This window comes from Castanea sativa, chromosome 12 (assembly GCF_040712315.1).
Source record: "Castanea sativa cultivar Marrone di Chiusa Pesio chromosome 12, ASM4071231v1".
NCBI lineage: Eukaryota > Viridiplantae > Streptophyta > Magnoliopsida > Fagales > Fagaceae > Castanea > Castanea sativa.
In genome coordinates this window covers 24,496,607-24,568,695 of record NC_134024.1, presented here as the reverse complement: position 1 = coordinate 24,568,695, position 72,089 = coordinate 24,496,607, and the positions used below count along the sequence as shown (strand labels likewise).

The window sequence follows — 72,089 nt, the reverse complement described above, 5'->3', positions numbered from 1 at the left end:
TTCGGATTTCCAATTGCGGTTGACGGTTTGGTCACTTGTCAACACAGCATGTGTGCATGTGCAGTGGCCAAAGCATGGTTCCAAGGGGGTTTCTTTCACCCAAGATGGTAAATTTGCTGCCATTTGCACTAGGCGTGATTGCAAGGACTATATTAATCTCTTGTCTTGTCATTCCTGGGAGATCATGGGTGTTTTTGCTGTTGACACTTTGGATTTGGCTGATATAGAATGGTCCCCAGATGATAGTGCTATAGTCATCTGGGATTCCCCACTTGAATATAAGGTAATGGAATTAGTCCTTTTAATTTCTTTGTGTGCATCTGTATTAGTTTCTTGCTGATTTGCTAATTTGTTGAAAGTGGGCAAAAGTACAATTGTAGCTAAAAAAGGGAGCTTTTAAAAAGCTACACATAAGCAAATAAGCTAATAACAACAACAACTAAGCCTTAGTCCCAAAACTTTGGGGTTGGCTATGGATCTTGAACAGATTAGTCAGGGTTGGCCACATGTATGATCATTGTAACTTGATCACTTAACTTTGAACATCTGGTTGCGTATTAGTACTAAGCAGAAAAGCCTGTTACATGTATATCTGTGGATGCATCGATAGATTTGTAACTAGCTTTGGCTGTGCCAACCAGTACAAGAGTATCTCCAATTCTATGGCTACTTAATGCATTAGGATGTATGTTAATTTTGCTTGTCCTGTGGGTTTTTTTGTAACCGTTCTTGCTGAAAAGTGAAAACTCAAAAGCTTATTGATGGTGTGGTTTGATACAGGTTCTAATTTACTCTCCAGATGGAAGATGCCTATTTAAGTATCAAGCATATGAAAGTGGACTGGGTGTAAAGAGTGTTTCATGGTCTCCTTGTGGCCAGTTTCTTGCAGTGGGTAGTTATGACCAGATGTTGCGGGTTTTAAATCACCTGACTTGGAAAACTTTTGCTGAATTTACACACCTATCTACTGTTCGTGGTCCTTGTTTTGCTGCTCTATTCAAGGTATTTGCTTTTCATTCTTTTCTATGCAGCCAAACACTTTGATGGGTTATACGTTAATATCTCACCTCGTGTCTCTTAAATTCCAGGAGGTTGATGAACCTTTGCAACTTGATATGTCCGAGTTATGTTTGAGTGATGATTTTATACAAAACAAGAATGGTAAGCATGATATTAGTTGAGTTTTTGGGATGTGATGTTCCTATTCATTTTCGATGCTCCATTTTTGATGTTCAAGTTTGTTCATAAAAAGTCTTAGTTAACATGTTTTGCATCAGATTGTATATGGTCTACCCACCAAAAGAACTGTATATTATGGGACACTAGTGATATAATTACCCTTTTTTTTGTTGAAGTAATGATCTAGTTACCCTGCCAAGAGAAGATAATTGAGGATTTTTCCTGTTTAGTCATTCTTAGTATGTGTATTTTGACCTATTAAAAGAACAAAAAATAAATTTAATATTTGCAATTAGCTTACTACCTTCAACATGGTTTTAGTTTGCATATTGAGGTGATACTTGGCAATAGCCTTCACCATATCTTTCTATTGTTTATTTCATTGAGTCTATGTAAAGATTCAGCCCTCTAAATTTTACTTCTTTTATTAATTGCAAAAACTGCTTTTAGCTTGAATTTCTCTCAAAGAAATAGCATCTTGGTTTTTATAATTATTGATACTTTTCTATGAAATTTTAGTTTATTATTATTTTTATGACCTTCATATGGTTTTTGGAGAGAGACATGGTAAGGAGCATTTGGACACCACATGAGTTGGAGTCTTTTTTAGAATTTTCAGTATCTCTGCAAATGTCAAGGAAGTGTGTTTCTCTCAGCAATTGACTTAAGATAGGTAATCCTGAGTTCAATCAATGGTTTTGCCTCAGTTTCATATGTTCTTTTTGCTTTTATTCTGGCAAGATATACATTTTATTTAATGAACTTTTATATATGAAAATTATTGCAAATATAAGTTGATACACCTCTCATGCCATGTCCATATAAACTGTAATGTAATTTATAATAGATTTCAATTAATCATGATTTTGTAATTGCATAGAATGAATTTGGGGTGTAATAATCTTAAAATCTTAATGAATCCCCTTCCCTCTCCCCTTGGGTCAAATGTCAAATCTTACTTATAATTTTTTTTTATATATAAAAAAAATTCTTAATATCATCCTCCGACATAATTTCACATTGTATTCATGGATGTAGATTCAAGTCATAGGACTTCACAGCTTGTACTAGATAAGAGTTTTTCATTCTATTTCTATTGGGGTTTTACCGCAATCTGTCTCTCTTGCTTGTCATTGGTGTACTAGGAAGCCTTCTTTTGCACAATTGATCCGTTATTTAATATTTGATATGGAATATTCAGTGTTTCACTCATTTGATCAGGCCTTTCTTTCTTTTTTTAACCTTAAAGAAGATGCTTCAGAAGGACACTTTGGAGTCAGATATGAGGTTATGGAGTTGCCCATCACTTTGCCTTTCCAGAAGCCTCCTGCAGACAAACCAAACCCTAAACAAGGAATTGGTAAGCCCCTGCTTCCTCATTTGCCATAAAGATGACAATAAGTGCAAATTTTATGTTTTCCATTTGATGCAGTACTCAGTAGTATGAAATCCGTGGATAGAATGCTAAATCAGTGTTTTAGAATTTGGACTGTTCAACAAAACTGAAAAGTGAAATGGTCAAGGGTACGAGGTTCAACCATTGGGTTGACTATTCTTGAGCATTGACATTGTTAATATATTAAAAAGTTAAAAATTAATTCGTAAATAAATATGAATTCTGTGTACATGTAATTGAAGACAGAGTCAACAGTGGAGAAATCTTTGGCTAGTGGAGGTGTTACTAACTTAATAAAATTAAGGAGTTTTGGGGTTGTTGTTGGAATGCATTTTTGAGGCTTTTGTATGAAAAACGCTTTTTTTTAGTACAAAACTTGAGCAAACACGTTGATAGCCTGGTGGCAAAGACTTTCAATGCTACTACTCCCATGTCTTAAGTTGAATACCTGCCAACTCTATTTATTATTTTCTTTTTTTACAAAACTTAACCAAATTGAACCAGATGGACAAGAAGTTTTTATGCGGGGCAATGACTGGACATGGTCAATCCTATTCTTGACAAATAGTCGCTGGTCGGCAGTTCAATCAGTCTGACCGCCCAGTCCAGATCAAGTTTTCAAACCTTAATTAGGATAGTATAGTTGATATTATTCACACAGTATGCTTGCTAAGCAAGGCTTTCTGGGAAAGCAACTGAAAATATGATTTAGAAGCTGCCTATACACTCTTCTTTTCACTGTAAGAGAAAGGGTCAGCTCATAATACATTAGCCCGGCCATCAGATGAGATCAGCCTCAGGACTTGATTGATGTCCTTAATAGGGCTCATCAGGTGGCAAGGCAATTATAAGGAGACTTGGCTTCTGATTAAATCTAGATATATCTAGGCTTGATATTAACATTAAAGTCAAAGTTGTTGTTGTGGATAGTCCTGACCGTTGGAACTGCTATGAAGGCATCCTTGCCCTTCATGATCATGCATATCAGCCATTGGATTGTCAATTTCACATATGTCGGTAGAAATTTAACTCTCTTGCCCAAAAAATTTCTCATAAACGTATAAAGTACACATTATTTTTTGTATGAGATGGATTCAATTTTTTTTTATTTATTGATAATTACATATGCACCTGTTGAGTCTTGAACCTACATCCTCACTCTCCACCATGCTCTTACAAAGGGAATGAGATTCCATTTTAGCTAGATCTCATTGGCTAGATGGATTCAGCCGATTACGTTATTCAATTCTGTTGAAGTTTAATATACTATTGTTAGTGGATTCATCATGTCTGGGGTTTGTTCCCCAAATGTCATGCACATATTGAAGGTAGAAATTATGGATGTTTGTAGACTACAAGCTTTCTCTTTCTCTATGAACTCTTAGAAATAGGTGGATTGCGGATGATACTCTTGTTTTCTGTGATGCTAACAACACTTATATAACAGCTCTTCGTGGGATTCTCTCTAGATTTGAGGAGGTGTTAGGGCTAAAAATTAATCTAGGAAAGTCTGAATTGGTTCCAGTAGGGGATGTGCCTAATCTGCATGAGCTAGTGGAGATTTTGGGCTGTAGAGAGGCTACTCTTCCGCTGAAATATTTAGGTCTTCCGTTGGGTGCTACCTATAAAGATAAGACGGTTTGGAATCCTATTTTGGAGAAGGTGGAGCGAAGGCTAGCTGGGTGGAAGAGATTGTATTTATCTAAGGGGGCCAAGGTTACCCTTATTAAGAGTACTCTCTCTAGCTTGCCTACTTATTTTCTTTCTCTCCTCCCTATTCCAGTTAAGGTGGCCAAGTGGATGGAGGAATTGCAAAGAAACTTTCTTTGGAATGGTATCGGTGATGATCGTAAATTTCATTTAGTAAAGTGGTCAAAGGTTTGTAGGCCGCTGAAGAAAAGAGGGCTAGGCATTCGGTGCTTGAGAAAGTTTAATTCTGCCTTATTAGCCAAATGGTTGTGGCGTTATGGTGTGGAGAATGATGCCCTTTGGAGAAGGGTCATTGGGGCGAAGTATGGGAATGAGTGGGGTGCTTGGTGTACAAAATCTATGTCTGGGGCATATGGTGTTTGCATGTGGAAATCCATTAGAAGTGGTTGGCTGAATTTCTCCAAGTTCCTTCGGTATGATGTGGGTGATGGTACTTGTGTGAAGTTTTGGGATGATGTGTGGTGTAGGGATCGCCCTTTTAAGGAGGCGTTTCCAGATCTATACAATATCAGTAGGAAAAAGGATGCTTCGGTCTCTGAGGTTATGTGCTTTGCAAATGGAAGAATTTTTTGGGACTTACAATTTCGCCAGTTAGTGAATGATCAAGAGTCACAATCTTTGGACAAGTGTATGGTTTTGATCTATTTCACAAAGGTGCGGGGTGTTGGTTTTGACAAGCTTTGTTGGAAGCTAGCCAGAAGTCAAGGTTTCAAGGTGAGTGGGTATTATCACTCCCTTTCCCCGTCTACTGCCTCCTTTCCCATGGAAAATGATGTGGCAATCAAAGGTTCCCCCCCGGGTTGCCCTTTTCTCTTGGACTGCTACTTTAGGCAAGATTCTAACTATTGATAATTTTTAGAAGAGGAATTTTGTTGTTCTTGAGTGGTGTTATATGTGCAAAAGGTGTGGGGAGTCTGTAGATCATCTCCTTCTTCATTGTCCTATAGCATATGAGATGTGAAGTATGATCTTTTGCTTGTTTGGTATTTGTTGGGTGATGCTGCTAAGGGTAGTGGATTTGTTGGATTGTTGGGCTTGCAATTTCCGGCGTCATCATAATTTCGTTATTTGGAGGATGGTGACACACTGTTTGTTGTGGTGTATCTAGCGGGAACGGAATTCTAGAAGCTTTGAGGGTTGCAAACGGTTCATTCTTGAGTTTAAGTCTTTTTTCTTTTTTACTCTTCTTGAATGATGTTTTGTTGTACCATCTTTTTCTTGTTTTTCCCTTCCTATTTTGCTTGATCATTGTAATTTGGTTTCTTGATGTTTTTGTCCCTCTAGTACATTTCCTATGTACGGGGTTGTGTTCTTCTCTAATATATATATCTTCCTTTACTTATCAAAAAAAAAGAAAAGAAATAGGTGGAGTTAACATTGAATGTTATTTGAAGGTTTATTCGCCTACAATAAAGTCTAATGGATGAGAACATTAAAAATTCTGGTGGCAAGGTAGTACTTACCGTTTAGGCTATTAGCCCCCAAGGATGTCATAACCACTTTTCTTCGGATTATTGTGTTCATTGTGTTTAGTGATAACTATAAGTTGTATTGAGATATTAACAACTTGTAAGTGGAATTGCTAAGTGAAATGCTGCCTAGAGTGCCAAGTTCCGATTTGGTTTAGGGTCCATTTGGATACAGTTGAAAACTGAAAACTGAAAAACACTGTAGCAAAATAATTTTTTAATGGGTAAAACTACTGTTCATTGGCCTAAAAATACTGTTCACGACCTAAAATCACTGTTCATGGCCAATGAACAGTGACCGGTGTGCGTCCAGGTAAAGAAAAAAAAACGCGTGAAATCACAAAATGCTTCAGACGCAGACGTGGGTAGAAATCAAACGTACACTTAATTGTAATACGTTTCTATTGGGCTCTAAATGAAGGTTCAATCTGGTTGAGAACTTAAGATATGTAGTGTGACCCATATGGCTCAAGCCCTAGTTTCTGTTGCAGGTCTTATGTCGTGGAGTAATGATAGCCAGTATATCTGTACTCGCAATGATAGCATGCCAACTATTCTCTGGATATGGGACATTCGCCATCTTGAAATTGCTGCAATCTTAGTGCAGAAAGATCCTATTAGAGCAGCTGCTTGGGACCCCACATGCGCACGTCTTGTTCTTTGCACTGGAAGCTCTCACTTGTACATGTGGACCCCTTCAGGTGCTTACTGTGTGAATATTCCACTGCCACAGTTTACCATAACCGATCTGAAATGGAATTCTGATGGTAGCTGTCTTCTCCTCAAGGATAAGGAGTCATTCTGCTGTGCTGCTGTCCCTGTACTGCCAGAATCTAGTGAATATAGTTCAGATGAATGAAGGTTTTTTTCTTCCTCTTACACTAGATGACTCAGGCATCTTCCATCAATTGAGCTGTTCTGAATTCTCTCTCTCTCTCACATTGTAATGTGCCTTATTTTGGAGGGTTTTCCATTAGTTATAGTTAGGAACTTAGTGACTGCTGTTATGATTTTAGTTTGAATCTTGGGTTGCTGCAACCATAGCTGCATTTGTTGTATGTAGTTGGATGTATCAGACAGTTTTGATGTGTTATTAAATCATGTTGTATGGTGGTTATTCAGCATTTTGTCTTTGTTCACGTTTTCACTTTTTTAGAGAAATGTTAATTTGTGGTTGATTGATTGGCCCAAAGGACAACCATGGTCTTTGTGAAAAGAATCAACATTTTAATAGATTTTCCACTAGTAATTATATTATGGCTATGGGTATCTTTGGAACAGAAAAGATTGAGAAAGAACAGTGGAGAGGAGAAGGTTGTCGAAATGTACTGATATTTAGTATGAGATTATATTCTATAAGGATGGGGTGTAAACTCATGTTTTACACCATCCAATAAGTGTTGCTACATCAGCATTTTATTTAAAATTCAATACATCCTACCATACCTAATAACATCTTGATAGATTCCCAATTTGGTTAGAAATATATATGGGTGTTTACACCCCATCCAATAAGTGTTGTTACATCAGCATTTTATTTAAAATTCAATACATCCTATCACACCTAATAACATCTTGATAGATTCTCAATTTGGTTAGATTTATATATGGGTATTAGAATTGATTGTGTGTGATTGTGTTTATTCTTAAATATGTGATAAGATGATGTGACATGTTGGGATTGGAGGGGTAAAACATGAGTTTTACATCACGTCTTTATAGAATTTAATCTCATTTAGTATAGCCCGGATCATCTTTCCCAATCCTCTCCCTCTCTCCCCTTCCATCCAAACATAAGGCTAAGAGGCTAAGATCTTTATAATAATTAGATCTTGGTTGCTTGTACAATTTTGAAGGCCTTTCTTCAAAATTGTGTATTTTTTTTTTCAAGGGGGAAAGAAGAAAAAAGCAAAAAAATTGTATTTATTGGCATCCCAATCTGTCTTGAACTCAGTTCTGTATTACTACCCTACTAGTCAAGACCGTTGAAAAGGAAGGTATTTGTTCTTTAGGTTCTATCAATGTCCCTAACTTTGTTTTTTGTTAATAAAGATACTTTAATTTTGATTACGGTTTTACTTGTTTATTAATTTTTATTTATTTATTTATCAAATGAACATAAACCTCCATGGCATACACAGAGCCAGCTGAATGCTAGAGCCAAAAATGCAGTTGCCTAAGGCCCCAAGCAAAAAAAAAGGCTCCTAAATTTTAACCAATAGGGTTATTTATAATAAATAAATAAAATAATATTTTTTTATCAGATGAAAAATAAATAAAAAAGAGAGAAAAATGCAACGTCCACAATATTTTTCACAATACTTTTACAATTAATGTTAAGTAGTAGGTTGTTATTGATGGCAAAAAAATAATTATAGTGATATTTTCAAATAGAAAACAAAAAGCAACTTAAAACCTAGAATTTGTTATAAAAAATATTGTGAATATTGCACTTCTAAAAAAAAAAAAAATAAGAGTTGAGTTAGCAAACTTTTACTAGTTCTCATTTAAGTTTACCACTTACACCGCTTTTTTACTTACCACTATCAATTTGTCATATCAACAAGTATGAAAAATTTTGTCAAACTTTTTTTATTTATAAAATTTCTAAAAAAAAAAAAGAAAATATTCTGCGTAATTCATATTAATTAGTAGTAATTTTGCATCTAATACAAGATAATTAATTTTCGCTTTAGGCTCTCAAACGCATCAAGCCGCCCTTGGGCATACAATTTATATTTTGCTACATCTAAGGGTAAGGGACTTTTTTGTTTTTAAGATTATTTGGCTATCCTTGGTGCGACTTTGGGAGAAATTCAAGTATCCAATCTCCTCCTCCTCCTTCTTCCCATTTATAATAATAATAATAATAATAATAATAATAACTTTTTTATTATTATAAATTAATGCACGACTTCATTATTGAGAAAACCTACACACAAAACAAAAAAAAAACCCTCATCACTTCCTTGAATACCAAAGGAGGGAGGGAAAACTTGCAACAAATAAAACCTATTTGCAGAAGCAAACTTAAGTGCAGAATGAATAGATTATTAACATCACTTCTAACCCAACTAAATGCACATACATCAAAACAACAACTAAGCTCTACAACATTTCAGCATAGTAGGTATAGACCACTAAAGCTTAGCAAGCTTAAATTCAAAGTATCAAAACAACTTTTAGCATCACCCTCCACAATGATCTTATGCAAATTCTCAATTTCTGCTGACTTTAAGGCTGGGAGGATAGCTGTTGCCATTGGGTCACAAAGTACTTGCCTGTTAGCCCATGCATATAGGACCTCATCCTCTTTCTCTCAAGCCACTACCACCAATGTTGTGAAATTATCATTGTCAATTTGACAACATCATCAACCTTGTCGCTAATCAAGCTTAATTAGTTTTTAATTGTTAGTGTACACTACTTGTTGTATGCTGCACACACAATTCTTTTTTTTTTTTACTGATAAAAAAAACGTGTGTGTACTTTGTGTGTAAAGGGTAGTGTATAATAAACCTGCCCTTATCCGTTGGATAAGTGATAAGCATTATTCTTCTCGTGGAGGCAGTTGTGCTGATAGACTGATAGTTTTTAGTTACAATGGAACCTGCAGATGCTGATATCATATTGGAGAAAATATGAGGAAGATTTGTGTATTTTTGCCAAGTCTGAAGAGAAGCTGAAGTATTTTTACCTTTTCCTCTGTTGGTCTTTAATTTTGGCTTTGTTGGCCACTTGCTCTATAGTTTTATCGTAAATGTTCTTTTTTATCTTAAATGTTTTTCATCATTCATCAAACTCATATATTATTTAGGCCAAAATTAAAAAAAGAAAACCCATATAATATTTTTTGACAGAGTCTAATCGTTTGATTGAAACAAAGAACCAATACCATATTAATGTTCTTCTCAAAATAAAAATATTAATGTTATTGCATTGGCATTGCAATAGGTTACAAAATAATAATAATAATAATAATAATAATAATAATAATAATAATAATAATGTCATTTTTCTTTCTTCTGCATTGGTCTATAGGTCAAAAGAATCAAAGAAAGTAGTACAAATGGTCCTTATGACGGGTGGATGTAATTATGTACTAGTTTTGTAACTAAATTGACAGCTTCTTATACACAAAGTCTTTGAGAGTTCAAGAAAATGGCTTGAGGTGTGGGGGTTCACCGTTGTAATCATGCAGATTCCAACTGGACCATGCCACTTACTATTCTTAGATTCTCACGCTTCGCTGAATTTGTTGACCCTAAAAAGCATACAATAGATTGACTTGCAGCCTTCTGGTTCTGGAGGAAGGACCAGTCCTTACGTTTGTTGGGTAGGTTTGTCATTTGTGGGACTTTTCGCTGCACCAAATAAATAAGTGGACTGATAAAAAAATATGAGAAAAAATTTACTGAGTAATATTATTACGGCTGCAATTGTATAACTTGTTACAAATCTTTGTTTTGAATTTAAAAATTAACGTTTGTAAAAGGAAGAGTTTAAAAATCAGAGTTTGTAAAAAGAACAATGATGAGTTACTATTAGAGTTTTAGATTTTAAAAACACTCATTTAAGCCCCTACAACACCTAACTAAATGGATCCTAGATATACTATAACTTTTATAAAGCTCTTGGTTCTTACTTTTTGCCATAAGATTATGATATTTTTTTAGGAAAAAAAAAGCATTTTTGGATATTTTTCTCAAGGAAAATATATTTAATTAAACGTAAAAATTGTTATAAACAATACTCCATAAACTAAGATATAAAATCTCTTAGAAGAGATTTTAATTTAAATTAAAATTTTAAGATGGCAAATGCCATATATTTAATTTTAGGTCAAACTTAGGTCTAGTGTTTAGTGGTACTGAACTCATAGTGACAGGTGTTTACTTTTAAATGTGTATCACCATCTAATTAGGTCTAGTGTACTTAATGCACTCGACCTAGTCAAGTTCTTCAATTTTTCTTCATATATAATAAATACAGTCCAAGATGTGTTTCACTTTCACTACAATAAGTAATATCCAGTCAGTGATGATATATTTCACATGTTTGGCAACTGGGAACAATCTTACAGACATTTTTCTCACGTAGATCCTGATTAATGAAAGCTGCAGTCTCTTCCAACCGAAAGAAGAGCGGAAACCATTAACGACAGGCAGAGAGGCTCCAATAATAATGCATATGTGGGATATTACCGTAGACTATAGACAACAAATTAGGTACTTTTCGTTGTCCTATATGTGCTGGCTGACTGGCTACTAACTGCATTATTTATATTCTGATAAAAAATGGTAAACTGTACACTAATTATTATTTTTTGATAATCCTGTACAATAATTATTAAGATCTTGCATGAGGGTCTAGTCAGGTCTCAATTACCAGATACCAGGGAAATTCGATCATGTGCCAGGTTGCCAGCCACTATTCGTCTGTGAAAGAATGAAGTCATACTGTTAGGTTGTACTGGTACAGGCTTCCTGAACCCATCCTTATGTTGTTGTTGTTGTTGTTGTTTTTTCTTTTTCAATAAATGGAATCCCAAGAAAGGAAATCTTATTACTAACTATTTATTGAACTTCTGGTATTTTTTTTAATTGGATATATTATTTTGTTTTAAATATACAGTAACAAGTAATAGTGAATTTTAATTTTTACATTTTATTTAGTTAGTGAATGATGTGACAGTTTCTCATTAAAACAAAAAAAAAATTTAGTTAAAAAAGTACGGGAGGTAAGCCAAACTCACCTCTCTTATTGCACAAGCTGTATTCACTATGACATCGTATTTTTAAACATTATATTAGTTAAAATTGTGAAATCGCCACGAATTTAGTCAAGTGGCAATTTGTGTGTAGAGTGAGTTTGTGATTATCATTACTCAATCCAAAATTTAAGACATGGATGCTCATGAATAACTTTCTTTATCCTTTTGCAATTCTGCCTAAGGAGACTCATCAAAATAAAAACCATGAAAAACATTTAGGCAGATGACCTAAAAGATTTTTGATGGAGGCTTTTAATAATCGAGCTTAACTCATTTATTAAATAAAACAAATATAAACAAGTGTTTTCTTTAATTAAGTTTGAATTATTAAAAAATAGCTAGGATTATCTAAACCTAAAATTTTGAGAATTCCAAACAAAACTCTGAGAGAGGTTGAAATAAATGCCAAACATAGTGCGGCATAATGAATAATAAATGATGTTCGAATTACCTCTCATTCTTTGTAAACCGTAATTCCTTTGTATTTAACTGCCTCATTTTTTTTCTTTATTTGAATATCATTTTACTCACTTTATTAAAATAGACAAGAAAAATACTAAATTTTTATAAATTTTGTTATATAAAATTTATAAACTGATGTGACAATAAATGTGATTGATGAATTTTTTTTTTAAGAAAAGTGATTGATAGACTTTAATAATATATTTTTTATTAGTGTCGTATTATATAGTATGAACTCGGTTTTTGACATATATCCACATCTCAACGTGTCTAATAAAACTAAACATTTAACACAAGCTCAACCATCTTTTATAGTATATTTATAGTATATAAAACTTATGGAGTGGAATTTATAATATATTTAGCATCCTCTAATAGAAAATTCTCTAACACAGCTACAAGGATTTGACTTGTCACAATGTCGGTAATATGTCCATTTTAAAACTAGTAGAAGTTGTGAGAACATTTCTTTATTTATTGAATTATTGAATTGATCTAAATGGACATGTGTCAGTTAGGAGGAGAAGTATTGTTTTTTTATTTAAATTTTATTTTCTGTAAACAGAAGCGAGTTACTCCAAAGTTCAAAGTTGGAATAAAGCTTTTCATAAAAAAAAAAGAAAAAGAAATAAACCTTTGAGAAACGCTAGAGAGTACCCTTATGCATACCGACCTCGAAAATTGGTCTTTGAGAAACCAAGGCTGCATTTGGTCTCGAAGACCAACAAACCTTGTTGCCTACTTTTTGTTATTAAAAAAAAAAAAAACACTCTGAAAGATCTAGAAATAAAGGGAGTAACTTAAAAAAAATGGTAATTATTAATTTACACACTTTATTGTACACACAATTTATTTCACGGAAAAGTGCGATTTTTCAAATATAATTATATTAGTTTTAGTAATGTATATCCTAATAAATTATTTTAAAAATTTTTTTATGAAAAATAAAATAAAATTTTTTAACAACTTTTTTAAAAATAATTAATTAATGTATATTCTATACTCTAATGATATACATTAACCGGACTTTAATTTTCTTATTACACAGTTTATTTTTAAACAAAAGAAATAAATAAAACTATGAGTTAAATGCCATATGTAGTTATGTACTGCTTGCCTGCAACCCTACATTTCGCATTGCCAATATATATATATATATATATATATATATATATAAAGTTAATCCTCTTGAGTCTCTACTATTTTATTTATTTATTTATTTTGGTCTACCATTTTTTATTTTGGTTACTCATTTTTTTGCATTTTGTAGGCCTTTGTTTTTGTTTTAACTTTTTATGAAATGTAACAACTTTTTAGGAATTTGATTAGCATCTTTGAATTCTGAAGTTGGACTTGTGTTCCATCCTTTTCCACGGCGCCAAACGGCCATTTCATCAGTACCGACCTTTTTAACGCGCGCATAGCCGACGCGCTTGTCGACATTGTCGATGGGTTGGGATCTTGTGCAACGCTGTTCTTTATTGAGACGATTAGCTTGCCAATTAAATCCTGCCATCTCATCATTTAAAAAAAAAAAAAACTGTATGTTGCTCAATTTTGGCAGAAAACTAATAATGTACAATGCAATATAGTCTATGAAGTTTGTGGGAGATTACAATTTACAAACCAAATTAATTCAAACAAACAAAGGCGATCTCAATACAAACTTAAAAATCAAACAGCCCATGTCCTATGTCCTTCACAAATCCACCTTAAAGCCACAATAAACACTCAGGAAAACAATATATATACATGCCATAGCTGCGTAAGCCTCTCTTTGCCCCTTTTATGGGTTTTTCTGCCATTTTGTAGGCCTTTTGAGTCCTATCTTCTTTTGTGGCGGTTTCCACTGTCTCCTTTAGAGTAGAGCCTTAGGGCATTTTTATTGTTGTTTTAATTTTGTAACTTCGAGAAGTTGATTTTATATTATATACACCAAAATGAATATTAATTGATTACACATCCTTTTTTTTACGTTACCAGCTAAAATTATTGGAACTCACTCATCCTCCTTTTATTAAAGTACTTATATTAAGGATAAAAAAAAAAAAAAGACAAAATGTGTAATTGGTTTCTTACTAACCATAATTCTCCTTTCACACGTTTTATACGCAAGCCTTTTATACAATTGGATCATCTCCTATAACTTTGATTACTAAGGTAAATGCCACACAATTGTGATTGAATAGTGACACAAGTTGTCTACACGCTCAAGGATTCTATTAGAGATTGAGCATGCCCATAGTTAGGGGTGTTCAAAATCATTTCATCATTGACCATAACTACATTCGATCAAACCACTTTTGATAATCTTTGATGGTATTGGCAATGGTGGGTGTTGGTTTTTTTTTTTTTTGTTGACAAATGGACCCCTATAATTTAATCATCTACAAGAGATTTGAAAGTCAATAACAGTACATTAACCATCACACGTAAAATTTGTTTCGACCTTTACCCTAGGTTAGCCACCTAAGTCTAACTTGCTGTGTATGTCCAATAATCAAAGCTATATAGATTGACCACGCAAACTCCAAATCCACCACCAAAAATCTAACTTGCTGTGTATGTCCAATAATCAAAGCTATACAGATTGACCACACAAACTCCAAATCCACCACTAAAATTCGTCATATCTTATCATCGACCACCCAAATTAAGAAATTCATATCGAAAAACCCTGTGTAAGGTTCTTTTACTCTTAATGTCCATTTGGAAACAACTTATTTATCTGAAGTTGAAAACTTTTTACAGAAAGTGTAGAAAAAAAAGTTAAAAAAAAAAAACTGAATAGTATAAAAAAGTATAGTGAGACTTATGAATAATAGAAAAAATAAGCTAAAATCAATAATTAGCTACAACTTTAAACACTTCCCAAATGCATACTTAATAGCAACTTGTCGACCATGCTGATGGAACCTCCATTGCCTACTTTGACTTTTTTTTTTTTTTACTCTACGGTGTGATGTTGGCATGGTTCTTATTTTAGAGAAACTGATTTTATAATGTGATGCAAAAATGACTTACTATGAAAAAAAAAAAAAATAAACGATTGATTTCTTGGATGAACCCCCTCTACTCAAAATGACTCAGTAATACTTTAGCTTGGTGATACCTAAAGGCTAATCAATTTTTCTTTTTATAGAGTTTCAATTTATGACATTTGCTTATGATGATTGCTCTTTTTATTATAAGACCAATACACTAATTGATTTTTGGTATTACTAAGAATTAAAAACTTTACTAATTGAGTTAACTAGGACCCAAATTTTTTTTTTTTAGAAACAACCGGGACCCACCTAATAATCTTTAATAAGAGTAACTAATAATTGAAAGGTAGTGTTACTGTTAAGGAGCACCGCAAGGCACCCATTAAGAAATAACATTATGTTAATAAAGTCAACTTTTTGTTAGATTTTTGACTAATTGTATAGGGTGTAAAGCCAATAAAATAAACTTGTTGAGTTTCACTTGTCATTTCAATACTATTTTTACTCATTTTATCAATTTAAACCAATTGTTTATTAAATAAACTCCACAATAAATTATCCTTAATGGACACCATGCGGTGTGGATTAACATTTCTCATATTTGAATATGCTTTTCAACATAGGATTCAGATCCTCTAGAGTTCCTAGGGTACTCTACTAAGTAGAGTTCATTAAATCCTAACCACTCTTTAATGATTTAATAGTCTAGATTCTGTCATGTCAGCATTTCATTAACAATCATCTTAATTGTTTTGTTTACAACATTATTTTATTATTTTAAGAATATTATTAATGAAATGCTGACATGGCAGAATCTAAACCATTAAATCATCAAAGAGTGGTTAGGATTTAATGAACTCTACTGGTAGAGTACCCTAAGAACTCTAGAGGATCTGAATCCTTTCAACATAATATAAACATAATCATAACCATAAAAGACATTAATTAGTTGGTACCACGTCTTTTGTTCATGCTAATCATATTCCATAACTTTCATACCGCAAAGAGAAAAAAAGTAAACGAGAAAAACATAGAAAAGTGAAGATGACAAATTTATGACGTTGATGATATATAATTCTTGCAAACATGCAATCCTTATTTATTTTAATTTTATTTTTTGATGTGCAAACATGCAATCCTTAGAAGTAAAGGATCAAATACAATTAACACAAGCTTGAAGAATTTAATTATTTGCGGTTGCGGATACAAATCTTGTTCATTGGTGAGGTGGCGAAAACTAATTGGTCACTCCAAGACACCGTAGTGTATAATCAAAGCACTAAATCCAAGCCCCTTTATCCAAAATACAATTTTCAATTCTGAAAATAATCTCTACGGTTTCCTTCGCTCAAACTCGAAGGACTCTTTTATATTTCTATCTCTGTTTGTTTCAATTCATTTTCTCTCAACACACCCACCCACCTCTCTCTCTCTTTTTTTCTATCACGCCAATTTCATTTTCACTCACTTTCTCGCACTTTCTCTCCCAAATTTTCCCGAGAATCTGTCCCCGCCACGAACGCCACTCGTGTTCTCCCCACTCGGTTCCGATTCCCTATTTATCTCGATCAATGCGCTTCATCTGAGCTTGACTGAGCTTAGCTGAGCTTTCGGGAATTTTGGATATGGAAAACGGTGCCGTACAGAACGGAGTTTGCTCCTCCGAGTCGGTTAATGGAGGCTGCGACGTTTGGAGCTGCAAGGACTCTGATTCTTCTTCAGCTTCTCATCTCGTCGTCATGGTGAATGGAATTCTCGGCAGGTCTGGCTCGAATTCTTTGTTTTCATTCTTGTTTAATTTTGATTTTTCAAATTTTTTAGGATCTATAATTTCACGTGAACTTGTTGTTTTTTATTTTGAACCTGTTTGATGATAGCTTAACCTTCGTTTTTTTTGGTCGTTTTTGTAAATTTTCCACTAGTTTTGATAATCGTTTGAATTGTTCATTTCGCTAAATTATAGGTATTGCTCTGATCCAGTTTTTACTAATTTGTTCTCTGGTGAATTTTTATTTTATTTTTGGTTAATTAATTCTGCTACTATTTGATAACGTGTAATTTCTGAATTTTTAGAGATTTTTAATAATTCTGTCATTATTTTTTTTCTCGATCGCATCATAAATTTGATATTTCATGTTTCATTTTGTAAATGTAATTTTAATGTCTTATTAAATGTATGCTTTATTTATGTTCATATCGGAAATGGTAGGGCATTTCAATGACTTCTTTGATTGATGATTTTTCGTTTTTATTAATAATTTGAAACCTTCTATTTTTCTGAATTCAGTTCCATAATTTAGAGCATGCATTAAAAAGTAAAGGATTTTTGCTACGTTTTTGTCAGTTTTAGTGGGCAAATTGTTTTGTTTGTTTTTACGTTTTGTTGCTCTCTTGAACATGGGTAAAGACATGGAGCAATACAAATGTTGGAGAATCAATTTGGTTTTATGTGAGGGTGTCCTACCGATGCAAATTTTTTAATTCGACATCTAATGGAAAAATATAGAGAAGCTTGTAAACTTCTTCATGGGATCCTTAGAGAGGTTATGTGATGGATTTTAGAAAAGAAAGGAGTTCCTATAAAGTATATAAAGTTTATTAAGGATATGTTTGATGAGCTGTAACTAGTGTGAGAATTAAAAGGTTCATAATATGAGCATAGCTGAAATGAGAATGTTAATATGAATAAATGGAAAACTGGAAATGCAAGGATAGTAGTAGGGCGGCCCAATAAACTTTGAGGCCTAAGGCGATATATTTAAATGGGGCCTTTTTGTTATTAATTAAATAATATTTAACTAGTTTTCAATATCATAATTTTTATATAGCAAAAATGCATTCTTTTTATCTTGTAATATGTTTTTTTTTTTTTGTAGAAATGCTAAAACTATAACAAATTTTACTAAAAAAAAGTACAAATGTTGTAGTAATGAATGTGATTAATGACACTTCAAGAAGATAATAAATAAGTATTTAAATGAATGATGTTAGAGATATTATAAATTTTACAACATGATGCTTATAAAGATGTATCACTAAGTAATTTAAAAATGCATATAATAGGTTATTGACGTCTACAAATCATATTAATTGTAACATCAATTTGTATAAAGGTTTCAAAGTAAATTTATAGTATTTTCCTATCTAAATTATTTCTTGTAATTAGTGACACATATTTGTAAGCCCTATGTATTTAAAATTGTAATATCTCTAGCATTATTCAATTCTTTGGTACTTCTTAAAAGTAGAAGAAAAATGTAAAACTAATTTTTTTTCCTATATCTCAAAAAAAAAAAAAAAAATATAAATATATATATATATATATATATCTCAATTTTTGCCCCCAAATTTGGGGCCTTTCTCTAGTGGGGGGCCCTAGGCGATTGCCTAAGTGGCCTTAAGCCTAGGGTCGGCCCTGGATACAATTTGAAATGAGGAAATTTCTCTTAAAGATAAGTGGGTCCATATTGATGAAAAGATGAAGAAGAGTGACTTGATATGGTTTGGTCATGTGTTAGGAGAATGATTAATTCACCATTGAGAAATGGTGAGTTGATTACATCTAAGGAATGGAAAGAGGTAGAGGTAGACTTAAATAACATTACTTGAAGTCATAAAAATGACTTTTGATAGAATATAATGGCAAAAAAGAATACATGTGGCGACCCTAACTACTTTGTTATGGATCTGTATTTGACCCCAAATCTTTGGGACTAAGGCTTGGTTTTATTGTTAGTAGAATTTTGTTGGCAATTTGTTTATTCTTGAAGGCTATTTAGTTGTAAGAGTTAAAATTTTGGCTTCTTTTGTTTTGGGTTTTCTCTGATTTATCATTTTAGTGTGTCATTTGGTTGAACTAGTCTAACTCGATAATGCTTAATGGTCTTGTTATCTGTTATTGCGTATAGAGTAAATTATTTAAACTAAAAGTTTATTTAATTTACCTTCAACAACCAAAAATATTATTACATTCTATTTAAAAAATTTATAACTTCTGTAGATTGCTGAAAGTAATTGATATTTATTTGTGCAGCACCTCAGATTGGAAGTTTGCAGCAGAGCAGTTTGTTAAAATGCTCCCTGATAAAGTGATTGTTCATTGTAAGTGGCATATAATTATGCTTTCAAGTTGAAAACAGAACTTCTTTCTGTCCTCACGTTACTAGTTTCATTGGGTTATAGTTATTAATCACTCAAAAGCAATTTTGTTTGACCTTGTTTAAGGTTCTATCTCAATCTTTTGGCTGTCCATTTCACTTAAATGCTATTTTTGTAATGTAGGGAAGATTGGGTGAATTATATGAAAGAGAGCCTATAACTTTATCTTAATTTGGGAGCTAAAACATGTTTTATAAGTCTTATTTGAATTGGGCAATGTATTTTTTAACTCTTAATCAGGATTTGTTCTCCATGCCACTGATTGGAATTGGGAAATGATAAAACTCTTATATTCATAAGGCTCTCAACAGTGTAGTATGTTTGGGTCCTAAAATTGCTGAAGTCAGCGTTGAGATTTTCTAGACCTTGAAGAAATGGTGAAATTTGTTTGAATTACAAATCATAGATGGATACTCTAATAAGAATTTGAAGTATGTTAAATTAACGACCAAAAAGAAGCCCATGGCAATAGTTCGACCTCTAAGGGAGGTCATTTCCTTTTCTTTTACCTGCACATGCCTTTGACTCATGATTTCCCCACGTGCCCCTCCCAAACTTTGGTGCGTGCTTGCAACTCTCTTCTTTCCTTACCAAGATTTCTTTTTCCTCCATTCTAATTCATGCTTATTTTATATTTCTCCAACTTTTCCATTAGTGAATTTTAATAACAAATCATTCTTACTCCCTTTTTGCTTCTAAAGCTATGTTTCATGCTTTCTTGTATCCTTACAAATATTGCTTTTTCCTCCCTTCTCACTTTTTCTCCTTGGTGAGTTTTAATAACATACCACTGCACAGTAGATATATTACTGCAACTGGTCACTGGATTGTTCATTTTTCTGACGGCCATAGTCTGGACTATTGTATACCAATACTCGTGTTTAGACATAGATACTGCCTTGTCCCAGGATTATCCTTGATGAGGCTTGCAGATTTGACTTTTGTGGTCTACAAATTAATAATTGTACCTTTTGATATGGGACATGTTAATGTAGTGCTTTAATTTGTTTGAGCTGTCAGAAATTTGAGGTTTTGAGTGTTTTGTGCCCTTCTCTGATAGTCAAAACTGCTTTGATATACATTAAATTGATAGAATATTGATATTTGAGCTACTAAGTTCATGGGATCTCTTTTGCAGCATTGAGAAACATTTGCTCAATTTTACTTAAGTTGGTTCGATTTGTTTTGCAGGTAGTGATCGAAATGTGTCTAAGAAGACTCTTGATGGGGTGGATGTCATGGGAGAGCGGCTAGCAGAGGAGGTTGGTAGTATTGTTAGAGCTGTGGTTCTACCTGATATTATGAAATTATCCAAATCTTTTTAATCTGACAAGAATCGTTGACTGCACACAATATTGTAATTAACAGAACATTTGAATTCTAGGTCCTTGAACTTATTCAGAGAAAGCCTAACCTATCCATGATCTCCTTTGTTGCACACTCTGTGGGAGGACTAGTGGCAAGATATGCAATTGGAAGACTTTATAGACCACCTAAGAGTGAGAATGTAGAGGATTCCACTACAAATAGATGTGAAGAGGATTCAAGGGCTACAATAGGTGGCTTGAAGGCTATGAACTTCATTACTGTTGCTACTCCTCACCTTGGTTCAAGGGGTAATAAGCAGGTGCCATATCTCTTCCTCTGGAGAAATTTGTTCATTGAGATTTACAAATTTTATCATTGTCCAATGTTAAAAAGTAGCTTATATTTTCTGAATTTAATAATGCTCAAATATTAGTGCTTATGTGATCAGGAATAAATTAGATAGTGTTGTCATTGCAAGGCAATTGATGGCTTGGTGGTGGGACGGAAATTATAGCTTCATTAGATTTGCTTGACAAAGCATTTGGGTACATTGAATAATTAAGCTGAGATTCCCATTGAGATAGAGAAGTTGAATAATGAAATGATGGGATTTGTTTGGTTAGGCTGTTAGACTTTTATTAATGAAAAAGTGGAGGACTTCTTAAAAACTGGCTTGGGACTGATGAAAGTAGAATAAACTGTTTAAGTTTTTGGAGACAAGGTTAAATGGTGGCCCACTTTTCACATGTGGTTACTACCATTGCACTTGTGGAAATGCTCAAAGGGGGAGAAATCAACCGTTGATGCTAGATATTCGTGATTTTAAGTCCACTCATAACAGGAAAGAAGTGGGTGTATCCTTTTTAGAATTTTTTTTGGGGGGGGGGTGGGGGGTGTTGTATTCATTGCATTGTTGTGACTTTTTTCAACTTTAATTATGACATTCATTAGTTTGGTACATGAAATAGAAACGAATACCTTGCACTATTCTGGATTTACAGCAGCTCTGAACATAATCTAAATATGTCTCACTTAGTGTCATATTTACCATATTTTCCTATAATATTGATTGTGAGTAGAAATAAGTGTTTGTTATGTGTATTTAAAGTTCTAAGTGAGAAAGCCATAAAGCAAAAGCAGCAGTTAACCCAAAGATAAAGGGAGAAACATATGGTTTCTTATGCAATGCTAGATGGTGAAGGTGGTAGCTAGACGGTGATGATATCCAGAGCTTTGATTTGATTGATGGTGCAGCTGATAATGATAAAGCTTCTGATATCTTTAAAACGAGGAGATGTTGAGATGATTTTGGGTTTAGGCTACCTGACTTCATAATATGAGAGAGGGAATGAGAGGAGGAGATTGAGAATGGGTGATTTGGGATTAAAACCTTCAAAGCTATTCAACCCACAAATATTTTATTGGTTTTACTGGTTGGATCAGTAGGTGAACATTTTCTAGTGTATGGCTTTTATGGGTTGACTGGTCTGTTTTTGGGACTTGTTCTTGATTTTTGCAGTCTTACATTGTTGTTCAGTATGGTTTTTCAGATCATGTCAAACTTGGTCTTGTGCAGGTACCATTTCTTTTTGGTGTACCTGCTTTTGAGAAAGCTGCAACTCTTGTTATTCATTTGATTTTTAGGAGAACAGGTCAACATCTTTTTCTCGTTGATGATGACCAAGGAAAGCCACCATTGCTTAAACGTTTGATAAAAGATGATGGCGACTGTTACTTCATGTATGTACTGGCATCACTTTTCTTATATGAAGCTATTGAATAATATAATCTACCATCGAAGAGCTCTTAGAACTTCCTTCATTTGCTTGTAATTCTTTAGGCATCTTGTGTATTACTTCTCTTCATGAGGTAGTCTTTTTCTTCAATAAATTAAATTACTTATCCAAAAAAAACCTTGTTCATGCAGGTCTGCATTGCGTACATTCAAACGTCGGGTGGCATATTCAAATGTGGGCTATGACCGTATCCTTTTTTCACATAAGATGTGGCTCTTACTATTTTATACTTTTGAACATTTATGTTTAATTTATCACCATTGTTTTCCATTATGAAACATTATAAAGATATTGTGGGCTGGAGAACATCAAGCATTAGGCGTAATAGTGATCTTCCGAAGGTATTGTTGTTTGCTTGAATTTTGTAACTGTGATTTAGGTGGTTTAGGTACTGCACATTCTGATTGAAATTATATAACCAAAACATTTTTTTAATTCATCAGTGGGAGGATGCTCTTAATGAAAGATATCCGCATGTTGTATATGAAGAACATTGCAAGGCTTATGAAGCTGAGGAGTGTGAGGCTACTTCAATTGAAGATCATGGGTCTGACAAGCTAGAAGGTTTATAACTTGATTTTAAGAGAAATTTCTGTTCTGATTGTTTTTGCTAGTTGCTTTTGTTATAACTAGTTCACTTCTATGCTTATTTAGCATTTTCAATTGATCTTGCTCCATTGGCTTTTATTTCTTTTCTTGTCTGTTTCGTGTAGTTGAATGTGACCTTTTTCGTGCCTACTTCTTATATTTTTAGCACGTTACTAAGGTGTGGGTAACTTGGCTAACTTCTTAGAAGTTAGGGTTGATTTTTTGATAAAGCTGAAATTTTGGCAGTGAAAATTTCAATGCAGAAATTATTAGTGTTGAAACAATAAGGGCCGAAATTGTAGAGATGATGTCTATGCAATAAATTTAATAAAACTAGTTGATAATTAAAATGCTAAAGAATACTTTCTTTTCATTGTATTTTAATGAGATTATGTGGGGGACCGTTTGCATACCTATTAAGATGATGGTCCTAGATGTGGCAATTGCACCAAGGACTGGTAGTATTGTTTTGATTGGCATCTCTCATCTTTGGTTTAATAGTTGGACAACTATGGTGTATCTTCATGGGGCATCACCAAGATTGGGAATGTTGATGAATTGGCCGAAACCACTTATATAGTCTTTAGATGAGGTTAACATAAATGAGCATATGTTGGGATAGACGGATAGTTTAGACAGAGAAAGCAATCAACTGTCAAGCTGAAAGATGCAAGGTGGTGTCAGTTAAGAACTAAATGGTAAAGTGACGTGCTACAAATTGTGGAATTTGTCTACTTGTGCTTGTGGTGGGTTAAGGGTTTAGAAGGGTTTGTGGATCTAGGGATTACAGCTATAGAATAAAGGATTATGACTTCATATAGGCTAGGTAGTTTTTTTGGCTATTTGATAGAGAAAGTTTGTGGAGGCTTTATGGTTTTGATAGGCAAGAGGAAGGGCTTGACTTTCAGTTATATGGAGAAATAGAGAAATTTATAGTGTTAGGGCTATAGTAATAGAACCCATGCTCAGTAATACAAGAAAGAGAAATGAGAACAGAGAAAGGAAGAAAAGGAACAATAAGGCCAAAGTGTCTCAATAATAATAACATTCAAATTTTTTATTAATCAACTCTATCTATTCTTCAAGTACATTTAGCATAAATGTATATAAGGACTCTTTTTTGTGCTAGTAGTATTTGGACTCCTAGTTTGACTAGTAAACTAAAAATCTAATAAGGTAATAACAAATATAGGACTAAAGAAAATAAAATCTAAGATAATCAGGATCTCCTAGAAAATTCTAGAATAACTATACTACAAAAAAAATACCCTTAATTTGTGGGGTTGCATAAATTAAAGTTTTGCCCCTGAATACACAATTAATCCTAACTTCTTGAATAAAGTGTTTTTAACTCTAGGATGCATATAATTATACTTTTAAAACCACATGATTTTTATTTCAATCGGATTTCACACATGGGCCCCATAAAAATAAAATTTAAATAGATGAATTTGCAGAGTATTAACAAGTTAATTTTCAATGGCTGCATCATTTCTTAATAAATCAATTTTCAATGGCTGCATCATAAGTAAGGCTTGCTAGTATCTCTAATGAAGCAGCTGTCAATAATTCTTCAACTAAAAATATGGTTGATCTCTCTCTCTCTCTCTCTCTCTCTCTCTCTCTGTGTGCTGGATGGGTGATTGATTGAGCTGGGTCTACATTTTTGGATAATGTGCTACTGGGTATCTTTTTTACTTGACACTGTTTTACACTTTTTTTTTTTTTTGAAGTAATGAAAATCTTATTATGACCGACAGAATCATTACATGGGATGTATATAGTACATCTTCTCAAGAGATTTGAGTCTATGTACACTAACATTTGCTTTCTTATTCATTCAGAGAATTTAGAAATCCTTTTTTTTCCCCTCCAATTTGTGAAAGGCAAAGCTGTAAAAATCAGTTCAGCACTTGAAATATTGTAGCTTCATTTCCTTCAGAGAATTTATGGTTTCTCTAAGTATGTTCCAGTGCATTAACCCTGGTCATTCCCTAATGTATTCTAGATGTAAGAATTAAAATTTTGTAATTTCATCAATTTATGGGCAGGACTACCCATATCTTGATGCATTTTTCATTAGCCAGAAATTGGAATTCTGGGTCGCTTCTGGATTAAATCTAGCACTATTTTAATTAAACTGGCTGCTGTTAGTTATAATACTTTCATGGAGCAAATGAGGATGAGAAGACAAACATCATTTCATGCTTGAAAACATTTTAGGTTGGTGAAGGCTAAGGTTATTGCTTCAGTTCTATCTCAACCATTGCTGCGTTAATAAAATCATCTTCTTTTAGTGATTAGATTCACATAGATAGTCGGAGAACCAGTTCTTGGCTATTATGTAACCATTTGCTAGCATGCTTTGTTTCCTCAGTTGTTTTCTATTAGTATCTCTCAATGTCTTTGCAATCTTACAAGCTCATTGATTGGTCTTAAATGTGCAGAGGAACTGGTGATAGGCCTATCTCGGGTGTCATGGGAGAAAGTAGATGTCAGCTTTCATAGTAGCAGACAGAGGTTTGCTGCTCATAGTGTCATTCAGGTATCACCCCACCACAGCCCCCAGCCCCACCCCCCACCCCCCAAAAAAAAAACCCACACACACACATAATCACCCGCCCACACAGACTCAAGAACTTATGCATGCATGTGGGTATATATGCAAGTCTACATATACGTTTACATTTTTCTGTTGAGTTTGTGGCACTGTATTTTCTATTGGTCACATATATCAAAGCTGGAATTGTTTCTTAGATAATAACAGTGTTGTTAGTTTTTATATGCAAAAATAGAAGCTCTAAAATTGGAAAATTTTCATTGATATGTTCTTCCGTCCTTTATGGTTTTTTTGTCCTAAGCATGTGGAGATGAACAGGAGAAAGGAGAAAAAAGGGGGAAACTATTTCTCACCACTGCCCTCCCATGTCAAGGATATAGAATGCAGGACCTGCTTCTTGGTTTTTACGCCCCCCCCCCCCCCCTTCTTCTCTTTCCCCCTCATTCAACCATTGTAAATGAATTGTATCTTATGCGAGTCTAAAGGATTTTTTTATTTTTTATTTTTTTACACATCAGCAGGCCTACTTGGTAGACCCACCACATTAAACCTGTGCCAAGACAGATATCTTGCCCATCTTAAGATAGACTCATTGCAATGGTAACTGATGCATTAGATATTTCTGTCCCTTGGAAAATGATCCCAATAGAAACAACAGGAGCCTTGTAGGAAAATGGAATTCTAAAGTTTGTTTGGATTCTGTTAATCTATTGTGTAAATATGTGCTAGACATGGCTCTAGGTATTACTTTGTGGCTTGTCAAAGCTGAAGTTCTTTCACATTAGTACTCAAAAAAGGAAAAGAAAAGAAAATCATTCTCTTGAAGAACAATAAAAATTACTTGACACTAGATAGTAGATGCAAGCTGAAGTCAAGAATGATGGAAAGCACTCAAAACCATGCTGAAGAGAACCTACTAGTCTGACGAAATGTATTATGTAACCATACATAGTTAATTTGTAAGTATCACACAAAAATGGAAACTAAACTTTGTGCTCAAATGTGGAGAAATAAAAAGGAAATAAGAGAGCATAAACAGCTGTTCATGGTTTTTGACTTGAAGTTGCTGAATTTGCAATGCCGAACTTAAATTTTTGATTGCTTTTTGTTATGCATTTTTTAGTTTATGTGCTTCAGAAACAGCTGATTAGCTGTTTCTGAAGCACTGATCTTTCACTGGACACCCGCATTATTTTAAAGAATTGTAAAACACTTTTGTCATTCTAAAGGATCAAATTCCTACTCTGGGCATCTTACAGGTCAAAGACCAAAGCATGCATATAGAAGGTGCAGATGTCATTTGTCATATGATTGATCGTTTTCTCACGTGTGAGCCTCACTCCTAGAAGTAAATGCATGTCAGCCTGGGATGCAAGGTTCATTCAGGTATGCTACAAGAGAGATGCTGCCAAAACCACTAAATCTGCCACATTGAAATGTATCTGAATTTCCGTTGTCTGTAGGTTGAAGGTGATCAATGCTCTCACTACACGGCAAGCTCTGCATAATTTGCGATTATGGAAGCAATTATAGAAGTTTTGCTTATTTGTTATCCTTGCAATGTATATGTACAGGCAATATCAATAAACCCAAGTGGTTTAATTTGTATCTACATTAATTTATTAAAACAATATTCTCATTAAGGGTCTGTTTGGAGTTCACTTATTTTGCTAAAACTGAAATTTTTTTGCTGAAAATACTGTAAGTAAAGGTAAAAGTTAGCTGAAATAGTAGCAAAAAGTGCAGTGGAGCTCATGAATAGTAGCAAAAATAAGCTAAATAGTAAAATAAGCTAACCTTTTAAGTTGGAGCCAAACACACTAACTTTTGGTTTGATACTGATGAGATACCTGCTTTGATTTTATAGTTATAGAATAGTCAAAACGAGTTAGAACAACTTGATTAAAATTTTTAACTTGAATTATGGCGCGGGGGTGGAGAATCCATTGAAGCTTTATTGTTTAGAGAATTGGTTTCAAGAGGAAACTAACTTCAAAATCCAAAATTTTTAAGACATTATAACCCAAATGAAATCAATAACAAGTTGTAGTTGGTGCTTGGGAAGAATTTTGGATACTTGTTCAGCCTAACTAAACCGTTTGGTTTGTCTCACACGGTCATTATCTATGGTACTCGAACTACGTTACATAGTTACATATCTTATGGAAAGCAAAAACAAGAACAAGCAATGCTGAATATCAAACACTAAATTCTTTACTTCTACCTAGTGTTTTATTGCTAAGGATTTTTTAGCTCAACTAGAACCTCCTGGAATTTTCAAATGAGATATTCAATGTCCAAATTCTCTCACCCCGCTGTAACTAGTAAATTATTAAAAAGAAATAGAAGCGCTTGCGTTTATCTTCCGCTGGCTGATAAAACGGCAGTCAGGCGAGAATACGGAGAACAAAGCAGATTATGAGACTGTATTGTAGGCCACTCAAGGGTATGGATCTTAGCCTCAGCTGCAATGCAAGTTTGTGAAAAAAAGACAAAAAAAGAGACCTATTTCACATTGCCCATAGTTTGTAGGACACAAAAGGTGCACTCCTTATCTGCAAATGCAGTGAAAAATAAAATGATAAAGTTTGACTACAAATTTGGTTATAGCTAATGCTGTAACTCTCACTAAAAAAAATTTAACATAAATATATTTTTTAAAAATTTAATCGTTAGATTGTATATTTTTTATATTCTTAACATACTTGTCAAATTTCATGTTAATATGATATTATTTATTATTTGATCTATAAACTTATTTTTTATGCATAATTTTAGACTACGAAAACTTAAAATTTAAATATTTAATTGATGGCATAGTTACTGATCTTTGAAATTTTGAAAATTTTGAGATTATGAAGGAAATAAGAAGAAAATGTAATTCAATGTTGAATTTGTCATTCATATTTAATAAAAAAAAATAATATTAAATAGAGTTGTAACTTTAAACTACAACTAACTTTGTAACCAAACTTTATTCATAATAAAATAAAAATTGTCAACACAAGTTTTTTTTTTCCCCTTGTTGTTTGGTAAAGTGCCCACATTTAGAGGAGTGGCTGTTAACTTATCACTATTAGAAAAGAATAGGGTTCTCACACACGCATACACATGCGCCACATGTAACAGATGCCCTCTAATTTGTTGTACTTATTATGCTATAATTTGATTCTCAAAAAAAAAAAAAAATTATTATGCTATAATTTTTTGTTGTTGTTGATAAATAGGATAAAATTTTAATCTATATGATGATGGTTCTTTATTATCATGCTAAAATATTAATTAATTTTTGCGATAGGTGGGGATGTGGAGTTCAAACCCCATATCTTTTATTCTATACTTGTTCTACAAGCATTAGTTCTAAGCCCTTCTTAAAATGATGTGATTATATTCTAATAAAATATAATTGATACGATAAATTAGATTTTATAAACTAAGCTATCTATGAAATTGAAAGTATTTTCAATTTTGTAGGTTTTTTCTAAGGAAATATATTGCATTTTATATTGAATTATTAGGAGATATTTTATAAATAATATAATATGTGGTTGCAATTTGTTCCTAGTGTGCTTTACAAACGATTCATCCTCTAATACATCTTGATTGGCCTTAAGAGGAATAAGATATAGCTAAATTCATCATTTTTTTAAGAAGAAACTAAATTCGTCACTTATATTAAAAGGAAAAAAAAATACAAGATTTTAAATATTTAGTAATAAATTGGATTGAAGTGGACCGAAATGGATTGAAATGGGTTGAAACTTGAAAGGGATTGAAATGAGCCACAGTGGACTAAAATGGACTGAATAGACCATAGTAGAACGAATGAACAAAAATGAAAAAAAAATGCTATAACGATGTTGAATATAATAAAAGAAAGGGTAAAATGCAAAACTGACTCTCTAAGTTTCTTCAGGTTTCATTTCAGTCCTCTAACTTTCAAGTTTATTCAATTAAGACTTTTTCATCAACTTTTATTATCTGTTGTGGTTAATTTTTCATTTTTGTAAATTTTTCTTCAAATTTTTTAAATTAAAAAATTCAATTAATGATTGAAAAATATTTTCCAAATTTTTTTTTTTTTAAAATTTTAACAAAAGTTAATGGAAATGCTTTAACTGAATAAATCTGAAACTTAGAGGGTTGAAATGAACGAAAGTAAAATTAGAGGACTAAAATAAAATTTAATAAAAGTGAGAGGATCAGTTTTATATTTTAATCTAAAAGAAATATTAACGGTGTTCTAAAGCATTAATTTAATAAGTTTTTAATTAAAGAAAAAAAAATACTGTAGTAATTGTTTTGGCGGCTTTTATTTAAAAAAAAAAATATTTTTAGGAAAACCGTGTAAAAACGTTTCCTTAAAATAGTATATTAACGAGGATATCAAAGAACGGTCGCCAAACAGCTTCTACAATCTTCAGACGTCAATTCTCCTGGCAATTGGGAAGCTCTTCGTGGAACCATCCAATCTCTTCCACGTGCCAAAATGTATTATTCTCTCATTGTTGCCGCCTTTTGGTCCGTTGTATGCCTATGTACAGTACGGGGTCAAAGCCAAAAATAAAAAAGTCAAAAAAACCAGTTTATCAATGATCATCTTTTATACAAACACTGCCTGCAAATGATCGAAATCCCCTCACTTTAATAAACTCCCCCTCTTTCAATCATTCAAACTAACGCGCACTCTTCTCTCATCTCATCATTCCCTCCAATTCTCTCTCTCTCTCTGCATAGATTATATATATATTTTTTGAGACATTGAAATTAGAAGGAGGTCATTGATGGATCTCTCACTTTCTCAGTCTATAATTCCAGCCCCGATTATTCCCTGCAATAAATCTCACACTTTCAATTTCAAACTGTTCCCGAATTTCCCCAACTCGAATTCCAAATCCAGAAACTTCCTCGGGAAGCCTCTGATTTCGCGCCAAAACCGTCCAATCAGAATCAGAATCAGAGCTCAAACCCCCAATGTCAATAATGATAATGACGGTTTTGTCCTCGAAGACGTCCCTCACTTGACCAATTTTCTCCCCGATTTACCGGTCGGTAACCCTATTTCTCTCTATTTTCTGTGTCTCTGTAAATGTTTCTTAGCTAGCTATTATATATGCACGCGATTTAAAATCTTATTATCCAAGAAAGTAATTCACTAATGAGTTAATACATTCCTTTCCTTCAGTCCTATCCAAATCCATTACAAAACAGTAAAGCTTATGCCATTGTCAGGTAATTTTACTTCTTTCTAGGGTTTTTACCTTGGTCATGCATCAATTGTATGTTCTAATTTCATATCTTGCTAGGCAAACTTTTGTACACCCTGAAGATGTAGTTGCACAAAAAGTAAGTAACCCCTCTGTCTTCTTACAACCAAATTTACACACAATTTTAATTGATATGTTGTATTTATCTTACTATAATGTATCTTGGATTGTTGTCGTCAGGTTGTTGTTCAGAAAGATAGTCCTAGAGGAGTGCATTTTAGGCGGGCGGGGCCTCGTGAAAGGGTATATTTGCTTGCTGCTAAAGCCACCATGTGACGTTCTTGTGGGATCACCTAAAAAGTACAGGGGCTGATAATGGGTTTTTTCTAATGTTAGGTTTATTTTAAGTCAGAAGAAGTGCGGGCTTGCATTGTCACGTGTGGAGGTTTATGTCCAGGAATCAATACGGTGATACGAGAGATTGTATGTGGCTTGAAAGTTATGTATGGCGTCGATGACATACTTGGAATCGAGGTATGTTTAATGTGGATTATGTGCCTCTTACACTAGTGTTACTATATATATTTTTTCTTTAGTTATAGATACATTTGGTTTCGCAATTTTTTGTTAGAAGTAGTTGTCTCATGTTAGTAGTTTTCCCACATCATTTGTTAGAAATAGTTTTCTATTTTGTAATTTCATTGTGGAAGTTGCTGCTTAGAAAGGTTTAATTAGTGGCATATTAGAAACAACAGAAAGACCATTGACTAAGCTTGCATATGCACAATTATGGTTTCTTTTGTTTAATTATATCCTTTCTTTAAGAGTAGTTCTCTTTATGACTTTGATTGTATAAGGGGCATTACTTTGTGAAAGAGTGCTGTTTGCTTGTTGTTTGGTTCATTTGTGGGGTGAGAAATTGAAAGAATACTGAATGAAGGATTTGGTCTTTTGGATTTCATATTCATTTTATGGTATCCAAAGTTTCATATAATACTTTTCTCTTATGCTTTAAAACAATTAATTTTCATTGTCACATGCATCACTTATTGCTTTATTAGTACATAACATATATATCCATCCCCATGGTCCTGTTGAAACAGGGAGGATATAGAGGTTTTTACTCTAAGAATACCATGAGCTTGACACCTAAAGTTGTCAATGATATTCATAAACGTGGTGGCACCTTTCTTCGCACTTCACGAGGAGGTCATGATACGCATAAGATAGTTGATAACATTCAGGATCGGGGAATAAATCAGGTGGACATATGATCCCTTTTCCTCAATATTTGCAATGCTTAAGTTATTGATAGATTGGAAAAAAAAAAAAAATCTGACAAAAATATGAGGGGTTTGGCATGAAAATTTTTATCTCTTTTGGGGTTTTAGGTGTACATTATCGGAGGCGATGGCACCCAAAAAGGAGCAGCTCTAATTTCCAAGGTGATTGGTTCCTCTGACATAATTTGCTTTTATTCTATTACTGTCTGTCAATCTAGATACATTGTGGCAAGATGTAACGAGAGTATATTTTGTCAAGGAAGTTGAGAAACGTGGTCTTCAAGTGGCAGTTGCTGGGATTCCCAAGACAATTGATAATGATATTGCCGTAAGTTATATTAACCAATCCTTATTTAGGTAATTATGCATGCTGCTATTAACTCATGATAATGTCAAACGATTTGCTGAAGTCTTAGATTTAGTGTCCAAATTCAAATAGTTCCACTAAATGGTGAAATTTATTTTTAAATTTTCTGTGTCACATATTCATTATTTGGTGAAGTATTTACTCTTAAAAGTGAATGGGATCATTGATTATTTTATGAGAAGATGGATTGGAAGAAGAGAATAAAACCTGCAATGGCTGCTTGATAATCTCCTTTTGTGTTCTCGTTAAAAAGACTGTATTGGTTGGCCAAATATTTTTCAGTTCCATTCAAGCTTTATTTTCTCTGAGTCTTCCTGAAAAGAAAAGCAGTTAAAACCCACTATGTGGTTCCCATATGAATCTCTGTCAAATATTCTCACTTGGGATGGGAATTGCATGCAGTGATTATTTTATGAGATGATTGATTGGAAAAAGAGAATAAAACCTGCAATGGCTGCTTGATAATCTCCTTTTGTGTTCTCATTAAAAAGAGTCTATTGGTTGACCATATATTTTTCAGTTCCATTCAAGCTTATTTTCTATGAGTCTTCCTGGAAAGAAAAGCAGTTAAAACCCACTATGTGGTTCCCATATGAATCTCTGTCAAATATTCTCACTAGGGATGGGAATTGCATGCACTTTTCTAATGGCAAAATAAGATTGTCTGTTATATATAGATGTTTTTCTTCTTTTTAATTAGTTGATTTTGCATGTTTGGTTTTAGGTCATAGATAAATCTTTTGGTTTTGATACTGCTGTTGAAGAAGCTCAGAGGGCCATTAATGCTGCACATGTGGAGGTTGAAAGTGTGGAAAATGGAGTTGGAATTGTTAAACTTATGGGCAGATACAGTGGTATGTGTGAGATAACTGTATATAATTATAATATAGGGCATTTTATGGGATTTTTCAATCCTATTTTTTTCCCCTTTCTTCTGACCTGAAAGATAGTGAAAATTAGGGAGTGTCATACTTTTGTGTTTCTGCCACAAACCTTTATAAATTTTCATTTTGCAGGTTTCATTGCCATGCATGCAACTTTGGCAAGTCGAGATGTGGTAATATTCTAGCCCCACTGCACAGTAAACAATTGTGTACTTTTGATCTTAAGAGTTGCTGCATAGAATCTCTTGCTATTCAAATGTATCATTTTAAGCAATGAATAAAGCTGAAGCAATTTTGAGAAGCTGATGACAATCTACTAACGATAAACTTGGCTAAAAACACAAGTTGGAGATATTGCTATGCATTGACAAAGAAATAAGTTCCTGGCTTAAGTATTGAGCAGGTTGACTTATGGTATGTGGGGATCTGCTGGGTAGCCCTTTCAAATTATGTCCTATTTCTCATCACTAAGTATTCAATTGGAAATTCTGTATCATTGTTCAAATTGCTTTGACTTGTTGGCAGCTGAGATCCAACAGCTTAAAAGAGAAAGTCCAAAACAGTCAAAAAAGTAGCCATGAGCTGAAAAATGGCCATATGTTAATCTGGCAGCAGAGAGAACTCTTTCTTTGGAAGTGGCTTATGGAATTCTTTATGGTAACATATGGTCCTCCATGCTTCCAGAATTGGTCTCATCAAGTTTGATTTAAATGGAATATTTGTAAAGAACTACAACAACCAAGCCCTATTCACAAAAGTTTGGGGTCAGCTATGGATCCTCAACACACTAATTAGGGTTGGGCATATGTCTTCTTTTCCGCCATTCTATCCTATCTCCTTTCACCTTCTTAATTGACGTGTCTTTTTTTTTTTTTATAAGTAAAATAGAAGAACAACTATTTCTACTAGGTTTTCCTTTACCTTTTTTTTTTTTTTTTTTTTTCCTTGATTTGAATCAATTTAGTCTTCCTCATTGGTGCATTGATCGCTCTCTTTTGCACATGACTAACCATCCCAAGCAACTTTTGGTCATCTTTTCATCAATACGGACAACCCTATCTTTAAGTGAATTTTCTTATTTTGAATCCTGTCTTTCATTGTATTTCCTCTTATCCATCTTAACAATCTCATTTAGGTACACTAATTTTATGAACATATTGCTTCTTCGCTTCTTAATAGCCCAGCATTCAATACCAAGGAGCATAGCTGGTCTTATAGTGAAGAAGTTTAATTTATACAAAGTACAAGCTACTGCTGACTGAAGATTTGAAAATAGCTTCCAGCATTAAAGGACTTGATTTCTTTTATCAATTAAGATTATTGAGCATTTAAAAAGGACCATCTGTGCTGTCTTTTGTTGGTCCATTCTCCTTATAAGAATTAAACTGGAAAATGTGATAAGAACTATCAGAATTCTGGGACAGATCTGATTGGTTGAGGGGATGCTGAAACCTGATTAAGTTCTTTTAGCTTCTTCCTATAGAAGGAGGCTGAAATGTCAGCAAAAGGGACTAAAAAAAGAAAAAAGTACCTAAGAGATAAGATTCTGCTGTAGTGAAAGAATTCAGTGGGAGCAAGAGGGGTAGAAACTCTGACATAAAGATAGAAATTTATTTATAAAAGAAAGGAGAGAAAATTCTGCTACAAAATTAAGAGGAATTTTCTTAATTTTAGAAAAGGGTTAAAAAGTTTACTGTGGAGAGAGAAACTACTGGGGAAAGATCAAATTTCTGCTTAAAAAAATCAATTTACCTTGCAGCATTCATATGGAGAATCATGGGTAGATGGGTATGCAAAGTAGAAATTCGGGAAAAGAAAATTTTTCTTTCTTTATAATCTTCTCATGTTATCTCTCTTGAATTTATAGTTAGTTTTTTTTTTTGCCTCTATTTTTGGTAAGAAAAACTGGGGGGGGGGGGGGGTTGTTAAGAACTAGGCATACTTCTCATAAGTTGTAATTGACAACTGAGTTTTCACTTGATAGGAAGTGTGATCCTACAGTCAAAAGACTCAAAACCTATCAATCTAGCTTTTGCTCATTGGAAGTAAGATCTTATGGTCAAAACCTATGTTCTAAAACAAATATGTTAGAAGTTTTGTGCCTAAATATCAAGGCTCAGTGTTTTCATCACTTTTTTTGTTTGAAGAATTCATTAATTACCATGAGAACAGAAACAAAAGCAATGAAAGGTTTGGGTGAAGAGAACTTGGTTGGTTTTAAAAGTCTGCATATCTTTTGCAACAATTATATTGCTGTATTAGTTAATCATTTAAGAGGTTTTTCAAAAAGTCAGATTCTTTATGAGATCTTTTGTTTTTATATAATAAATAATGAATTCTTTGTGAGAAACTTTGACAACTATAGTCATACATTGTTGAAGAAGGAAATGTTTCTTGCTTAGAATTTTGAATAGTTTTGGAACTGGACCAATTTGGTTGACATCTTAGTGGGTTAACAATTTGTGCCTATATCTACAATTAAATGATTTTTTGTTTAATAAGAAATGATAAGGATGGCTTGTACTGAGGGTAAAGTTGTTTTAGAGGATTGTGCAAATCAGTGGTTGATTTGTCACTTGAGTTTGTGGAAATAATTGACTTTGTAGATCTAAGCAACTCAACCATTCATTTATACAGCAATTGATGTTATGGGCTGATTTCCTAATCACCAGGAGGTGGAATTTTTTTAATGAGAGATTATTTCCATTTTTGTCTCTTTTTAATATATTCTTTTGCCATTTATCCAAGATATTCTTTGGCTACTTCTCCAAAAGTAAACAAATGATTTGGTGGTTGGAAATATGCTTTCATGGTGTAATTGGTATTGCAAGATCTAATGATGGGCTTTGGAATGTAACAGGATTGTTGTTTGATTCCAGAGAATCCATTCTATTTGGAAGGCCCGGGTGGGCTTTTTGAGTTTGTTGAAGAGCGACTTAAAGAAAATGGACATATAGTTATTGTGTTAGCAGAAGGAGCAGGCCAGGAATATGTTGCTCAGGATTTGCATCAGGTTGATGAGAGAGATGCATCAGGAAACAGGCTATTACTAGATGTTGGTCTATGGTTGTCTCATAAGATCAAGGTGCAGTTAAAACTGTTACATTCTTGTTTGGCTCATGTTTTATCTTCTTTTGTGGCTTCGTCCTTGAGGCTTTGGGGTTGTCATTGCAGTGTAAAGCAGTCATAATCCAAATTCTTCAATCAAACATCTATTCTTGGCCTCTAGCCGTGTGTATTTAATTTATTTCCTTTATTTTTTTGGTTGGACTTGGACATTAAATTTCAAAAACTGATTTGATGGTGGAGACTTCATGGATATATATTTCTGTTAAAAGAAATAAAACAGTTTCCTTGGGGTCACTTCCATCAACGTTTGAAATTGATTATGACTTTGCATTTAATAGATATAGCCTAAAACTTTTTGTTCATTGCATCTTAAAATTCAGTAACATTGCCTGTACAAACTAGAATCATGTTAATATGGAGTTTGGGCCAGGATCATTTTCTTATATAACTTTGGGTGGTAGTCTAGTCCTTTCCTGAGTGATTTCTACTTGTTCTTATGAATGCTGCAAGCAAATGTGGTTTCTGCTCATCTGATATGGTGAATTGCTAAAAGAAAAAGCCTGATATGTATTATTATTATATTTTAAATTTTATCAATGCCAATAAGAATGAGAATGGTAATATGAAAACTAGAAAATTGGTCATGGATATTGTGTTGAATTAACCCTGTACTGAGTCTCAAACTTGCATCTTCTCTTTAGCCTGATGAGCAATTTTGGTAAAACCTTGCCTAACCATCATTTTGTTTGATTTGACATCTATTTTCATTTTAATTAAGTGGCCAATGATTTTTTTTCCTCTAATATTTTTATGCTTACATTCTTATTTGTCTATTTGTATAACACATTTGTTGCAGGATCATTTTACAAATTTTAAGAAGATGGCGATAAATATGAAGTATATAGGTACCTTTTATAATGGTGTTTGATTTCTAATTTACTTTCTGTAGTGCACTGGAATCTTAAATGGTTTTCACATCTCCTAATATCAATCCTAGTATAATTATACATTGATGATATGGAATGTCTTAAAAATATGTTGGCCAGTCAAGGGTTTATATTTTGTGGAAAGTTTGGGAAGTTTTGGAAAACTTAGCCATTTAAATGTTCAAACAGTTCATCTGACATCTTTGGGCCAAAATATAGCTTAGTTTCTATCAGGTTTTGGCTGGACTTTTTTACTGTTTTTATATTTCATTAGAACCTAATTTTCATTTGCCTGGCTTGGGTAGTATGTTAGAATGCACTTGAAAGATTTGTATAGCCTACCTATATTTGTCACAACTTAGCAATGCTGTGTGATAAATTGTGCAGTTGTAATTCCAGTGCTCGAAAACCTAAAAATTGTGCAGTTGTGAGTGCAGTAAATGCATGGATTCATTGAGTTAATGGGAGCTGATGGCATGACCGCTGACTGACATATAATGAGTAAATTCATGCATTTGTTGGTGATATGGGATACACTTACATACCAATTGATTAAATGAATTACTTTCAAGATGAGACTTGTATTGTGTGGAACTTTATTTTTACCTTGATAAACAAAGTTAGTGAAGGAAATTCCAAGATGACCTTGATAATATAAGCCTTTCATGACATGCTGTTTCTGATAGCTTTACTTTGCATTTTTAGACATTTCATATCCCCTTCTGTTAATGAGAAAAGAGATCATTATTCAATATCTTTTGTAACTGCTATATGGTGCTCCTTACAAGGGTTCTCTTATGTTTAACTACTTACTATCTTTTAATTTAGTGGCATGAAGGTCTCTGTACATTTTTAAGCAACAAAATGAACCATCTACATCCTAGTCTCATATATAAAATTGAAGTTCATAGTGTAGTTGAAATTGTTCAAAAAATGGAAGTTGTTCTAAGTTTTATATGACTTGATTTTCACAGATCCTACGTACATGATTCGAGCTATTCCAAGTAATGCATCAGACAATATCTACTGTACTCTTCTTGCTCATAGTGCAGTTCACGGGGCCATGGCCGGATACACTGGTTTTACAGTTGGACCTGTTAACAGCAGACATGCTTATATTCCAATTGCTGTAAGCACTTCCTATCCTTGTTCTGTTTTTATTTTTATTTTAAATTATTATAATTTTTAGTTACACACACATCCTATGGGTTTTTTTAATCCACTAACTTATTCTCTATCTCATTTTTTATGGAGGGAGAAAGTACCATTTGAAGTAGATCTCATTAGTTCTATGTTTTTATTTTTAATTTAGTTGGTGATTGAACTTTATAATTAACAGTTGGAGATTCATAGAATCTGACTAATTTCATTTGTAAATGTCCTCTGAATATATGTGGTAAAAGTCTGGATTCAATGAAACTGATTCAACGATAATTTTTTTCTAACAGTAATGGTAAAATTGTGGAGACAAACATGAGCAGAAGTGATATAATAGTTCTCAGACACGATCCTTTACATTAAGGATGCTTGTGTGTTTGGTTAAAATTTGAACATCATTTGTTGGCTTCGCATTACAGTTAGACTTCATAGGGAATCAATCATTTTGTTTCCCATACTGTTGCATGTCTTTTTCTTTAGTGTAAAACCCTTATTATGGTCCTATATATTTGCAACATCAATTGTAAATAAATATCTCTTCGGTTTGCTGCATTGCACTGGAGTGGTACATTTTCTTATGGTATGGCGGGGAAGGGGTGGGGGGCATGAGAGAAGAATTAGCATATAGGAAAGGTTGGAGTTTCAATATGTAAAATGAAAATTTATATTAGGAGGGTTGCTTTTCTTTTTTTTGGCCGGGTGGGGTTTGGGGGGGGGGGGGGGGTGTTATTTTTTGCAATTCAAAGAGGCTAGATTTCTAAATATGTCATTAAGCTGCCCCCCTCTCTCTCTCTCTTGAACTAATCTATTGGCTACTGCATTACAGCTGATGTGCTCTTCACATTTCCTCTCTCTAGCATGGTATCTTGATGCCAATGCTTTTTGATAAACTATCACTTATCCCAAAAGTTAAACTGTTAGGAAATAGTGAATTTAATCATTTAACTAGTATTTTAACACACTCTCTCACGTGTAGTCTCCCCCTTAATAAATGGGGTTCAATATGTGCAATTTTATATTTTTTAAGTAGGAAGTAAAGTGGAGACATAGTTTGAAGTTTGGACCACTTGCTCTCCAGGTCTGCACTGATGATGATGAATTTGAGCTAATGAGTTCTTTCTTCTGTGTCTTTGATTGATTGTTTCTCCCATATATCTGTATGTGTATTTGAGTGAATTTTTTCCCTTTTGTATGCTCTGGCTTCATTAAAGCATATGTAGTTTTTTTTTGTTTTTTTTATTGTAATTTGTTGCGACAATTGATGTGCTACATTGTTGAGTCAGAAATCTTATTATGAATGGTGTAATGTGGTTTTGCAGCGTGTGACTGAGACACAAAACATAGTGAAGCTGACAAATAGGATGTGGGCTAGACTTCTGGCATCAACAAATCAACCTAGTTTTCTAAACAGTGATGAGGGGATCCCAGAAAAAGTTGATCAAGAGCCTATTGAAGTTATGAACAATATGAAAATTACATCGGTCTAGAACTTATGATTTGAGTTCATATCCAAATCAATCAGCGTCATTTCTTGATTGCATTTTTTGCTGAGAGCTCTTTGCTCTTGCAGTTCTGAACAGGTTCTGTGGTTGCCCTCCTTATATGGTGAATCTTATTGAGTTATAGGTGGCTCAAAATCAATTGTAGGCTACATCCTAGATTGTGTATTGCAAGCATCGATTTAAGTTATAGTGATTATTTGATGATAAATTATATATAGGAAGATTTCTTAGATTCAAATGTTGTAAATGTAGCTTGACCAAAGAATAATACAAAAATACATAATGCTGCTAATGAAAAAAGTATATGTTTTCTTTCTATAGGGGACTTGTGCCATCTGGAACTTGTTGGCTTATTGTTGAATTCTATGTGATGATGAGAGAATTTAAAGCATGAAAATTATTTATGAAGAGATTTTTGACTATTTGAGGCATTACGAATCCAAAATCATCCTCTCCAAAATTGGGTGTGAGGTTCTCTACCTTCTCCCTATTCTGTGAAGAGTTTTTTTTTTTTTAAAACGGGATATGACATCACAAATGCCTAAAAAGTAGTATGATATTTGAATATAGAAACATGTAGATACCGGTGCGGTGGTCAGTTTACAAGTATAAATGCTTGTAGGGTGTGAGGGCAAGGGCCGAGATTTAAGTCTCCAGGAGGGAGCTTCACATACATATACACTTAAATTAGGCTAGAGTAGAAATTCTATCTTGTATATATATATATATATATATATATATATATATATATATATATATAACATGTAGATTAAATTGACTGAGAAAGCTGGCCAACTTAGTAAATTGACAGGCACACATGAATTCCCAATTTGGATTTAGGTACTTGAGTGTGCACAGGGTTGTTTAACTGGTTCTTTAGTCTTGTTTTGTTTTTTAAAGACACCCAACTGTTATTAGTCATTATTCATTTAATTAAACACAAATGATGTGATAAAATCTGATAGAATTACATAATAAAATTACCTTTGGAATAGATATGACTAATGAGTTTTAACTCAACTCGTGGTGATTACACACCACCGCTTCTCTCCCTCTGCTTACCTCCTCAAGGACCATTGATTATTGCACAATGTGGAAGTACATCATTCATTTTCATTGCTCATCACCTATTTCATGCGTTAAATGTGCACTAACAAGTGAAAAACATAGATATATCATGTGTTTAGAGTGTACACTAACGAGTGCGTACAAATATTTTTGTCCTCGAAAGGTAAGGGTACAAGTGGCAAGCACATCAATTTATTATTCAATGGTCCCCCAGCCTTTCCTAGTGTGCTAGTTGCATAATTCCGTCTTTATGTACTAGTTGCATAATCACCTATTTCATGCGTTAAATGTAAATATACTTTAAAAAAAAAAAAATGAAAAACAAAAGATATATAATGTGTTTAGAATTTACACTAACGAGTGCATAAAAATATTTTTTCGTCCTCGAGAGGTAAGGGAACAAGTGGCAAGCACATTAATTGACTATTCAGATGGTCCCTAGCCCGTCCTTCTGTGCTAGTTGCATACTAAGCAGGCTTTGGCATCATGTATATGTGCACGTTTACGCTGGAACTGAGAGACAAGTTTTGCAACTAGGTCGACTACTCTGCCTTTTTCGAATGCAACCTGTCACCAAGCCATCTCTATCTGCCTTTTACTGAAATCCAATGCATCCAACTTGGAATGGCTACCGACTACTTTTACGGCTCTATCTTAATTGACAAACAACTAGACACGAACAACTTTTAGATCACAGCCGACTAGTCATCCATCCACCTTCATAAATTTGCCGAGTGCCACATTTCAAAGCAGGACAATATTTAGTAACAATTTCAAGATGTTTCACATTAATTAAAATTTAATTTAATTTTTTGTTAGAAGGTGGGGTGTTTTTAATATTTATAAGAGGGTCCGTGCAAAATTAGCAGACCATGTGGCATTTTTTAAAGGTCCACACTTTCATCATGTCCGTTATAAAACATTGATACATTATGGGTAATTGTCAAATTCTTCCATTATGCTCTCTTGCTCTCTTGCTCTCTTTGTCAGTCTATTTGCAATTTGCACATCTATTAGCTTCACGGTATACGTGACATGGATGGATTGTCTAATTGTGAGCTAATAAATTCCTACAGTCACCGACTAAAATAAAAATATCCAGTGTCCAAACATTATTAGTTGTTATTTAATTAACTAGCTTAATTCCATATATATGCATGGATACACTTAAAGATATATAATAAGATGCATAATATAATTCATATTTATAATTTAAATACTATTTGTGGGGAGTAAAAAGACCCCGATGGGTATATGGGCCTTGTGCAAAGAAGGCGCCGACCTCTCCCGGTTTATAACTTGTTAGTATTGTGGCCGCCATACGCCAGGTCCGAGAGTACAGCCGATGATGATTTTTCCCCTCGGACGGACATCGGAGATTCCGGGACTTCATTGTAAAGGTTAGGGAATGACACGGTCAAGACCAACGGTTAAAAGGGATGAATTCTTGAATGTCCTAGAAGCACCGATGTCAGAGAAATACCAAAGATAAAAGCTGCCACCTCCACATTAAAGACCCTGTACTTACCACCCTGGCCGCATTAATGGGGAAGTGACACCTGAATAGTGGAAGGGAAACTTCTGGTTACTATTCAAAGGCACTGAGAAAAGAAATATCTAGGCTAAGGGGGAGTTAGGGCAACACGTGTACAAAGTATCAAAAAGAAGAGTATTTAAGGAGCAACCTAGAACAGAAAGAGGTGGGTGACCTTTTGTAATCTAAAAAGAGAAAGTGATAATATAAGAACAACTCTTGGCTTACGTCCGAGGAGGTTGATTTACAATATTCCTTTTTGTCTCCAAGTGTTTATAGTCTTTGGCTTGTCATTTAATCCCAAAACACTTCTAACCTGGGTTTCAAGCCCACACTCTACAAATTCATATTGTTTAAGGCTCATTGGGCCTGAGCCCATAACTGTTCTTGGGGCCAGGTGCAATTGTGCGCTTACACTATTAATTTTCATTTTTATATTTTGTTAACTCTTTAAAAAATTTTGTAAGGATATTATTAGGTATAAAATATAAACTGTTCATGTTTTTTTTAAATTATTGTAAGACACTTTTTTTTACAATTCATTTATTCTAGACTCTTTGATTTTTGTACTTAATAATTCACTTGGATGAATGTTTATGATGTGGCCTCACATTTTATTTTGAAATTAATAAATAAAACTCTTAAGAATAAATAATTTAGAACACATAACGTAAAATTGTAACTCTAATTTAGAATTCTAATTTGAGTTTCCCTCATCTTCACCTATTATATATATATAGATTACAAACTTTGAAGTTACCGCTTAGATAAGATTTTATGACCTTGTCCCCAATCCCCATGCTAAGCTTAATCCATATCCAATATCTAAAAGCGCATAATTCAACAATGTTGTTTGTTGTATTACTAGTGCCTATTTTTATTGAAAAGTATTGTGCCTAATGCCCATATATATTTCTAATTAGGCCCCCCTCCACTTGCAACATTTTGACTACCTAATCCTAATGTACTCCCATCCATGTTGAAAGTAATAAATTGAGGCGACAGGCCATCACGGGAGTCCAGGACATAACATCTTTTGTACTGAATTGATCAATATAATCACTAATTAAATTAAATTTGAAATCTAAAGGACAAAACCTAAGAAATTGGACATAAGTTTTGCATTTAGACTATCATAGGAATACATAGTAGCTAACTTGACATTCGGCTCATTTCAACTTGGTTTACCTCTTTGACTTGGTTGTCAGGACTACCTTACTTACACCTTGCAAATAATAATCTGGTGCCTTTTCCCCCCTTAAGAACAAGATTTCAACACACAATTTTCTTAACTTTATGTCATTCCTCAATACTTTAAGTTAAACGTCCAAGAATAATTGAACCATCACACTCAAAATTTTCAATACCTGAAATTATTTGATCCTAAAACCCTTTTCCACTTGCCCTGCATCATATATAATACGTCACTAGGAATAATAAGTCTCACAGGATTTTGAAATAGCTACGCAATAGAAAAGTCTTGAAAACAAAGCTCTAATAAAAACATAATGATGATATTTATAAGATTGATGATTGATAGCAACACCAGGCGTTGCAATTGCACCACCAGACACATATGAGGCGGCTTTTTAAGCAAACCACCACATATTCTATCCTCTCATCGATCGGCTAAATGAATTTGTCAAACCATGTAACTCAATCAATTCATTCAAATAGTGTGATACATAAGTATGCAGCCACATGCATGAAGACTTTCAAGTCTTGTATTTGATTTTGTAGAAGATAGGATTGAAGACTGGGCATGGCTTCATTATGTGGGACAGGTAATAGAATCTCTATAGGCTATTGCTATCACAGCACATTGAAATAAAATATCACAACTCCCGACATTCAACTTTAGAAACTACTGGTAGTGTAAAGTAAAAAGATCCGCAAACATATAATATCGTTTCATTTCGAAGGGATAATATCTTTAAGACATAATGAACTTTAAATTATGTGTCATCTCTGCTCTATTGAATCTACTAATTAATATGAAAATTCCCGACATTCAACTCTAGAAACTACTGGTAGTGTAAAGTAAAAAGATCCGCAAACATATAATATCGTTTCATTTCGATGGGATAATATCTCTAAGACATAAAGAACTTTAAATTATGTGTCATCTCTGCTCGATTGTATCTACTAATTAATATGAAAATTAGTGCAAGTAAAGGAAAAAAAAAAAAAATAATAACAGAAGAGAAACTATTCCAACTAGACACATGTCATATGTGATAAGGTACTTAATTTGTAAATGGAAAATAATACACATAGGATAAAGTTTGGCAACAGACAACCCTACTCAATATCTTTTAATTAAATGTAAATTTTAATAAATCTATCATTATATTACATTTTCTTCTTTTATTCTTCATTTCAAAAGATCAAATATCAGTAACTATGTTCTCAATCAAATTTTTAAATTTCAAGTTTTTGTAATATAAAATTATGTAAAGTTTATGGATTGAATAGTAAATAATATCTTATTGACACAAAATTTGACATATGTGTTGAGAACATAAATAATATGCAATTCAATGATTAAATTTTCAAAATATGTAGTTATGTTAATTTTTTTAGTAGAAATTGTACCTTAAGATACAACCAAGTTTGTAATCAAATTTTATCCATATACATAAGACTACAATTAATTTTCCATGTGAGTAATTATTTTAATGGTAAATTACTATTTTGGTTCTTAAACTTTATCAAAATTTTTTTTTTTCATTCTTAAACTTTAAAAAGTTCGTTTTTCGTCCCTAAATTATTGAAATGATCATTTTCTTTCCTTAAAATATTGAAAATGTTTTACTTTCTGTCCTTCAATTTTACCAAAAATTTGTTTTTCGTTCCTAAACTATTGAAAAAAATTCTTTTTTTATCCATATATTTGTCTCTAAACTAATAAAAAAACTTTTTACAAGGTTTAAGAATTAAAAAAAACTTTTTAAAGTTTATGGATAAATTTTTTTTTTTATAGTAAAGTTTAAGAACCAAAATAGTATTTTACCATCCTTTTAAAACTAACTTAGAGCTTACTTTGCATGAATTTCGTTCAAATATCTTCTTCTTTTACCAAAAAAAAGAGTAATCTTATTTTTTGTCTTGCCATGATACCAATTTACAGAACATAACTAATTTGTTGCCTTATTGTACCAGCAATTATCTTCGACTTCTGTTTTATAGTGTTAAGTTATGATTTTTCACATAATATTTATGTTGGTTTTATTCCATGACAAAAAGTGTTGTAAGTTCTTTAATTTATTTTCTTGTATTTTGCGGGATTTAATTGTAATGAGTTTAGTTTTAAGTGGTGAAAATTTGATCAAGAGAGCTGAAGGTCACATGAAGAGCACATGCCGGAAACTAAAGAGACAGTGTGTTTCGTGACTCATCTCGCGAGTTGGCCAACTCGCGAGATGCATTGACAGCTGAGATTTAAAGTGTGACTCTTATACCCTTTACCGATACTATATATACATTCATTATCCACAAAATTGTAAGGAGGCTATTTAGAAGAAAGCCCTAGAGAGAGCTTCTATAACACCCACCTTGTTAGAGAGAGCTACTCATCCTCAAGAGAGAAATTCTTGTAGCCTCTTCTCCCCCCTCTTCCATTGTTATACCTTGAGAGGAAATTTGTACCCAAACACAAATTACATATATTTAGAGTGTAGAGAGTGTTTTGGAGTTTGGGAAGTATTGGGTATTTGCCAAAATAAGCCGGTAAAGACTTGGCGGTGCAATCAGGTGGTATTGCGGGAAGACAAGACTCTGAGAAGTCCGTTGGTAGCTGAAACTTGGAGGGCTCAAAAACTTTGGATAGATTAAGCTTGGAGGGCCTTTTTGGTATCCTTGTACTTCAACTTATTCACTAGTGGATCATTTCGACTTGGAGGGCCGCAGATGGGTTTTTACGCCTAGTTTTTTGGTTTTCCTCTTCGATAACATCGCCATGTTATTTTGGGTTTGCTATTCTTTTACCCACTGTCTTTTACATTTTAGCATTGCACTTACCTGTTCATCCATACAATTATTGAATGCTTCAATTGATTAATTAACTAATCACGTATATTTCATATTAAATGTGTTAAGCATAAAATTAATCAAACCGTAATTAAGAATTTGGAGTCTAAACAAGTTATACTATTTGAGATTTCATATAAAATGACCCTCTCACAGTATGTAAGTTTCATATATTTATAGAATTCACACGCTTTGAAAGACTGCTCCTATAGAACTAAGATATATCCTCTATTGGACAACTAGCTTGTAACCCCATATATATATGCATGAATATACTTAAAAGATATACATTAAGATGCATAGTATAATAATCTTACATATATAATTTAAATATTATTGATAGTTATTCTTGTTTTTTTAAAACTCTTTAAAAAGTCTTGTAAGAAAGTTATTAGGTAGAAAATGTAAATTGTCCATTTTTTAAATATTTTTATGTTCATTAATTCTAGACTTTTTGGTTTTTGTATACAATAACTCACTTGAATAGATATTTATGATATGGTCGTACATTTGATTCCAAAATTAAGAAAAAAAACTCTCTTTAAAAATAAATAATAGGACACATGGTGCAAAATTGGATTTCAATTGGTTTTTGTATACAATAACTCACTTGAATAGATATTTATGATGTGGTCGTACATTTGATTCCAAAATTAAGAAAAAAAACTCTCTCTAAAAATAAATAATAGGACACATGGCGCAAAATTGGATTTCAATTGTAGAATCTAATTGGATTTTCTTTAGAGTTTACCTATATATATATACATATATATATTATTTTTGTGCCAAATGAATTGTTTTTAGTTATAAAAAAGGCTCATAAATATAAAATCATTCAAACTCTCTCTTCCTCTAATTTTATATATAGTGTTAGATATATGATTATGTTTTTTTATGATTTATTTATATTGGATTCCTTGTTTTCTACTCTAAATTAACTCATTTTGGCACAAAAATTAATTTTTTTTGATTAGATGGAACATGTTTTGTAAAATTAAATTCTAATTGAAATCCAAATTTTACACTGAACTAATTAACTTGGTTCAAAAATTAATTTTTTTTGATTAGATGGAACATGTTTTGTAAAATTAAATTCTAATTGAAATCCAAATTTTACACTGAACTAATTAACTTGGTTCAAAAATTTAAATTTTTTTTATTAGATAGGACACATGGCGCAAAATTCAATTCTAATTGAATTCCAATTTAAAATCTACTTGGATTTTCTCTTAGTTTTACTTATTAATATATATGATTTATAAACTTGAATTGTTTTTAGTTCTACCAAAAAAATAGTTCATAAATATAAAATTATTCAAAAATTATGTTTTTATGGTTTACTTATATTGGACTCCTCGTTTTTTACACTAAATTAACTCATATAATAATAATAATAATAATAATAATAATAATAATAATAATAATAATAATAATAATAATAGGTAAAGCTGAGAGAAAATTCAATTAGATTTTAAATTGGAATTAAATTAGAGTCTAATTTTACGCCATGTGTTCCATCTAATCTAAGTTTTAAATTTTTGTGCTGAGTGAGTTTATTCAATTTAAAATTGGATTTCAATTAGAGTTTAATTTTGTGCCATGTGTGTCATCTAATCTAATTTTTTTAATTTTTGTGTCAAATGAGTTCATTTAGTATAAAAAACGAGGAGTCCAATATAAGTAAACCATACAAAATATAATTTTTGAATGATTTTATATTTATGAGCTTTTTTTTTGTATAACTAAAAATAATTCAAGTTTATAAATCATATATATATATATATATATATTAATAGCCAAAGTTAAGAGAAAATCCAATTAAATTCTAAACTGAAGTCTAATTTTGCACCACGTGTCTCATCTAATTTTTAAATTTGTGTGTCAAGTGTATTATTAGGTTCAAAAATTAAAAAATCTAAATTCAATTAGATTCTAAATTGAATTATAATTGGAGTTAAATTTTGCGCATGTGTTCCATCTAATTTTTTAATTTTTGTAGCAAGTAAATTATTGAATGTAAAAACAGAAGAGTTTAGATCTAATTAGATTCTAGGTAAAGTTGAGAGAAAATCCAATTAGATTTTAAATTGGAATTAAATTAGAGTCTAATTTTACACTATGTGTCCTATTTAATTTAAGTTTTAAATTTTTTTTTTGAGTGAGTTAATTCAATGTAAAAATTGGATTTCAATTAGAGTTTAATTTGTGCCATGTGTCCCATCTAATCTAAGTTTTTTAATTTTTGCGTCAAATGAGTTAATTTAGTGTAAAAAACAAGGAGTCCAATATAAATAAACCATAAAAAATATAATTTTTGAATGATTTTATATTTATGAGCATTTTTTTTTTGTATAACTAAAAACAATTCAAGTTTATAAGTCATATATATATATATATATATATATTTATATTAATAGCTAAAACTAAGAGAAAATCCAATTAAATTCTAAACCGAAGTCTAATTTTTCACCTCGTGTTTCATCTAATTTTTAAATTTGTGTCAAGTGAATTATTAGGTGCAAAAATTAAAGAATCTAAATTTAATTAGATTCTAAATTGAATTTTAATTGGAGTTCAATTGCGCATGTGTTCCATCTAATTTTTTTTTTATTTTTGTAGCAAGTAAATTATTGAATGTAAAAACAGAAGAGTTTAGATCTAATTAGATTCTAAATTATATATATGTAATTGTAATTGTTTTTAAATGTATCCGTGCATATGCATGGAGTTACACATTAGTTTGATATAAAAATTAAAAAACTTAGATCAGATGCGACACATGTCGCAAAATTAAACTCTAATTGAAATCTAATTTTTACATTGAATTAACTTACTTGGCACAAAAATTTAAAAAAACTTAAATTAGATGAGACACGTGGCACAAAATTAGACTCTAATTAAATTCCAATTTGAAATCTAATTGAATTTTCTCTTAGTTTTACCTATTATTAGATATATATAGATTATGACAAGGGAGTATGCATATAATAGAGAATAACGTGTAGTCCATTCATCAAAAAGTGTACTCTACTAAAAACATTGGTCGGCTAGTTTTGGCAATTTCGTTCATAAGTTTTGTAAGAGCACAATTTGTACCTGGAACCAAACGAGTGATGGGCTCGAGCTCAAAAAGCCTTATACAATGAAATTTGTAGAGCATGGGCTTGAAACCTAGGCTTTACGGATATTGGACAACAGATAGGTGGGTTAGATCGCCACTACCTACGCAATCAATGGATGAAAATAATGGAAACTCTCCTCGGACGTAAGCTGAGGATCACTGATATTGCCTTTCCTTCTTTAAATAAAAGATTAAGACTGAAGATAATATGTACAGTGCTCTCTCTATCCCTTCCTCTCTTTTTTCTCCGATCCCTTTCACGCTCAAGACGTTGGAAATGATCCTCACGCTGGGACCCCTGAGACTCTGCATGATGCGGATCTGAGCCTGCCATAATGTTCCAATTCCTTACACACTAGATTTCCCACAGACGGCACCAATTGTAAGAGCATAATTTGTACCCAGACCCAAACGGATGATGGGCTCGGGCTCAAAAGGCTTTATACAATGAAATTTGTAGAGCGTGGGCTTGAAACCTAGGCTTTACAGATATTGGACAACAGATAGGTGGGCTAGATCGCCACTACCTACTCAATCAATGGATGAAAATAACGAAAACTCTCCTCGAACGTAAGCCGAGGATCACTGATATTGCCTTTCCTTCTTTAAATAAAAGATTAAGACTGAAGATAATATGTACAGTGCTCTCTCTATCCCTTCCTCTCTTTTTTCATTGATCCCCACTTTTTCTCATGCCTCTTTCCTTTCTTATATCCCTTTTTCTCTCCCTTTCATCTTCCACATGTAGCGCAGATCACCCGATTAGATATTTCTCCCATCCACCACCTTCTTGAAGTCTTCAAACAATAACTGGAAGACTGAATATTATTATTCAAAGGTCATTTCCTCATTAATGCAGCCAGAGAGGTAGGTGCATGGTCTTTAATGCGGTGGTAGCAGCCTTTTCCCTTGATATTTTTCATACGTTCCCCCTCTCTATAACTGTGTGAAACACAATTTTACCCAACAAACTTTCCAGAATTCTCTTCCTAAACATCATGACGTGTCACACGATATTCACTTGACTTAGCCGAGGAGATGCCTCTTCTCGGACAACCTTATCAACCTTTCTAGCAAGAACTGGCTTGTGGGCCTCAAAGGCTCTGTTCGAATTGGCTCACACCGTCAAATCAGGCCTAAGGCCCAAATGCGTATTCGGACCATTTTTACCCACACAAGTTTCATATCGAAGTTAACTCTCAATTTCATGTAGTTTGCTTCTTCTCAAGCCAATTCGCTTGCCATCCTCAACATTGTATTATGGTCCCTGTTTGTAAACATCTCAAGATTACTTGATACACTTTCTCAGCTTACTTGAAAAGTACATATAACATGTGATTACTATCCACAAAATTGTCTTATCACAGGAAAACAGTCTCAATTTTGGTCAATTATTGAAAAATCCGAAATAATTCAAATAATTTACAGATAGTTCAAGAATCAATGCCACAATCCTTTCTACAACTTTTTTTTTTTTTTTTTGAATAGCTTTCTACAACTTCTTATTATGTACTTTCTCAGCCATTTTAATTTCTTCCTCTCATCTTTTTCTTATTTTTTTTTCTTCCTACTCCACCTCATTGGATTGGCCTTGAATTACCAATCCTTATCCGGCAAGTCACAAAGGATACTCCACTAACTAGTTTAGCACTCCCCACGCAACAGCGTAATTAGCATCATCTTTATGATCAAAGCATTAACATTAATTTTGGATCGAACTCGGAGGTGGTATTTTATATAAAGGCAACATTGCTCACATGTGCATATCTGAGCACATTAAGTTCATGCATGTGAGTCTCACTACATGTGAGAAAATATTTACATATAGAATGCATAATAAGATACTTATTTTTTATGACATCGACATTATATGCTTTAAAAATAGACCCAGCAACATATTAGCACTCGTAATAACTATTCTTCAAGATTAGGGTGACAGTTGAACTGCATCAACCACTCTCATCCTCCTCTTGATCCTCCCTCTCCCAAAACACCCAACTCTCCACTGCCACATCATCAGATTCCGGCGTCTCCACTCTCTTCTCTCTCCTCCTCTTCCGGCCGTTGGTTTCTATCACCGGAAGGTGGTTAGACGCGCCGGCCTCCAAAGGAAAATTCAGTATGGCTTTACGGCCCCTCATCTTGAAGGCAGCACAATCATATGCTCTAGCAGCATCAACATCAGTGTCAAAGGTTCCAAGCCAAACCCGATGCCCCTTCCGGGTTGGGTCCCGGATCTCCGATGCAAACTTGCCCCATGGTCTTCGTCGAACTCCCCTATAGTGCCTCCACTCACTATAATCTGACTCCTTGTTGGAACCTTCAGCTACTTCAGGTACTTTGGACTCGATGCACGCTTTCTTGGACAAGTGCTTTGGACTTGAAATGTGGGGTTTTGTTTCGAAATCAGAAGCTTGTTGGTTGTGGTAGTTTGAGTCCAAAATGAGAGAATTGGATTCAGAATCAGATGGGGGGCTTTGAGCTTCATGTTTGACAGGTTGAGTAGCATAATAGGCTTTAGGAGAACTACTGAAATTGAGGCTGTTAATAAAGTATTCAGTGGAGGTGAAATCTCCAAGAAGGTGTTGTCGGATAAGCTCTATGGTTGAGGATTCATTTGCAGCAGGTGTTGCCATATTTGAGCTTAGAAAGCCAAAGACTTTGAGAGCTTAATATCTAATATATTTCGACTGTCAAATAAAAAAAGAGAGTAGAGTATATATAAGAGTCAAGACTTTTCAATTTTGCAATGGTAATATTGTCTTGTCCACTCGTTAAAATCAATATATGTCAAAGCGGATGCACCTTTCTTACGAGACTGATCATCATAATGTATTGATTTGTACTAGATGTCCAATGCATTAGGAGGAGATTCTCACACGTATTTCACACCATGTGTCACCACTTGAACTTGTAATCTTATCCCTTATCATTAAATAAGAAAAGCAACCTACACTCAACAAATATTGAATCCCAAGTTGTTATTTGGCATCTAGCTACCAGAAGAAGTGATTGTTGTGTGCCAGGGGTGCATTTGTACATGGACAGCAAACAGGTTGAGAGACAGAAATTTGCAACTTGTTTTATTGGGGGTCCCTAGGCCCTAGTACTATGCCAATATGCAAACTTAGCTCTTGGAAACAAGAGAAAAGACAAAAGCTATGAAAAGTTATAAGTGACCATTTGCAAGATGTTGCTAGAGTTAAACCTACCGCATCATCAACTTGTACATAACATTTAACCAGTGAAAAGGATAAACAACCGCAAAGGAAAAGAGAAAAAAGGAGGAAAAAGAAACAAAAATAAAATCCTATTGCTTTTATTGGAATTAGAGAAAATCCTAGGGTATGTTTGGTTGGGTGAAAATAGGGAGAATGTAAAATAGAGAGAGGAAGAGGAGGAGAGGGAGAGGGGGAGAGAAAAGTGGTGGGCCCATAAGTTTTCTCTCCTCTCCCTTTAAAATATAATCTCTTCAAATTGGAAAAAAAATTGGAATGAAAAGTGAAAAAAATATTTGGACAAAACAGCCCCTCCCCTCTTTAACGTTTCTGGCTTTTTTTTTTTTTTACTTTCTCTTTGTTACGCTTGACTTTCTGTTTTTGTTTTTGATTTTTTTTTTCTTTGGTTTTGTTAAATGGTGGATTCTTCTTCTTTTTCTTCTTTGTTTTTCTTAATTTTAATTTTTATTATTTTTTTAAGAAAACACTTTTGGATGATTTCTTATACTATTTTTTAAAATGTTCACTTTCATCTATACACAATTTTTTTCAAGCCTATACACAATTTTTTAAAAAAGTATAATGTATTACCTTTTGTATTATTTAAGAGAGACGTGATGGTAAATTTCTACAAACCTTATTTTCAATCAAACTAAAAAGTTTTCCATCACTCCACTTTTCCACCCTCTCAACAAACACAGATGGAGAAAACTAAAAACTTTTTTATCCTCCTACTTTTTCATCCTTCCTCTATTTTCTATCCTCTTAATTTTTCATCATTCCAACCAAACGGACCCTAAAAGTAGGGTTGGGTTTATGGCTTGTATGTAACATTAATTGAATTATTTGCCATGAAATAATTTTAGTGACTCCATCATAAGAGAAATACGTGGGCTATAGTTTAGATCACGTAATTGGTGTTGTGGAGGTGGATGTTGTGAATTTGGTTAACAATTATTTTATTTTTCAGTGATCCTACTAATGGGGGCAATACATGGGTGTGGTCTTTCCTGTAAGGATACATAGGACATGGCAATTTGAATATTGTATTTATGACATTTTCTTATAACTTGATATTCTTATATGGTTTGAGTAATCATTTTCATATATCTAAATACCACGTTTTCTCTTTGTTTCCCTTTAATTTTTACATTGAGATCTATTGGATTTATTGACTTATTGTTAGCCACCTTTGTTGATATTCTACTTGTAAGGACCAAAAATTCTGTCAGCCTAAGCCCACTTAGAATAGTGAGCTTGTTGGGTTCAAGTTAGGCCCAAATCAATAAATTTGTTAGAGAGAGAATCAAACAACAAGAGAGGGCTTAGCCCGAGGATGAGAATAAGGGAGGAAGGCCTCGTTTTATAAAATACGTAAGTCAGTGTATTAATACAAGATTGCCTGAGGAGGCCAAAATTTCACAGAAAAATATACTATTCATGTTCTTCTCTCAATGATCTTTTTTCAAGGATATTTTTTAATCCCAATCCTCTTCTTTGAAAACCTTCTTTTCCTTATATACTCTCTCCTACTTCACATCTTGACCATCCATCCCTTCCTAACCAGCCTCCTATTATGACACTAGTATCTTTTTACATTTGAAAAAGGTGGTGTAAAGAGTCTGCTTAGCTGTGACTTACACAATTCAGGTCACTTCCTCATCAATATAGCTAATAAAGCCGTTGCCCACCATTTAATGCGGCCATGAGGTTAGATGCAGAGCATTCAATGCGAAAGCTACAGAATACCCCAAACTAGAAATTTTTCCCATGATCTCTAATTCCCACTTGATACACCTCAGAGTCCTTTTGACTTATCTCTTCCCCTCCCCAAACAACCTTCCTCTTCGGACTTGTGGCCTGTGGCATTCCCCCCCCCCCCCAACAATGCGACTCTTCAACTTTATCTTGGTCCTTGGTCCTCGGGCACCTATAATAGCCCCCTAAAACTTTTGCTATTAACCCTGAGGTAAAAGCGAAGTTTTAGTTACACGTGCCATGCACATTCCCACATGGTAACGTCCTTTCACCTACCTCCAGCATGCACTTAACGCTTCAGAATCCACAATCTCACATTTATGGTGTCAGGTGGCTGCCTGTCTCCCCACGTTCTATGACTTGATCAGGATCGTAGGGTCCTTATCTTCTCTTATTTATGAGCAAAAAATTTACAGCCCAATTTTTACTCCTATAAAAAGAGGACCTAGGGCTGGTTGAAGCTCATTTATGCATTCTAGCAATCTAAATTGAAGCAAGCTCTCGAGGAGATTTTTTCCCTTTGCTCGTAGGTGTGTTCCCTCTCCCGTTTTTGTCTTTACACCAATTCATTCTTTTACACCATAAAACTCCATGGGTAGATACGCTATATTAATGGATACTCTCTAGGCTAGGGCTGTCTTTAGGGCACAGTATAGGATTCCTAATGGTGTCGAAATTCGGCACTATGAATACGATGAATGGTGGGCCTTGAACAAACCTCCCGAGTCCGTGGTCATTCCTATGATTGTCTTCATTGAAGGTGGGATGGAACTCCTTATAAGAAGGGTTACTAGAGACTTCCTAACAAATTATAGATTGATTATCGCCCAATGTTCCCTAAATGTCTTTAAAGTCCTTGGGTGTGTAGATATGCTAAATGAGGACCAACCTTACCTGGCATGACGTAAATTAGGTATACAATTGCCAAAAAGGGGAAAAACTAAGTATTACATTAAATGTAGAGTCCAACCTTACCTGGCATGACGTAAACTAGGTATACAATTGCCAAAAAGGGGAAAAACTAAGTATTACATTAAATGTAGAGTCCCTCCTATCAGGTTAATCTCCTGCCTACGTGACTCAAGCAAAGGCATGGACGAGGACTTCTTCATCGTCTCGGGAGACTAACACAATGGATTGCATTGTCCCACTCAAGAAGGGGAACTAAGTAGGGTTCTCGAGGACCATTGATGCACATAGGATGTTACCTAATTTCATTAGTGTAAAAATTTTCTTTCTTTCTTTCTTTGCCTCATCTCCTCACAATTCTCATTGTTTTTCTTTGGCAGATGAATACCACACAACCCCAGCTAAACGTCTGGTGAACTTCACGGACTTGAACCTGATTCTCAGATTAGAGATCTTCCTACATAAGGACGGTCAACTCCGAGTTGCTCACGTCATCCTCGGATACAAACCTTCCACCAAGCATTTCCAAAGCCCGAAGAAAGTCATTAAAGCCAAGGACCCTTGGTTGGCTTTAATAGACGTAACCGGTCTTGGATTTTTGTGGTCCGAACCTCCTCCCGCCGGAACTTAGGACACCCAACTTTCAGCACTAGCTGTCAGGCTCCTCTACTCACAAGAGCCCCCCATCCCATTGAACGATGAGGCCAAGGAGTCGACACCCGAGCCTGCCCTCAAGAGGTCACTGATAAGGACTTCAAGGTCTTCTATCAACAAGAAGGCCCCGAAGACACTCCTAACACCTCACACAAACGCCTATAACCCGCACAAGTTAGCGTCAATCAAGAGGCCACAGACATCCCAGAAGGCATGGGATTTGAAGAAAAACGCCAGACCTGCTAGCTCTGCTTAATGCCTATGCTGGGGGTTACACCCCAACCATGGCGGTGGTGCCTTAATCACCTACTCCTGCCATGAAGTGCATATCATTCGTTGAAGCTGAGGATAAGAAAAGAAAAAGAACCTAAGGAAGCAAAGGCATAAAAGGTGCCGAGGAGAGGGTGGTTACTCAATCCTCCCACCAGCCCCCCTCCAAAGAAGCCTGAACAGGGAGGGGGCAACAAAAGAAGTCATCTTCCACAGGGATTACGAAGGAGCTTGGGGGAGACCAGTCTAAGAAGCCTTCTATTTGGAGGCCTTTCTTTACCCTTAGTTTTGGCAACCCAGATACTAGATGACGCCAATCTGAGGGACTTATAAAAGGGAAGCTCAGGCTTGGTGGCCGAGTGTCTAGAGAAGGCCTTATGCTTGCCAGAAGACATGGCAGAGCTGAGATCCTTTAGGAAGCGAGAGGTCTTCCTATCCTTGAAGCAAGACTTAGCTAAGGTATGTAACTACTTTCCTTAGCCTGCCACATTAAATTGTATAAACCTTAACTGACACTTACTATATTTTGTTGTAGTTTGTCCAAGCCACCTTTATGGCCGAAGAATGGGTAGACCATTCCTTGGACTTGGCAAGAAAGGCAGAGAATAAGCTAGAGGCTGCTGAAAAAGCCTATGCAAAGGCAGACAAGAAGCTTAAACAAATTCTTGCCTAGCTATCCAAGGTGGAAAGGGCCCAAAAGAATGCTGAGTCGGCCCTTAAAAGTTTTGAAAAACAAACTGCTGAAGCCTTGGAGGCCCAGAGAAAGGCCAAGAATAAAATGGTTTTGACTCTGGTGGAGTTAAAGCAAACATAAAAGCAGCTGGAGGCTAAGGAGGCAGAGATGTCCCAGGCCGAGCAGCAGCCTATGACGTGGGCATGACTAAGGCCGCTAAAAGCCTCACTGCCCAGCTTAGGGACGCTGCTCGGGCGTTTTGTCTAGAAGTGTGGGGCTAAACCCTAAGTGCTGTTGGGATTGGCACCGAATTAGAGCTTAGGGCTCCTGATAAGGTGTGCTATCCCCCAGCCTTATGCGTGGCGCTTACTCCTCTTCAGCCTCTAATTAATCCCAGCTCCGCTCCCCCCTCCTCTTTAGACAAGCTTGCCTTTACTCCTTTTGCTGGCCCTACCCAAAACTAGGAGCAAGAGCAGCCCCAAGAGACCTAAGTGGTGGATGTAGAGAAGGAGGAAACAACAGAGGTGACCTAATAGAAGAAGAAGAAGAAGAAGAGGAAGAAGAAGAAGAAAGATAAAGATCAAGAGAAGAAAGGGGGAAAGGGGAAAGAAGCGTGAGCATAACTCCACCTCGAGCCAAGAGATAGACAACCATTTTGTAATGAGGCTCAAATGTAATAGGCCCCTTTTTCTTTTATTGCTTATCTCATACTCCTTTAACTGTGTAATTTATATTTTTTAGTTTATGTCTTACACTCTTGTACCTCATTTATAGCAATTTCATCACATTAACCTGTAATTCATTCACTAAATACTTCTTATCTTTCTATCTAATCTGGAGTGAGTTGTGATAAAATTAATAGACTGACTCATGGAACTTAGGAGAAATTCCAACCAACACTGGCTACAAATTGAACTTGCTAACTCACAGCAGATCCATTAGCATGAATCCTGAAACCTTAGGAAACACTCAAGGCCCCCACTCTAGTCAATACTCATTAGTTTTCTCAAGTGGTGTTAATTTATTTTAGGTTTGTGACCTAAGGAACCGATCAAAGCCTAGGTTTTGCTTAACACTTAGAGTTTTTCAAACAATATTAATTTACCCTAGGTTTGTGACCCGAAGAGCTGGACAAGGCTTAGGTTCTGTTTAACACATAGAGTTTTTCAAAAAATGTTAATTTACCCTAGGTTTGTGACTTAAGGAGCCGAATAAGGCCTAGGTTCCGTTTAACACTTAGAATATTTCAAATAATATTAATTTACTCTAGGCTTGTGACCCGAGGAGCCAAATAAGGCTTAGGTTCTGTTTAACACTTAGAATATTTCATGCAATATTAATTTACCTTAGACTTGTGACCTGATGAGCTAAACAAGGCCTAGATTCTATTTAACACTTAGAATATCTCAAAGACTGATTGTTGCAGCCAAAACATCCACAATGCAACGGAACTAAGAAAGATATGAATGGAAAAAGAATTCATAACATTAATAATAATAACATCGAAGATTGTTTACATTCCAAGGGCGAGGAACTACATTTGCATCTATATCTTCTAAGTAATAAGCCCCCCAATGCCAACAATGGAATTGATCCTATATGGCCCTTCCCAGTTAGGACTCACTTTTCCCCAAGTAAGGTTCTTTGTTGTTCCTACCACTTTCCTCAATACCAGATCCCCTGACGCCAGAGGCCTTGACCTAATCCCCTTATCATAGCCTTGCTTAAGTTTTTGTTGGTAATGTGCCATCTTTACCATTGCCACCTCTCTTCTTTCCTCGGCCACATCCAGGCTGTCTTGGAGTAAGAAATTATTCTCTTCAATATTGAACTGATCTGTTCTTAAAGTTGGGAATCCAAACTCAAGAGGGTCGCGTCAGTCATGAGAGGTGGGTCCCATCTGGTCAGGAATATATCCCAAAGGGACCCACCAACATGGAAAACTACCCCTCATCATGACAACCCCACTAAGGAAAGTCTATAAATAGAGGCTGATAGTTAGAGGGAGGGGGTTGGCAATTTTTCAGGGAGAGCCACATGAGACAAAAGAGAGGAACGACCAAAAAGGAGTTAGCTCAGCACCACCTAGCTTGAGCCTTCTCGGGAAGCACACACACACAGGGTAACAAAATACAAATTAGGCCTAAAATACCTTCTCATGAGTTGTTGGGTTGACTTCAGGAGATTTTCCCATTGTAGGAAATTTCACACCCATAAAAAAACAAGTAAATTGGGAGCTTGACCCAAAAACTCATCAGGCACCTTGGGCCAGGCACCACATGAGGCGTTAGAGGGAAGCCAAACCTGAATGGTAGGAGACAGACAGAGAGAGAGAGAGAGAGAGAGAGAGAGAGAAAAGAAGTCTTGGGGGCATGAGAGAGAGAAGAAGTTCTGTTAAGTGTGGTCTAATTAGGTGGGACTTGCGGTTTTTAACATATTTACAAAAATGCCATTGAACGATGTTATTTGAAAATTGAAAACTGGTAAGAAAAGTTTTTTAAATTCAGTGTTCAAACACCCTCAAATTAGAAACATAACTCAAACACTCTTAAAAGAAATCCATTACCTTACGCGTTATTATTATTATTTTTTGGGTTCATAATTTTCAATATTTAAATACTAAAAACTGATATTTAGACTACCTCACCAAACAAGTTGCTAATATTAATATGTAGACTAGAACATGCATGTGCAGTTTAGGTTAAGAAACAATGTACCAAAGAAAATTGGTTAAATTATTTTCTCTAAGTTTTATCCTTATTTCAGAATCGTTTATGTACTTTTGAATGTTTAATAATCTTAGTCCCAATATATTTTGAAATGTTTCAAAAATGTCCTTGTCATCAATTGATAGATTAAAAATATCGACATGATAAACTAGATTTTCATGTAATTCATGTCAAAAAAAAAAAAAGTTGCATATGAAACATCTTTCCAACCGTTACTCTCTCACCCGTCACCACATCACCCCATGACTTCTTATATTGCTGGTAAGTGGTAACTAGAGATGGAACTACTTGTGGGGTATGAGTTGTCATGCCCCACAAGTAATTACTTAATAAAATATACTAACTTTTGAGCACACGCATGTATTCAGAGGCTCTTTTATTTTTTATTTTTTATAAAGGTTAATAATTTGCATCTATTATAATATGAAATTTTTTTTTTAAAATTTTTCAAACAAATAAAAAAGGATAAACTTTAGATGAACCTTAGGGGAAAAAATGTTAAATTTTAGGAGTTCTCTTAGTTTTTAATTTTTTTTAATTGGGGGTGTTTTACTTTTATTCATTTGAAAAAAGAATAAAAATGATAAATTTTAGGGAATAAAAAGATGAACCTTAAGCAAAAAAAATCCTAAATTTTAGGATTTTTTTGAATTTAAAATTAAAATTATTATTTAACATTTATAACCCTATTTTTAAGTGAAGTTATCATTCACTAATACGAGTATTTTTGAACCAAAGGTCCAGTGCAAAAAAGGTAATCCTCTTATATATAGTATAGATATAGTTTTAAAAAAATTAAAATACATAGATTTCAAATTTGAATTTAAAATTTTTGAAAGGTGTATCTAATTTTCCCTTAACAATTAAGTTGGCCAATTAAAGGAGTCCTTAAAAAATAGAAATTGTCAACTAATTCACACCAATGCGCTATGCCCCTTCTTAAAAAAATTTGTAGTGCCCCTTCTATGGTGCCTCCATATTGAAAACATTATTTTAAAATTTATTTGAATTTCTTAAACAAAATAATAACAAAAACATCAATTTAGAAATTTTTTAAAGTACAGTCTTATTATTTCAAAATAAAGAACAAGGAGTCGGTTTGATTTTGACCCAAAGTTTAGGGGACGTCTTTTGTATTTTTCCCTTTTAAATAAAATATTTTTTAGATATGGAATTAGGTGCTAGAGAGTATATGACAATATAAAATTGTTTATATACGAGAATTTAAGATATTTTCTAGCTTTAGAGTCAATAGAAATTACTTTGAATTTTAGTACAGATTTTTTTTTTGAGAAACCTAGTACAGAATTAATCATAGGAGATTTTCATGATTAAAAAAAATTGTCGAGTTTCATCTTGATAAATGATGCTAATAATCTCTAGTAGCAAATTTATGATTGGTGGAAGTAACAATTTTTTTTTTTTTTTTTTGAGAATCTGGAAGTAACAATATTTGATTTTGGTCATTGTTTCGGTCCTTGATTTTGGGATGTTGGCTGGTTTGGAGGATGGCCAGATTTGTGTAGTAGTTCTTAGTTACCAGAGTCGTTTTTGGGGGCATCTTTTTTCCCTCCTTTAATTATACTTCTTGACATTTGGGCTCCAATGTCATGCAAATGATTTGAGTTAGATGAATTCTCCTTCTCACGTCAACATTTTATACCCATTAATTGACAATACATCACGATGTTTTTGGAACATTTGAAAAAAAAAAATATAGAAACTGAAATGAAACATTGAAAAGTACAATGTCAATTTGGAAAGAGAGATTAAAATTTGAAGACCATATGTACAGCATTAACCACCCAAAACAAAGAGGAAGGAAAGAAAAGTAAAACTCTAGTTCTAACCATCCATTGCAAATAAAAGTCCAAGTCTGTATCTTGGTTAGAAAAGCATCGAGACATAAATGAATAGAAAAAATTCAACACCATAAGTGTCCTTACTATCATCCTCTAAACCAATCTACATTTCCCACACTTAATGAGAGACTCTTCTAATATTTCCAAGCTTAGTAAATTCTACGAGGCAGTAGTTATTAGACACATACTTTTATACACACATTATAAAAAATAACTAAAATAGTGACTTGAAGTCACTATTTTAGTTATTTTCTTGAGTGGGAGTAAATGTGTGTAAAAACATACATATGTACAATAGCTTTTTCTCCAGTCTGTGATACCACCACCACCATTAGCAGATTTGATATGTCTTATCTCTCTCATATAACCAAAAGCTGAGAATATCCCATTGAAGGATGCGGAGATAACGGCGATAACGGAGGCACACTGAAAATTCCCTTGCCATCAAAATCCCATACACCAGTCCAACTTGACGGCGTTAATGGACAAACAGAGCTTGAGCTTGAGCTTGAGCTTGAAAGTGAAACACTCTCAGCCATGATTACCTTCTCTTTCTTCATCTCCTTCCTCTCTTCACTCTCACTCTCACTCTCACACTCTCTGTTTCTTTTCTTACCAGTACACACTTCTGCAGTATCAGCAACATCGAACTCAGAAGAAGAGTTCCCAGCTTCTTGAGGAAAGTTCAGTATAGCTTTGCTTCCACGCAACTTGAACGCAGCCCTATCATAAGCTTTAGCAGCATCTATGGCGGTATCAAAGGTTCCAAGCCATACCCTTGAGCCTTTCCTATTGGGGTCACGTATTTCAGCTGCAAACTTCCCCCATGGCCTTCTCCTAACGCCCCTATAATGCTTACTTTCATTATTAGAGTCCGAAGCATTGAGCTTACTTGTAGTTACCAACATGGGCTGTGATGAATTCAGGCCAACAAAGGTTGTTGTTGTTGGTGGAGGTATTGCAACGTTCAAGGATGGACGGCGATGGCTTAAGTTTGAAGGTTTTGGACCTTTAGGAGGCTTTGATGAGTGGGGGTTTGTGGGTTTTGTTTCAAGATTGGAATAGTTGGAAGGATCGGTGTTGATTGGTTCTTCTTTGGGTAGCAAGTAATCAGAGATTTCAACATCTGTGTTGGTGCTTTCAGTTTGGTTTGACTGGCTTTGTGAGATATTGTTGGAGATAGAATGATTCAGATTAGTGATGAAGCTCTCCATGGAGGCAAAATCATTGAGAAGATGTTCCCTAATGAGTTCTAAGGTTGAAGATTCATCTATAGATGCCATCTAGTTCTGGTTGTGGTTGTGGTTGTGTGTGTGGTGATTAACGATGATGATTAATATATATATATATATATATAGAGAGAGAGAGAGAGAGAGAGAGAGTGAGAGAGGGAGGGTAGTTTGTGTGTAGAAATTCAAATCTAGGAATGGGAATACAGGTTTGAGTGGAAGAAAAGGAGTGTGGTGAAGGTATATAAGAGCATGAATTTTGTGTGTGGGAAATAGGAAGGAGAGGGGAAAAGGTTGGTTTCACATTAGCTTCGAGGATAGAGGAAAGAAGCATCATATTGGCAAGTGGAGCTGTCTTTTCTGAGTTTGTCAGTTTCTTTTTAACTGTGGAGGGTCCTCTATTAATCTCAACCATTAATTAAAAAAAAGTTAATATAAAATAACAAAAACAAAAAATAAAAAATAAAAATTTAAAATGTAAAATTAAAATAAAAAAATATATTGTGAGAAAGAGGAAGGTGAATTGCAACACCGGATCCCCATATTTTATGCCCCCAAACAGGCTTTGTACCTAAAACTATAATTTGGTTTAATTAATTCTGTGGTTCAGATTACAATAATGAATCCCACATCCTTCAAATAATGAATCTGTGGTTCAGATTACATTAATGCATCCCACATCCTTCAAAATAATTAAAAATTTAGGGTTAAGTTAATATATCTTTGTTTTTTTAGCACTGTTTGCATTTTTAATTTGAGAACAAGGCATGGATTCACGTGGTACAGTAAAATGGAAAAAACTTTGTCACTTATGAAAAAAACATTACTTTAATTCTTGAATTGGATAGAGATGAGCATAGCGGTGACGCTAGCTTCTTTATCCACACCATCAGCCAGTACGTCCATTGTTTTTCTTTAAAGATAAGAAGTTAGAACTACCCCATTATTGGCCCAATATATTAGAGTACTGCCCATTGTGAGCGTGGGGGATTGTTGGGAACCACAATCAACTCCGACAACAGGTTTAAAAACAAGTTCGCGGAAATGTTATAAAAGATCTTAAGTGTATTTTTTTCATTATCAATTGATTTTGAGGTGCAGTGACATAGTTTATAGTCTGAAAAATAGTATCAGAGCCAAGGTTATGGATTCAAGTTACAGGAATGTCATTGTGAATGGTGGATTGTTGGGGGGACAAAAATTCAACTCCTCATAACCGCTCTAAATACATGCTCACGAGGCGTGATGTCGAATGCCATAAAAGATTTGAATGTTTTTTTCATCACCAATTAGTTTTAAAGTAAAGTGGCATAACTCAAGGTGTGATAATTACAACTACTCTATGATTAACCCGCTATATTATAGTAGTACTCTTAAATGTATCGATTAAAAAAAATTCTTTTTTATTACAACAAATGGAATGGAACATTTGAGACCCAACTAAGGACTTTTATAATAGAATTGGACAAACAACTATGATATATTTAGTTTTATGGAAATTACGTAGATACATCAGTATCTAGAGTTTTGAAATTTAACTTACATTTTTGTGGTGTTTTTAATAAATGATCAAAGTTCAAACCCCCTCCCCTCCTTTGTTCTTGTAATATATATCGTATTATGTATAAAAAGTTTCGAATCATAAGGATATATTAGAAATGCACATAAATTGTATGATAGGGTTTTCACTAAAATTTTGGGCTTTGAGTTGAGCCCAAATGTTTTCTACTTGTTTTTAGATAAAATTATGAAGCTACAACTACCTTAGCTCAATACAAAGACCTAGCATGGGTTTTTTTTTTTTTTACCCCCCTAAAAAATTTCAGATCACACATTTGCCCACTTTCAAATTTTCTTTTCCTTGGTTCTCTAACTCCAGATGATGCCCCCCCCCCCCCCTCTCTCTCTCTCTTCCTTTTGGACCATGGAGATGAATTTGATTAGGCAATGATGAATATGATAAGGAAAAAAAATTGTTTTGACTTACATATAATGTATTAACACTTTTATATTTGATAAATTTGAATATGGAGGAGGTTATAAATATATTTTTCTTTGATTTTATTTAGTTTTTTCAATTTGTCAAATATTATAGCATAAGTAATAATTAAAGTAGTCATTATATAGTTGCATATGTTCCTTTTCTCAACAAAAAAAAAATTGCATGTGTTCCAATTTTATAATAAATATACCATTTAAATAAATAAATATATATATATATATATATTTATAATTTTTCCATAAATTTTACATCATACTATGTTACATAAAAATAAAAAAAAACGAGTTACAATACAATTAACATTTTAACAACTATGCTTATAACTATTAAAATTATATAATAATTAGATAAAATTAGTAAGATTTCAATATATACATTTTTTTTTATAGAAATTAAGTAGGTCGACACATTTATACAACTATGCTTATATAACTATTAAAATTATTTTAAAAAAAAAAGATTTGAATAAATTTTTGTGGAAAGTAGGTCGACACATTTTCAAGTGGGGGCAGGCTCTCAAAATAAAATTCTTGGCTTCGGCCTTGACTTGACAGGCAGATTTCCATGTCTAACTTGAGAGAAAACCATATACTACCGAATACCAATCCCATCCAGCTGATTCATCTCCTTTCCCTGTTTTCAAACATTTTCTAGTCCTTCAAGTTAAACACCTTTTGGATATATATTCTTTAATTTTTTACTGTACATGCTTTAAGAAATTAAATGTACCACGTGCATATTAGAGATGCCTATATGAAGTCTTTGATTTATATAATAATAATAATAATACTACGTGTCCAATCTCTTACCCCAATTAAAGAATCTTTTTTGTTTAAAAAAGAAAGAGTAAAAAAATTCCAAGTCTTTGACTCGAAGATTCAAGAATGAACTTTCAAAAACCACATGGTGTTGAATTTTGACTTTGGTGTTTCTAAAATCAAATCATTGTTTAAAAGGATTTTTTATTATCCAAGCAAACGAACTTGCCTTGCATGCAACCTCAAAGATGATCCACTTGCAACTTGCAAGTATCACTTTTTGTCAACTTGCTTATAGGTGAATCATGAATGAGCAAATTGGTGGTTCGGCTAACATGCGCATTACTTTGTCCATGGAAATGAACATGAGTACATGACAGCCTTTTTGAAATGATATTTTAAGTCATAGCTGTATCTTGCTTTGGACCGCTATCGTTTTAATAAATTATGGACAACGACTATCATTTAAAGCTTTTGTTTCTTTATTTTTAGGGTTTCAATACGTGACGTTTGTAACATAACTCTTATTATTATATTAAAATATTAATTAATTTTTGGTGTTGGTAAATATTGAATCTTAGATTTATTATTTAATTATTAAAAATTTTATCAATTGAAAAAAAATTTAATTTAATTTTTTGAGTCACAATCATTTAAAGTTAGGATGATTGCTTTAAGGCAAAGAGAAGAAATTTGATAAAGATAGAGCCCACAAATATGAATGCTTATTTTCTTTCCATAGGAGCATGGTGAAAATTTTGATATTTTGACATAATTTATTCTGAATTCAATGATTTAAAGCATGTCATGAGTATAAATCAAGGAAAAAATATGAAAATGACTACTGAGGAGAGTAAGAATTACATTTTCTCATTCTACAAAGTATTCTGATACGCTTAGAATTAGTCCCCTCATAGAGTCTGTCAAACAGAAATTTATAAGGAAAGAGGTGATTTAATTATCAGAGAATTTCGCCTATATTCAAGTTACTAGAAGAGTAAGGGAACTATATGATTGGCAAGAACTAGCCCAGATCTGCAAGAATTCTTGGCGTGTTGAGTAATTAAGCAAGTTAAAGGAAGATTCTTTCCTAATGCCCATTTGGTGCATTTTGGGCAAAAAGAAAAAAAAAGGAGAAATTATTATTTATACCAGGAGGACTGTTGATGTAGTCCTCCCTGATCAATGAGATGATGTCATTTATGCAAATGTTTGTGTGAGCTTCCTAATTAGCACAAAAAATAAAAATAAAAATTACCAAATGATGTCATATTTGCTTAAATAACAACATTTTATTGGTTGAGAGGTTAGAGGGAACGAGAAAATTATTGTGTACTCCTGGAGTACCATGAATTTATACTCCCTTTTCTCACATGAATGATGGATCCTACTAATTAAATTCATGGTGGGATACAATTTATGTGAAAGGGAGGAGTACACATTTATGATACTCTGGGAGTACCTAATAATTTTTCGAGAGAACCACGTTAGCAGTCCTCTTGGTGAATCTAATAATTTCTCCAAAAGCAAGTTGGTAGTTTGAAAACATAACCATAGGGTGATTGGTGAAATTTTGAAATTGAAATTTTCAGTCCTCTAAACGTAAAAAGTGCATTTTCGTGTTGCATCCCCTTAACAACAATTGCAATTAATTGAAGAAGTCCAAAAGCAAAGAGCTAAACCAAACTCACCCTTAGTAGAATGCCAAATTAGAGATCCCATTCAACCATAAATAAAGAGAGTTGTACATCCACATAAAAGGTAAGCTCATATTTTGCAAAAATAATTCTCTCAAAACTCTTTTGAGTTTAGAGAAATAAAGAGATGCCCTTGTTGACTTGGCCATTGGAAAAAAATACAAGGCCTTGGTCCTAGATATAATCTAAATATTACATGACTTTGGTCCTAATTATATTCTACAAGATGTAAAATTACATGGACAAGAACTAGTTTGAGATCTTTTGGTCTATGTACAAAGGCTAAGTTACAAGGTAGGAAAGTATTAGGCACCCACCTTACCTTGTAAAAAACAATTTTCTAAAATATAGCCGTGAATAATCATGTCACCAACAATCAATTGCATGCCAAGATTAAGAATGGAGATGATGAACATGATTTGGAATTTAAAGGAACATGTGATTGTGTGTGATTTGTAATGATCTTAGATCTACCATGTGATCATGTTATGAGAACTTGAATGCAATAATGGTGATGGTGTGTGATTAGTGAAGGGAATTGAAAAATAAGCGTGCTTTTTAGGGAAGTAGGTAGACCAAATTCACGACAAATACTTCTTTGCTTTCTCTAGAGTTCTAGGGAAGTTTTACTAGAACTCTTATGGTCCATTTGAATTGAGGGAGAAGAAAGGAAAGTAAAATAGAGTAGAGTAGAGTAGAATTAGCCAAAAATTAGTCTGTTTTCAGCTAACTCTATTCTACTTCCTTCTACTCCTCCTCTCTCCATCTTCAATCTAAACGAGCCCTTAAAGAGAGGCAAGGAAGTACCCACTCGCACTCTAAGACTTAGGCATACTAGATGCATGACAAAATCTTATTTCCTCTAGAGTTCTAGGGAAATGTTGTGCTTTGGAATAATTAAGGATTTCACTTCTTTTTATAGTGGAACGAGAAGCATCTAGAGGGGGTTTAATGGCTTGGTTTGATTTTATTTGAGAGAAGAGCAACCTGAGGAGCAAAAGTAAGTGGGTGGCCAAGTAAATCCTGGTTTTTCCCCATAGCTTCTTGTAACTGATAGCATGGTCAATGTCAAAAAAATCATATCTCACTCTTTTCTTATCCAAATTAAGTTGTTCATGTGCTCAAATCATTGAATGTATATTTTTTGATAATGAAAATAACTCATTAAAAAATTTGCAGTGGTTTACGGTATATTGATAAAAGCGTGAGCAAATGTGATTTTTGGAAGTGAATTTTAGGCACAATTTTTATCTTGGGTAAACTATGTATCTGGTCCTTATCTTATACACCATATTTCAATTCGGTCTCTAACATTTCAATTGTGTCAATTTGGCCCCCAACCTTTCAATACTGTGTCAATTTAGTCCCTGCTGTTATTTTTTGGAAGTAAATTGATGACGCGTCTAATGACAAAAATAAAAATTAGTTTTCATTAATGTGAAAGTACACTAAAATTTTATTTTACCCATTTGCCATGTCATCAATTTTCATTAAGATATAATGATAGGAACTAAATTGATACAGCACTAAAAAGTTAGGGACCAAATTGACACAATTGAAAAGTTAAGGATCAAATTGAAATATGGTATAAAAGATAGGAACCCAATATATAGTTTACCCTTTTTTCTTTTATGGGATTTTTTGAGATTTTTAGCCTATTTTCAACCAAATCACATTTATGAGGGTCTTAATAACCCTTAATTATTTTGTAATTACCCTTTTTAAAGGACAATTACAACAATAATTGAAGAATCATTAATATTTGACGATCAAATTAATCAAATGTGTGCAACCTCACAATTATATTTAATCCAATCCAATAGGATTATGATACATTAGTAATTTTAAATTGGGTTCTCATGGGACCAATCAAAATTAATTGTTCATAATCACACATAATTGAACTCAATCATGCATTCATGTGAATGCATCTTAACTATTAAAACTTGATTTTATGATATCTTTTAATCCAATGGGTTAATTGAGGCATGTAACTTGTCATATGCAATAAAATTTGACATAACTTCAAAAAAGGAAGGAAATGTACTAATTTTATGAGATTGGCCGAGGTCAAAAATCATGAGACCAACCAGCCATGAGTTTGAAAAAAGGGTCATGAGATTAGCCTTAGGGTGTGTCTGTTTGGAAGTGAAATAGGGTGGATGAAAAACTTTAAAGAGAAAATGGGTAGGAAAACTTTTTTATAGTATGTTTGGTTGGGTGGAGAGAAAGGAAAATAAATGGTGAGACACATATGTTTTCTCTTTGGGTCCACTAAAAAGTTTTCTCTCCAAAATGGAGAGAAAACTGAAGAGAGAAATTGGACGTCAATTTTGAACAAAAATGTCTATGTGCAGTTTCACATGGCTTGTCCACGTTACTGTTATGTACTCTTTTTTTTTTCTTCCTCCCACTTAACGTTACTTCTTCTACTTCTTCCTCTCTTTTTTTTTTCCTTTTAAAAAAAAAAAATTGGGCACGCTTGTCTAGTGCTCATATTTATTTTTGTTTTTATTTATTTTTTGTTTAGATGTGATTTTTTTTACATGATTTTTATTTTTAAATAAATTTAGGTGATTGATTTTTTTTGGTTGTTTATCACTTTTTGGGTATTAATTGAGCATCATTTTTTAACAAGGGTATATGTGTAAATTTATACAAACTTAATTTTTCTATTCCTCCACTTTTCCACTCCCAACTAAACGAAAAACAGGGAAATTAAAATCTTTTCTATCCTTTTATTTTTTCATCATTCTACTATTTTCTATTTTCATACTTTTCTACACCTTTAACCAATCGGACCTTAATCTCAAAAAAATAAGGAGACTCTCCTAAGGTTTGAAGATTGGTTGTGGTCATGAGACTAATCTAACCTTAAATAGACAAAGGAAACTTCTTAGGGCCATGAGATCGGCCGATTGGCCTTGCATTAATGGCCTTGAGGCTATCCAAAGACAAAGAAATTAAAAAGTCAATTAAAATAATGGATCATGCCCAACATTCTTTTCCTATTTAAATAGCCAAACTTCTAGGGTCTAGGCTTAATAAAAAATGTGTGTCAACTGGAGTATATATACAGTAAGGGCCTACACTTAGATGGTAGCTGTATTAATTTGAGCGATCTGCTTTGGGCAACATGAACTTCCCACCAACCTCGCATGCTCAAAAGTTGTACGCACGATATATTATAGAATAAACATCATTATTTGAAGTCTCAACGAAATAAAAATATAATAACAAGTTATTAAAAACGGTAATATTTGACTATTTGTTACTCATATCCTGTTATATATTCTTAAATTCGTGTTTTCGACTTCTCACGATTTCGTGGGTTTTAGTTAGTTTAATTGATAAAATTTCTAATGATTGAATAAGAGATCTGAAATTTAATCTCCGCTTATATAACAATTTTTATCACATTATAAGTATATGGTTCTCAAAAAAAAAAAAAATATAAATACCAGATAAGAATTAAGATGGATATATATATATATATATATATATATATATATATATATATGATATCTAAAGTAAGATTTACCGTACATGTAATTTTTATAAATAATGTAACAGATATTCCAGGACATTATTATAAAAAAATAAATTAAAAATAAGAAGGACTACCAAATCAATTAATGCATTGGGTTCCTTGACGGATTCACGAGGGCCCAGCCCACAAATTAACACAATTAATAATACATTATTTTCTACGTATGGGTTCCACCTTTTTGCCGTTTAGGAGCCGACTCAAAACTTTGCTTTGCGGTGCTTCAGCTATTGACTATGGAGGGTTGGATGGTGGATGCTAATAAATTTAGCTAATGAATGCCATAGTCGTGTGGGGGCAACGTATACTGTGACCCTGTGACCGCACGCAGATACGGAACAGTCGAAGGTTTCGGTCAAACGTTCCACCATACAATTCAATTTCAAAGGTTGAATGTTACCACCTTCTTTGGCCAGGATCTGTTGTATCCTTGCTCATAAAGGTTGAATGCTGAAACAGTTTAATGTTTTTTTTTCTCAAATTTTGTGCATGGGTGATAATACTCCCCAATTGAGTAAGTTATATAATATATAAAAATACTACCTAATTCAAAATTTTTCATTTTTAAATTTGGGCCAAACTATGAAATATTAATATCTCTTATTTTTTTATTTAATGTGAATTTTTTTTTCTAAACATTATTTAATGTGAAACTTTATTTACACGTATATGCTTAACATTATAAATGTATGATAACCTCTCATTCTAATCATAGAACAACATATGCCTGGTGGTTTTGAGTTATAGCTTAACTTGTTGTAAAGTTTTTTTATCTTCAAATAAGAGATTTGAGGTTTGAACTTCGCCTACATCAAAAATCAATTGATATCTTAACTTGATGATAAGAATAATTAACATGAATTGAACGACATAAATTGAAACCCTGTCGTCTCTAAAATTTAAAAAGAAAAAACATGTGCTTGAAACTTTTTTATTTTATTTTTATTTTTTGACTTGAGCATGTGCTTAAGATTTCTTAATATCAAAATGTCTTTGTATCTCTAAAATTACCGAAATGCCTTTAGAAATTTTAAAATAACAAAAATATCCTTAATTATCAAAATGCATTTGGTATCGCAAAAATGACCAAAATAGCCTTAGAACCTCTAAAATGAAAAAAAGAAAAAAAAAAGGACCAAAATAGCCTAAGAACCATTAAAATTTAAAAAGACCAAAATTTTTGTGAATGATTACACAATTTTAATTGTATTTTTTTTATTGAATTCTCATTATATATTCAAGGTTGGTC

At 33.5% G+C, this 72,089-nt stretch overlaps 5 protein-coding genes across 7 annotated transcripts in view; 3 read left to right on the top strand and 2 right to left on the bottom strand.

Annotated features, from left to right (window-relative positions):
• The window catches only part of LOC142621274 (uncharacterized), an 8,034-nt gene extending 1,156 nt beyond the window's left edge, over positions 1 to 6,878 (top strand). The window contains exons 2-6 of one of the 2 annotated variants that reach the window (XM_075794591.1): positions 1 to 283; positions 781 to 1,002; positions 1,089 to 1,161; positions 2,429 to 2,539; positions 6,246 to 6,878. The exon at positions 1 to 283 is cut by the window's left edge and continues 206 nt beyond it. In XM_075794591.1, the coding sequence (XP_075650706.1) occupies positions 1 to 283; positions 781 to 1,002; positions 1,089 to 1,161; positions 2,429 to 2,539; positions 6,246 to 6,613 (1,057 nt within the window). In that variant the 3' untranslated portion in view covers positions 6,614 to 6,878. The remainder of the gene's footprint in view (positions 284 to 780; positions 1,003 to 1,088; positions 1,162 to 2,428; positions 2,540 to 6,245) is intronic. The other variant, XM_075794592.1, reaches the window with a different exon arrangement.
• Positions 6,879 to 16,328: 9,450 nt separating this feature from the next.
• On the top strand, positions 16,329 to 27,047 carry LOC142618362 (lipid droplet phospholipase 1). 2 transcript variants are annotated; one of them, XM_075791284.1, is made up of 11 exons: positions 16,329 to 16,738; positions 19,010 to 19,077; positions 20,326 to 20,396; positions 20,519 to 20,761; positions 22,019 to 22,182; positions 22,370 to 22,425; positions 22,527 to 22,579; positions 22,682 to 22,802; positions 25,274 to 25,371; positions 26,646 to 26,772; positions 26,850 to 27,047. In XM_075791284.1, the coding sequence occupies exons 1-10, from the start codon at positions 16,602 to 16,604 to the stop codon at positions 26,730 to 26,732; spliced, it is 1,098 nt and encodes a 365-aa protein (XP_075647399.1). In that variant the 5' UTR covers positions 16,329 to 16,601; the 3' UTR covers positions 26,733 to 26,772; positions 26,850 to 27,047. The 2 variants fall into 2 exon arrangements, with proteins under 2 accessions (XP_075647399.1, XP_075647400.1); XM_075791285.1 differs by lacking the exons at positions 16,329 to 16,738; positions 19,010 to 19,077 and adding an exon at positions 19,823 to 19,970.
• A 2,973-nt stretch (positions 27,048 to 30,020) lies between these two features.
• On the top strand, positions 30,021 to 40,100 carry LOC142618361 (ATP-dependent 6-phosphofructokinase 4, chloroplastic). The gene is made up of 14 exons (XM_075791283.1): positions 30,021 to 30,434; positions 30,572 to 30,618; positions 30,693 to 30,732; positions 30,834 to 30,896; positions 30,990 to 31,127; positions 31,697 to 31,855; positions 31,985 to 32,038; positions 32,136 to 32,204; positions 32,968 to 33,097; positions 33,260 to 33,300; positions 35,988 to 36,212; positions 37,053 to 37,101; positions 38,097 to 38,251; positions 39,600 to 40,100. The coding sequence occupies exons 1-14, from the start codon at positions 30,171 to 30,173 to the stop codon at positions 39,765 to 39,767; spliced, it is 1,602 nt and encodes a 533-aa protein (XP_075647398.1). The 5' UTR covers positions 30,021 to 30,170; the 3' UTR covers positions 39,768 to 40,100.
• An 11,140-nt stretch (positions 40,101 to 51,240) lies between these two features.
• Positions 51,241 to 52,341, bottom strand: LOC142619921 (ethylene-responsive transcription factor ERF107-like). The gene has a single exon (XM_075793301.1). It carries the CDS (start codon positions 52,168 to 52,170, stop codon positions 51,484 to 51,486), a length of 687 nt encoding a protein of 228 aa, XP_075649416.1. The 5' UTR covers positions 52,171 to 52,341; the 3' UTR covers positions 51,241 to 51,483.
• Positions 52,342 to 61,500: 9,159 nt separating this feature from the next.
• Positions 61,501 to 63,096, bottom strand: LOC142619910 (ethylene-responsive transcription factor 5). The gene has a single exon (XM_075793272.1). It carries the CDS (start codon positions 62,888 to 62,890, stop codon positions 61,967 to 61,969), a length of 924 nt encoding a protein of 307 aa, XP_075649387.1. The 5' UTR covers positions 62,891 to 63,096; the 3' UTR covers positions 61,501 to 61,966.
• Between the last annotated feature and the right edge of the window lie 8,993 nt (positions 63,097 to 72,089).

Excerpts from the sequence above, each read along its gene's own strand:
- LOC142619921 (XM_075793301.1), bottom strand. The coding sequence starts at position 52,170 with ATGGCAACACCTGCTGCAAATGAATCCTCAACCATAGAGCTTATCCGA.
- LOC142619910 (XM_075793272.1), bottom strand. The coding sequence starts at position 62,890 with ATGGCATCTATAGATGAATCTTCAACCTTAGAACTCATTAGGGAACAT.
- LOC142618361 (XM_075791283.1), top strand. The coding sequence starts at position 30,171 with ATGGATCTCTCACTTTCTCAGTCTATAATTCCAGCCCCGATTATTCCC. Across the intron at positions 30,897-30,989 it reads GGGCGGGGCCTCGTGAAAGG|GTTTATTTTAAGTCAGAAGA; the intron begins GTATATTTGCTT and ends TTCTAATGTTAG. Across the intron at positions 33,301-35,987 it reads CTTTGGCAAGTCGAGATGTG|GATTGTTGTTTGATTCCAGA; the intron begins GTAATATTCTAG and ends GGAATGTAACAG.
- LOC142618362 (XM_075791284.1), top strand. The coding sequence starts at position 16,602 with ATGGAAAACGGTGCCGTACAGAACGGAGTTTGCTCCTCCGAGTCGGTT. Across the intron at positions 20,397-20,518 it reads GAGAGCGGCTAGCAGAGGAG|GTCCTTGAACTTATTCAGAG; the intron begins GTTGGTAGTATT and ends TTTGAATTCTAG. Across the intron at positions 20,762-22,018 it reads GTTCAAGGGGTAATAAGCAG|GTACCATTTCTTTTTGGTGT; the intron begins GTGCCATATCTC and ends GGTCTTGTGCAG.